The sequence below is a fragment of the Condylura cristata genome, unplaced genomic scaffold (assembly GCF_000260355.1).
Source record: "Condylura cristata isolate star-nosed mole 26May11 unplaced genomic scaffold, ConCri1.0 scaffold00038, whole genome shotgun sequence".
NCBI classification, from domain to species: domain Eukaryota; kingdom Metazoa; phylum Chordata; class Mammalia; order Eulipotyphla; family Talpidae; genus Condylura; species Condylura cristata.
This window is the reverse complement of record NW_004567139.1, coordinates 2,041-69,769: the sequence shown is the minus strand read 5'-3', so window position 1 is coordinate 69,769 and position 67,729 is coordinate 2,041. Positions and strand designations below refer to the sequence as shown.

General features: G+C 44.1%; 3 protein-coding genes across 4 annotated transcripts in view; all 3 read right to left on the bottom strand.

Annotated features, from left to right (window-relative positions):
- The window catches only part of TLK2 (tousled-like kinase 2), a 103,524-nt gene extending 100,804 nt beyond the window's left edge, over window positions 1–2,720 (bottom strand). Inside the window, exon 1 of the mRNA XM_012732976.1 lies at window positions 426–2,720. The gene's annotated coding sequence lies outside the window, so the exon portion shown is untranslated. The remainder of the gene's footprint in view (window positions 1–425) is intronic.
- Window positions 2,721–17,878: 15,158 nt separating this feature from the next.
- METTL2A (methyltransferase like 2A) lies at window positions 17,879–30,034 on the bottom strand. Of its 2 annotated transcripts, none has more exons than XM_012733160.1 (9): window positions 29,914–30,027; window positions 29,632–29,723; window positions 27,702–28,057; window positions 26,697–26,746; window positions 24,512–24,572; window positions 23,929–24,068; window positions 23,158–23,264; window positions 22,190–22,255; window positions 17,879–18,144 (listed from the first exon to the last, which is right to left on the bottom strand). In XM_012733160.1, exons 1-9 carry the CDS (start codon window positions 30,021–30,023, stop codon window positions 18,020–18,022), a joined length of 1,107 nt encoding a protein of 368 aa, XP_012588614.1. In that variant the 5' UTR covers window positions 30,024–30,027; the 3' UTR covers window positions 17,879–18,019. The 2 variants fall into 2 exon arrangements, with proteins under 2 accessions (XP_012588614.1, XP_004693392.1); XM_004693335.2 differs by lacking the exon at window positions 17,879–18,144 and adding an exon at window positions 20,113–20,839 and having other exon boundaries at window positions 29,914–30,034.
- Window positions 30,035–33,651: 3,617 nt separating this feature from the next.
- On the bottom strand, window positions 33,652–59,451 carry EFCAB3 (EF-hand calcium binding domain 3). The gene is made up of 12 exons (XM_004693421.2): window positions 59,418–59,451; window positions 57,761–57,818; window positions 54,104–54,156; window positions 51,381–51,471; window positions 48,886–48,950; window positions 44,920–45,063; window positions 43,188–43,259; window positions 41,990–42,110; window positions 40,151–40,341; window positions 39,679–39,863; window positions 36,518–36,640; window positions 33,652–33,987 (listed from the first exon to the last, which is right to left on the bottom strand). The coding sequence occupies exons 1-12, from the start codon at window positions 59,449–59,451 to the stop codon at window positions 33,661–33,663; spliced, it is 1,464 nt and encodes a 487-aa protein (XP_004693478.1). The 3' UTR covers window positions 33,652–33,660.
- Window positions 59,452–67,729: the final 8,278 nt, after the last annotated feature.

Sequence of the window (67,729 nt, the reverse complement as noted above, 5' to 3'; positions counted from 1 at the left end):
GCGCCCGAGGGCGAGGACGCGCCCCTGACGGCCGCGCGGCTCTTCCAGGAGGCGGCGGCGCCCGCCATCGCGCGAGACGTCCGGGACGGCGCGTTCGACCCCGAGCGCCTGGACAAGTACGGCTTCGAGCCCACCCAGGACGGCAAGCTCTTCCAGCTGTACCCCAAGAACTTCCCGCGCTAGGCCCGCGCCCGCCGAGCCCCGCGTCTCCGCGAGTTTGGGTGAGAAGTGGGGTTGCTCGGCGTGGATTTTAGAGGAAGAAAAGCGCGAGAGCCGGCGGACCCCGCCCGAACTTCCCCGGAGACGCCCCGGTAGTGAGTTCCTGTGCCCACCCGCGCCGGCCGCCCCGCCACTCCAGCGTGACCCTCCCGCGCCCAGAGCCCACGCCGGCCGCCCCGGAGAGGGCAGCGCCCCGCTCCACGTACCTGCTTGGCTGGGCGTCTCCAGGGACAAAAGGTGCCCTGGGATCAAAGCCGAGCCCCCACCCCCACCAGGATGCGGCCCTCCGGAAGGGGGGGCGCCGCCCCACAGGGACGCTTCCCGGGCACCCTGGGGGAGCTTCCATTTCTACCTCCGATTAAAAACACGGCCCTCCTGGGTACTTAAGGGGAGTCTGAGGGTAAGTGCTAGAAGGAAAAACAGGCCAGCCCTACAGTCATCTGCGGAGTGAGAAACATGGGTGAGGGAGCCCTTGAGCACAGTCACCCCCGCAGCAAGCAGGGCGCCCTGAGGCCCCCACACGCCTCATCCTGCGCGCTCTCCACAGGTGCCTAGGCGCCCCGTGAGCTGGGACACCGACTTCGGTACAAATACATAACTTTTAGTTTTCCTCTGGTGACTTCCTTGACCAAATGTCTGGAGATGACGCAAGGACGCAGGCAAGTCACGAGGGAAAATTTCAGACATTGAACAACAGCCTGGAACCTCTCCAAGGGACGGCAAGCCCATCGAGTGGAGTCTCTGCCTCTGTTTCCTGCGGCTTCCTAATTCTTCCACACAGTAAGGGAACGCAGACCTGCCAGAGGGCAAAGGATGGCAGTTTGCTGGTTTTGAGGCCTGTGTTCCAAACCCTTGGGGACCAGCTCAAGCATTGTGGGACAGACGCGTTAAACCAACAAGAGCCACCTTGCTCCAGATCCCAGCAAACCTAGGAAATTCAGGGCTGTGTCAGTATTGCCAAAGGTAATAGAGTTTGAAGGCAAACGTGAGGGAGAGCGAGTGGAGGTAGAGAGATGGGGAAGACAAGATGGGGCCTGGCTTCCACTCTAATACTAAAAAAGCAGGTGAGACCAGCTTCTTGGTTCTGGTGACTGATCAAAAAAGTAACACCTTAAAATGACACTGGAGTTCCTTACAGGAGAGAAGGTTTAAGGAGAAAGAACACCGGACAGACAAGCTCCATGGGCCTGTTCCTCAACCTTTTCAAGCTTCACCAACCCGAGCTGTGGAAGGGATTTGGATTAGATTTCCGTAGTTCTTTTGGATTCCAGCATTTAATCATTGAACACAGGGAAAGACAAAGTGGTTAGTTTCACTTTCCCTAGTTTCTCATTGTGTGGCTAAGAATTTAGGAGGACACTGGTCTCACAGCCCTACTCCAGATTTAACACACACCTCCCCAAAGAAATTGCGCCTAGGAATCTAGTGAATTTGCTTACTACAGAGATTGGGTGCTTCTATTTATAAACCTCATATAAATAAAAACATCAAATATCAACAGGCAGAAAAACATAGACAAAGAGTTTTCTCTCTCTGCCAAAGAAAGATGGCTAATTTCAAAAGAAATTTCTGTTGTCAGGTGGTTCCTCTTACAATGTGATTTAACCTTGAGTCATGAGCCTAATTGTTTAAAAAATATGTTTGATTACGTGGCATCACAGACTGTACTTGTCATAGACTGGCAAATGGTGCCTTGCCTTGAAAAGGCCCACTTCTTACCTGCTGTGGAAGCCCCAACCAGGGTCCTAACCAGAAGATGTGCGTATTGATCACTTGGTCCTTCCTGCCTTCAGGGGAGTGTGTGACAGATTCACCAGGTTCATGTTCATTGTCACAGAGAGGACCAAAGAACTGACTAGACACACCCTAGGCTGGCCCTGGTGTCCCCCAGGGTGTGCTCTTTGGGGCTTGAGAGGTTAATGTGCTTTAAAAGGATTAGATATTATATTGGGCCTTGGGTCAGTCTGGACTAAAATTAAGCAGAATCCTGTATTTCAGTACAACTTAGGGCCTGAAATGTGTGCTGTGCATTTGACCTCTCCCAGGGGGCACTGAGTGTGTCACCGTTTTCTTACTGGGTTTGGGACCCGCCACCTGGTCTTTGGTTGGTTGGTTGTTCATTTCAGGGTACTCTTAGGAAAGGGGTTCTGAATAGGCTAATGCCCCTTTCCTCTTCTGGGTATTGTAAAGCCTCCTCTCGAATGTTCCTTAACATCTACCATCTCCTCCCCAACAAAAACCTCATGGTCAACTCACATGATTTCCCTACTTCTCCTATAGTCCTCTTATAAAAGCCTGCTGTGTGGTGGCTGAGAGGACAGATTTCCTACTGACACTTGGTTTCTTCCTGGCCCTGTGTCGCCTGAAGCAAGATACTTTTCTCTAAGCCCCAGCTTCACTATCCATAAAGTGGTATTAAAATCTCATAGGATTGATGGGCCCTCCCTGGTGGGACAACAAGTTAAAACGCAGCACTATGAAGCTATCCACAGCCACTGTAGCATGAGTTCAATTCCTGCCGAGAGCTGGCCCACAGGGCACAGCAGACCTCTCCTGACCTGCCTACTGCTCCCCTCAGCATGAATTTCATTAGAACTGCCTGTTCCGTTTCCTAGTCTGTCTCTAGAGAAACCTCTCTCACATAGACACACACACCCCCTCCGCACCTCTGGCCTGTGCCCCAGTTCTTGTATACATCAGTAAATAAGTCTTTAAAAAATAATAAAACCTCACAAGATTGGACTTTCCTGGTGGCGCAAGGGGTTAAGTCTCAGCACTTTCAAGCTGTCAGCAGCTACTGCAGCATGAGTTCATGTTAGAGCCCCAGCCTGGGAGGTGACCCACAGGGTGCAGCAGACCTCTTCCTATGTCCTGTCTCGCCTGTTGCTCCCCTCAGCAGTGTATTTCAGTCAGTCTGCCTGTTCTGCTCCCCACTCTGTCTCTGGTGAATACTCTTACCCCTCCACATCTCTGGCCTGCACCCTAGCTTTTACTACATAAGTGAAGTCTTTTAAAAAATAAATCTCACAAAATTGTTGGGAGATTAGTTAAGATAATGTTATATATTTATACACCTATAGGTACTAGATATCATATTGTCTCTTACTTATTACAGATAGGAACATATTTAGATAAGTAGTAATCCCTGAGTAAATGGCCACACCAGTTGTTAGGTTAATTTGACACAGCACCCAGTTTGACTGCAAACCAAGCTGCTGACATACTGTCTTTCAGCAGTGCTCTTTTTCTTCATGAGAGAAGACATGCTTGGTATGTTTATAAATGACAGCATTACAGGTATGGGGTGGCTGTCACCAGGGCTGTGTATGTTCACCCCTCCCCCGAGAATTGAGAGTTTTAGTGGTGTGAAGAAATGAGACACTTCACAAGGAGGTTACTCTAGGCAGGACGGCATGGGACAGTTACAGGCAGAACTTTCCTCAGCTGGCTGCGTGGGCATCTTGCTAACCGGTAGGTTGAGAGCAGGAGTTCTGGGGGCCCTGTGATGACCACCCCCTCTCACTCTCGGCTTCCCGTCTAAAAGTGCCTCCTAATTGCGCAACTGGCTTTAAGGAAAACTGAAGTTATGAGGAGAAAGCCCGGTGACCAGGTCTGGTGTGCAGGGGGCCTTTTGTCAGTGTGAAAGTTCTTCATTCCTGACAAAATGGAAGCTTCTGGTTACCATGAAAGCACTGACAGATTTTTAAAATTCCGATCTCAGCCTTTGTGAGCCTTGCCATCCCTCTGCTGTCTCTGGGCTTGTCATTTCCTCTTAAGCAACTCTCCTTGACACACTTTTCTTTATCAAGTCCTGCATTCTTCCTCACAGCCCACTGCTGCTGGAATAATCTTATTCTGGATGCACCTCCCTTCTCTGAGTTCCTCTGCAGCTCCCTCCCCAAATGTAACTTCTTTTTCAGTGTTTTTTTTTTTCTCCGAGTGGGAGTGCTATTCCTACTTCCCAGCAGCTAAAGTGTGGGCTAGACAAATAGACGAATTCTCTTCTGCCTTCTCAATTCCACTTAAATGTACCAAGTCCCCCCACCCCTTCTTATTTGTGGAAACTGGCAAAATGTTTTGGGGTGTTTTTTTTGTTTGTTTGTTTGTTTGCATTTCAGCTTTTCTGTTGAATTTTTGTGTTTGCTTTAAATAAGCCGCCATCAGAGTCAGGTAACAGAGGAAAGGAATCAGAGCCTCAGAGCCTCATGCGCATAAAGTACAAAGAGGGGGAGTCAGGCTAGAAGACTTGGGGATGCACAGCCCATACAGGCAAGTCAGAAGACAGGCCTAAAGGAAAAGGACATTAACTCATGACACATGAAAAGCATGTAAAATTCTGATTCTGATGTTCATAAGTAAAATATCCTTTGGACACAGCCCACTTATTTCTCCAAACCGTGGCAGCTTTTGTACTCAGCAGCGCTGAGTTGTTATAACAGGCTGGCAGCACCTAAACTGTAACAGAAAAAGCTTCTCAATCTCTGCTCAAGGCCAAGGCTTCTGAAATTACGAGGGCATTTTGCTAAAATGCAGGCTGGTTTGGGGGGGCTGCGTGGTGGCCCAAAGGGTTAAGTCTCAGCCCTAGGAAGCTATCACCAGACCCTGCAGCATGAGTTCTAATCCCAGCCAGGGAGCTGGCCCGCAGGGCGCAGCAGACCTCTCCTGACCCGCCTCTGCTGCTCCCCTCTGCAGTGGATTTCAGCACATCTGCCTGTTCTGCTCCCCGCTGTATCCTCCCATCCTGCACCTCTGGCCTGTACCCAGTTCCTGTAGGCATGAATAAATAAAACTTTTTAAAAAGTAATAAAACAGAACGCTGGCTTGGAGCCCAGAGCAGGGACGGCGCCTGCAGTGGCCAACCCCGTCGGCCCGCGTGCTGGGTGGCTGCCTCCACGCAGCACGTCCAGTCCGGTGTGGCCTTTGTGAATGCTTTCTAAGTAAGCAAATCTCAGAAAATAGGAAGAACTGCTCGTAGCCCACAATTCTAACTTGGAATTGCAGTGCTTGGGCTCCCAGTGGCGGCCTCGCCAGAGGTGGACCCTGATTTGCCGGCAGCCTCACTGAGGCCAGGGCTGCAGCCCCGGTGCTGCCTGTCACATGCCCAAATGCACCCTGCACAAATCAGCCCGCCACAGCGGGGCCTTCTCGGCCCTGGGATTCCAGAGTTGGAGTGGGAAGAGTGCGAGTTCACCTTTTTAAAATCAATCTCAAATTTTCCAATCTCAGACAAGTCCTCTCAGGAATCTTCACACTCACCAGCACAGCTCAGGCCCAGGAGCCTCGGGTCCCAATCCCAGCCCTCCCACACTCTCGTTCTGAGGTACAGGGACTCATAATCTTGGCAACTTCATTTCCTTATCTATTATGTTACCTGGAGATAACTCGGTAACTTAACACATCCCAAACCTGTTTTCCTCCCCACCAGCCCCCACCCCACCTCCCATTTTAGCAAATGTCACTTCCTGGGTTTGTGATTTAGACAGAAAACCTTGGACTTCTCTCTCCTGCCCTGCCTGCAGCTCCCCCAGCAGCACACCTGCCCACTCCCACCTCAAGACCTTTGCACTGTTTCTACCTGGAGTGCTCGGACAGGTAACTTAGCAAGCACAGCCATGTACTTGTTACATGGTTTGGCGTGTGTCCCATCTTCTCTGTGTAGTAATGACCTGAGCTGGCAAGCAGCTACTTTCTCATGATAGCGTGAGAGGACCCTCCAGGAGCCTTCCAGAGACAACCATGCAGGCTTTCAGTCAGAAAGACGTGAGAAGGATGGCTTAAAAAGAAATAACAGGGCCCTCTCTGGTGGCGCAATGGGTTGGAGTGCAGCACTGCAAGCTGGCTGCTGCTGCTTCAGCATGAGTTCGATCCCTGCCTCCGGAGGTGACCCACAGGGCGCGGCAGACCTCTCCTGACCCGCCCGCTACTCCCCTCAGCAGTGTACCTCATCAATCTGCCTGTTCTCTGGTAACTCCACTCTGTCTCTGGTGAATCCTTTTGCTGCCCTTGCCTCTGGCCTGTACTCCAGTTCTATATGCATGAATAAATATATTTTTTTAAAGATTTATTTATTTGTGCATACAGAACTGGGGTACAGGCCAGAGGCTCGGGGTGGTGAGAGGCTTCACCAGAGACAGAGTGGGGAGCAGAACAGGCAGATCGATGAAGTACACTGCTGAGGGGAGCAGCGGGCGGGTCAGGAGAGGTCTGCCATGCCATGTGGTCACCTCCAGGGCAGGCGGGAATCGAACTCATGCGGAAGTGGCTTTAGTTTCTCAGTGCTGTGCTTTAACCAGCTGCGCCACCAGGGAGGGCCATAAATATTTTTTTTAAAAAACAAAGGGGGACTTCCTGGTGATGCATGGGGCTCAGTCTCAGTGCTATGAAACTATCAGCAGTACTGCAGCATGAGTTTGAGCCCCACACCTCTGGCCTGTACTCCAGCTCTTGTATGTATAAATAAATCTTTAAAAAGAAAAGAGCAGGACCCTCCATGGTGGTGCAGCAGTTGTCAGCCACTGCAGCATGAGTTCAATCCCTGGCCAGGGAGGTGACCCACATGGTGCAGCAGACCTCTCCTGACCCTCCTGCAGCTCCCCACAGCAGTGTGCATCATCAGTCTGCCTGTTCTGCTCCCCACTCTGTCTCTGGTGAATCCTCTCACCCACTGCACCTCTGGCCTGTACCCCAGTTCTTATGTGTATAAATAAATAGATCTTAAAAAAATAATATAAAGAGCAAAGCACCAAACCAAACCTTTGCTTTTGTATATGTTGGTAGGAGGAATAGACAATAAACAGAATCCCAGCCTGGGCAGAGTGCTGGAGGTATCAGAACGCAAGTCACTGGGTGCAGAGCTCGACCCCAGGGGGTGTGGATGCTGCATTACAGAGGGTAAGTCAGGACAGCTTTCTCCAGTGGCCACTGGGCAGTTTTGTGCTGCAGTGAGTTTCAACATCCGGAGCTTGTTCTTATCCCCAAAAGATTAAATTCTAACTATTGGATGGTTCATAGAAAAGTCACACAAAACATGTAAATAAGTGACTATAGCTCTGTTCTGATTAAACTTTATTTGCAGCAATGGGCTGCTGGTGGCAGGGGGCATGCCGGCCGGCATGACTTTCCAAGTTTAGCTTGCATCACAATTGCCCCAAGGGCTCGCTCAAACCCAGATTGCTCAGCCCCAAAGTGTCTGATTTAGTGAGTCTGGGGTGAGTCAACCAATTGAACTTGACATTCACCAATCACCCGGGTAAGGCTGAAGCTGCTGTTATAAGAACTGCTTGGAGAACCTTAAATCTTGGGTTACCCCCTTCTTTCTCCATTTAAAACATGTATTCTTGCTGTAGATATAGCCTTTACTGTATTATGGTTAAATGGCTGGTGTGGGGGTCTCTGGGATCCCTTTTTTTTTTTTTTTAAAGATTTATTTATTTGTGCATACAGAACTGGGTTGCAGGCCAGAGCTGCAGGAGCTGTGAGAGGATTCACCAGAGACAGAGTGGGGAGCAGAACAGGCTGACTGATGAAGTACAGGGGAGCAGCAGGCAGGTCAGGAGACCTCTGCCAGGCCATGTGGGTCACCTCCGGGACTGGCCTGGGGTTGAACTTGCACTGAAGAGGCTGTGGCTGGCTTGCAGTGTGCACTTTAACCCACTGCTCCACCAGGGAGGGCCTGGGATCCCTTTTAACCACCTTCCTGTACCAGTGCCTGCCAAGAGCAACTGCCCCTCATTCACTGACTGAACTTTCAGGGACCTGCACACCTGGATCCTGCCTGCTCCTCAGTGGCTGTTTCTCCCTGGAGCTCTGTGCAAGCTGGCCCCTGTCCTGCTATAGAAAAGAGGAAAGAGGACTTTGCCCCCCACCCTGGCCAGAATCAGACCAGGAAAGGAGACATTTCCTGCTTGAACTAGACCTGGAACCTGGGCTGCTTCCTAAAGAAATAAAGCAGGGTGGGTTGGGGGTTTATTTTTTTTCTTTTTCCTAAATGGGCTATTTTACTTTGTGAATGTGAGTGTAGAGTTAAATTCAGAGAACATTCTGCCATGGAAAACTACTTTCTGAGTTCCAGAGACTGTGAGGTGTTTTCAGGGGTTCACAGTCAGGGTGCTGTGTCTCAGGTCAAGTTTAGTCCTGAAGGCCTTCGGCCTTCCCGCTCTGGCTGGCTTGAGCCCCACTCCTGGGTCTGCCTCCCTCTTGGGTGCCTACCTCCTGGCTCTTGCCCCCAGGGTCTCTGCAGTGCAGCCTGGTGTGCGGTAGGCCCACCTGCCTCCCCACAACCTCTGCTGGTGGACAGGGTGGGCTCGGAGGCACCTCACAGGAATCCCTTTGATCTGGGAGGTTTCAAGCCCATCCCTATCTCTTCCCCAACAGACAAAACCAGGAGTCAGGGCTCCTCCCCCATCTGGGTGGGCTCCGTCCACAGGCCAACTGACTGGGGTGCAGGAACTTGGGGTCCAGAAAGTCAGCACAGCACAGGGGCAGGACTGAGCCAGAGCAGCCTGGCCCTGCGCTAGTCCCTGTCCCCAGCCTCCTGCCCCACCTGCCAGTCAGTTTTGCACCAGTGACCTTTATTTCCAGGCTTTGCCGGATGAATGAAAGGAGAGCAGCTAACGCCTGATCTCTGACCTTGGCACATAAACAGCCTACAGATTGGGCTTGACAGTCAATAAAGAAAAGGCCTCGCAATTCTCTGATGCCTTTTTGCCTTAATTAGATTGCACATTCATAAGCTATGGGGAAATCTTCAATTTGAAGAGAAAGACCCTACAAGACAGCAGTTCACATCTGCACTCATTCATCAGTCGGCTGTGGGTCCTCCAGGCCCTGCCACGTGGGGTACCCCGACACCTGTGCTCAGCCCGGGGGTGCTAGGCGCGGGCAGACAAGTGACTGCGAGGGTCCCAGAAGTCCACTCTGGGCGGGGCTCCTCTGAAGGCAGCGGGCAGCCGGCCCGCGCAGGCTGCCCTCTGGACAGATCCGAGCTCGGATCCGGATTCTGCTGGGTGACCTTTGGCCAGCTGTTTAATCTCCGTGGCCTCAGTTTCCTCTGGAGGTTAATCCTCCCGCTGCCAGGGGCTGTCAGCAAGACTAAGTGAGACCATCTGCGCAGAGCGCCCGCCCGCCGCGACCCGACCCGGGCAGCCGCCGGCCCTGGGGCGGCTCTGGGCCCCGGCTCCTTCCCTCCCCCGGCGCCCTGCGGGTCGCCGAGCCCGAGGTGGCACAGCCACCGCCTCTGTGGCACGAACACCCTGCTGCTGGCCTCGCTCAGCGTCTCCCGCCCGGCGGCAGGCGGCGGCGGCCCCGAGGCTCTGGAGGGAGCCGGGTCGAAGCGCGCGCCGGGCTCGGGAAGGGGCCGTGGGAATACTGGATTCCGCAGCCGCCTAGGGCTTGTCATCGGAGGCCACCGCGGCCCTGCGGGCCGTCTTTAATAATAGATATTTTAGAATTCCGGAACCCACTTCATGCTATATTTGCTCACACACGGAGGTTTATTCAGTGTTAATCACATTAATGTGCTGCTTCATTTCACGCTGTGCGATGCCAGCTCCAGCGAGAGCCGGGAGAGCAGAATTTATTCTCAAAGGGGCCTGTGCTGAGCTCACCCAAACGCGCCTGCCGAGGCGAGGCGCAGCTGAGCCCCAGCGGCCTCGGGCCACCCCTCGCTCCCCCAGGGGCACCCCAACCCCAGGGGCACCCCAAGCCGTATGCAGCCTGCCTTTCAAGCGTCTGCAGATACTGGCTTTATCTGAGACTAGAAAACCCACGAGGCAAGGTGGTTTCTACTGACTGTCCTGGATTCTTCAACCCCCCCAAGCCTGCTATTCAGTAAGCTGTCTTCATCCTGCGTCCTAAAGAGCCCCCAAGTGTACAGGAGTTTGAAGGGGCCTTTCAGAGCTCCCAGTTCAATCCGCCCCTGTCGCAGAGAAGAGATAATTGAAGGGGTATGAGGAGTGTGAGCTCTCCTCTGTTAGCTTCTTCCCTAAACTGCTGAATAATCTCCATTCAGGTCTTAAACACAAAACAACAAATTTCCCTGTTTTTTCTTGGCCTGGTGCCCCAGCTGCTGGGACCTCCCACGTGTCCTCCAGCCGCAGGCTGAGAGCCTCAGATCCTGCCTTTCGGGGGAAAAAAACAGAGTCACCAGGCCAGTGACCCCAGGACAGAATGACCCCACGACCCAGAGCCCCAGTCAGTCCCCCCTCTGGCCAAGGCTGCACTCCCTGTGTTCAGGGCACCCCTGCCTCCCTGGACTGTGCCCTGCACTCTCACCCTGCCCTTCTATGGTTTTTTAAAAGATGTATTTATTTATGCATATAAGAACTGGGGTAAAGACCTGAGGTGAGGGGTGGGGGGCTAGAGGATCCACAGAGACAGAGTGGGGAGCAGAGCAGGCAGATGGACTGAAATACACTGCTGAAGGGAGCAGCGGGCGGGTCAGGAGCCGTCTGCCATGCCACATGGGTCACCTCCTTGGCGGGGGATCAAACTCGTTCTGCAGTGGCTGCAGCTTCACAGTGCTGCGCTTTAACCCGCTGCGCCACCAGGGAGGCCCTCTCCCCACTCTTACATCATCGCCTGCTCCCTTTAACAGGCCTGTTGAAGCGTACGCTTCTTAGAGTTTGGTGTGAAAGTCCCCCGTCCCCCTCACTTTCCCCTCCAGCTACTAGGCCATTTTCCTCCTTAAAAATGTTGCTGTTTCCACACCCCCTTCCCCTGCCATTTACTCCATCATTTATATTTTTCCCCATTTTAAGGAAAATTTAAACTTATAGAAAAGTTGAAAAACATTAAAATACTCTTCACCTAGATGTTACCACCAGCATTTTGCCACATCTCCTCTCACAGATAATATACCCACATGTAATATAATGTAAACATGGATAGCTATATAATACATGTGTAAATGCGTGTTCACTTTGCTACTGTTGAGCCACTGACGAGGTTTAGGCCCTTGGGCCTTTACCTCTAATACTACAGTAAACATCACAATGTGGCCCTCCCTGGTGGTGCAGCGGGTTGGAGCACAGCATTAAGAAGCTAAAGCCACTGCAGCATGAGTTTGATCCCCAGGGCCCTGCCTGCCCCGGAGGTGACCCACATGGCAAGGCAGACCTCTCCTGACCTGCCTGCTGCTCCCCTCAGCAGTGTACTTCGAACATCTACCTGTTCTGCTCCCCACTCTGTCTCTGGTGAAGCCTCTCACCACCCTGCACCTCTGGCCTGTACCCCAGTTCTGTAGGCACAAATAAATCTTTAAAAAAAAAATCACAATGTGTGTCCCCTAAGGACCAAGTTCTCAAGTTCTTGCTCATCTAACTGCAGGCTGTCAGCACACACAGGAAGTTGAGCACCCACCAATATTATCTACTATAAAGTCTTCAAATTTCCCCATTTGCCTCCCAAATATCCTTCACGGCTATTTTTAAAATTCAGATTCCAGGCCGGAGTGAGGCCCTCTCCAATTCCCGCCATCCGCCACACCAACTGCCACCATCACGGGAACGTATCACCAGCCCTCAAGGACCCTTCTGGGGCTCACCTATGGCAGCTTGCTCTGGGTTTTGGGGTCTCAACACTTTTGACTTCCTCCTTGATTCTTGCCTCCTACCAGGCCTTGGATGTTTGGGGGCCACAGGCCTTGCTGGGCTCCTCCTGGGAGCCCCCGGGGGGGGGGCTCATCAGGCCTGAGGCTTTAACACTGCACTCTGGTGCCACTGCGCTGGCTGGTGCCCTGATAGGCTTAGCCGGAGTCACATGCACAGCCCTGCCCAATCACCAGGGGCGAGCGCGGTCTCCGGGCAGGAGTAGGTTGGCCAGTGGCAACCCTGGCCCCTCTGGGTTTGGGCAAGGGAGAGGGGTGGAAGAGTTCCTCAAACAGCGGGTGGGCAATCGACCTCACCCCTCAGTGCTTGGAGCGTCGAGCCGCACAGCGCCCACACTTAATGTATAGGAGCTGCCCTTTCACTTTTCAACGAAAGGGATTTTGTCTGTTTTAAACAAAAAGGGTAATGGTCAGGTGAACTGATGTGGCCAGCACAACACAACGCCGGGCCTTCCAGCCCTGCCCCACCCGCAGGACTAGCCCACCGCCTTTCCACTCTCCCCCTGCACAGGACTTCAGCACCCCCAACTTAACATGCCCAAGTGGAAGTCTCCAAGTCTCCCCTCCTTTCTCACCTCCCACAATCCCTCTGCCTCTCCCCTTCCTTCCAGCCTCATGGGGGGCCTGGCTCGACTAGGGCCTGCTCCATCTTCACTCACCACTAAAGCTGGTCCATGCAGCTGCCTGGACACCCCGGGGACCTCCCACGTCTCTCCACCCTTGCCCACCCATGCACTGGATTTCCCAGTGGTGCTAGTCTGTCAGACGTAATCCCATCGGTCATGCCTCTCTGGACACCTTCCCACAGCTCCTCATTGTAGAGAGAAAACACCCCAGTCTGCAGGGCTCACAGCCCCATCCTCTCTCCAACCTCCCCCTCTGCCCTTGATGGCCCTTCACCCTCCCGGTGGGTCCTCAGACGTGAGATTGTCCTACATAAGGGCTTTGTTTCCACCTGCTTGCCGCTGTCCAGCTCTCAATGGCTGCCCTCCCCCCAGCCCCATGGTGGTCTGTCAGCTGTCCCTGAACTCACTCTGCCCACCCCCTGCCTGGAGCGCGTCCTCTCCAGAGAGGCCTGGGAAGGGCTGATTGGCTTAACTGGAGTCACCTGCACACACACCTGCCCGCTCCTCAGAGCACAGACAGCAGGTCACCGGGCCAGGCACGGCTGCTCCTTCAAGGGTTGCAGAGCTGGGAACTGAGCAATTCTTGGAGAACTGGGCCTCTTGATGGGCAGACAACAGACGCCCACCTGCAAGCTCAGCCTTCAGCGCACTCGCAGTCTATAGTCATCAGTTCTCATGATCTTGCTCGTTGGGTGGTTCCTTAAAACTGCTTCTGACCCAGCCCAGTCACCTTTGGTCCGGTTTAAAGGTCTCTGACCTAGTTCAAACAGGGCAGGGATGCAATATCTCTGCTGTGGCTGACAGGCTCCATCTAAAAAATGGCTTCACAAATGTCAACTTTTCATGGTGGGGGGACTGGAGGGGGTCCCACATTTCTACCTGCAAATGACAACTTGCTAACTAGCCTCTGCTAGTTCTGGTCTCAACCCTCATCTGGACAAACTCTGTCCTCTTGAAGCTCTTAGAGAAGAAATGTCCCATCAGTGCTTTCTGCTAGTCTCATCAGGATTCACACAATGATGCAGGTTTACTCTCTTCAGAAGCTGCCGAAGGCCATTCCACCAAGGCTCCTGGCATGCACACAGCAGATAGCGAGGCGTGCCTTACCCGCTCGTAAACGGAGAACTCACAAAGGCTGGCGTTCGGTGCTGCCTTCTGCATGGCATCAGGGTCACATGAGCGCACCCGAACCCCCAAGCTGCCAGGTTATGTGGGTTCCGTTGTTTATTCTCCACCTGCCCTTTAAGGAAACTGAGAACCTGGAGGAACCCAGTGCCTGGGCCCAGATGACAGAAGGCGCTCAGGGACTGGGGACCCCGTTCCAGCCCACCTGCACTCCTCTGAGTGGTTTTGAACGGATTGAGTTTGAGGTGCTCACGGGCCTTCCAGGGGAGAGAGACTTCTGGGAGGTATTTAGATAAACTAGTTCAAGACGCAGATGAACTCCGTAGCTGGTGACACAGGTTGGGAATTATCTGGCTGTTGGCAGCGTTTAAAGACTCCCAGTAGATTAGCTGCTTCACTCTGCTGCCGTCTCTCTACACGGAGGGGCCCCAGGTCAGGACTCCCTTGAAAGGAGAGCGGAAAGGGGCTTGGAAAGAAAAGAACTGGAGCCCAGGGGATCCTATTGAGCAGGCCCAGCTGGACAGGTGAGGGTCAGCTGATCAAGTAGGAAGGAAAAAAATCCAGGAGACCACTGCTCTTTCCTAAGAGCTGCAGCAACAAGCGGCAGCAAAACTACGTAGTTTGTGGAAAAATTAAGCATTTCAGGACAACAACGTCGAGCACTGCAGCTGGTGTGGGCGCTTGTGAGCGCTCGGCCTTGGGTGACTGCACAGGACACAGCCCACAGTGCTGCCCATGGGGTCTTCCCGCACCCTGCTGAGCAGATGCTCACAGGCAATGCCCCAAGCACAGAGCAGATTCTGCTTTCTGAGTAGAATCTACTATTGGCTTGGCTTTGCCATCGCCAAGCCAATAGTGTCATTGACTTCAAGGACTTTTGTGTTACTCTGGGGACCTGGCCGTGCTCTCTTGCCCTCCTCAGGTTTGGGTTGGGGTGGGAGGCTCTGCAGGGTTAACTTCTGAGCAGGTGCAATGCTTTCTGCACAGCCACAGCTGCTTGGAGCCAACAGTGTTTAAACTCATGTATTATGTCAAATATCATTTATATCAAACTACTCCTCCTTAATCTTGAAGCTAATTACCATATGATTAACACTCGTCTCTGACCTTGCTAAACCATTTACCCTGCCTGAACTTCAGATTCCCTCATCTGTAAAATGGAGATAATTATACTTATACTTCACTGGGGCACTGTGAGGATTAATCCTATGAAAAGCTTTCTTAAGGGTATTAAGTCAGAGCCAGTGAGTGTCGCCACAGATCTGCTCAGCGGTTGCTTTGTTGGTGCAAACAGGAGGCCTGGGGGCCAAACAGTGGGCAGGAAACCTCTCTGGGCTCTGGTGTGTTCTTAACATTCAACTTTTGATTTTAATTCTCAAGCACGTTCCTCTCCTGGGGAGATCCCCAGGGCTCATCAGCAATGTCTCAGGTCATAGGTCAACAATCCTGGCTTATATAATCACTCTCGTGAGCTGGGCCGACTTCATCTTTTACTTGTTTAAATTTCAGGTTCATGCCATTTCCGATGTTTATGATCCGTCACCAACCCCAGCACAATACACCAACACGATTTCGTACACTGAGAGGGAATTATTTCCAGGTGAGGTGGGAAATTGTGCAGGTGGCTTCTGGAAGACCTTCCCATGAAGCAGCAACATTTCTAGTGGAATGTTTCATTTAAAAGCTGGATCTTCTCTCTGAGCCGCGGTCATCACACCCACTGAGGAGAGCTGCTGTTGGTCTTGGGGACTCCTTCTGTCCTAGGCTTCTGGCTATTCTGTCCTAGCTGGGCTGAACAAAGCCAGACACACAGGTGCCAGCCCCCGATGCAGGAGAGGATGGCACTGGGGTGTTTCCTGGCCTGAGGATCTGGGGGGCTTGGCTGTGGAGAGACCTTGGGTGGGGACCAGCCCTGCAAGGCCCTGGATGAAGTCTCTGACTTCATACTTTGAATGGGTCCTCGGTGAATGGAGAAGAACCCAGGCCCTGGAGCTGAATGCTGGCTGGAAACAGGTGACCTTTCTGACTCGTTTCTCAATACCTAATACACCAGGCTGATACTATCCTGAAAGTGGGCAGTGGTTCCTTAAGCTCCTCTCTGACTGGGGTGGGCCTCCTTCTGCCTGGAATTCTGGACACTTTCCTGCCCACTCCATCTCAGTGGACCCACCCACCGCAGCTGACGCCTTGTCCTGTCCACCCTGCTCAGTTCTTGCCAGTACATGGGCACCTGATACCTACTCTAGCTTGCTGTTGGGATCTTTCCAGTCAGGGGCAAGCTGCAGAGCGCGGGATGCCGCCCCTGCTGGGTTTCCCCTCTCTGGCTCTGGGCCTTGTGCCAGTCACGGCCTCAGCTCCGACTTGTAATTGTCCTTTTTCATTGTGTTTATTTTCAAGAACTGTTTCTGTTCATGACAAAGGATACTTTCCATTTACTGCCATGACAGAAAGTCATTTAAAGGTAAATTTAAGAAGCCAAGTAATAGAAAAGTCTCAAGCAGCTTAACTGCCGTGCTGGCGAGTTGGTGTGTTAGACACGTGTTCTGCGGACGCACAGCGCTCTCTGGCTGTGCGCGGGCACATACGCTGTCACGCCATCCTGCTGGGACTCCAGCCTCGGGAGCTGGTAGGGCCACCTCCCACACATGGACGAGTAGCCGAGAGCACCCAGGTTTGCTGGGGTGAGTGCACACTTGCTCCCTTACATTTCTGTCCAGGGGTGCATGAGACACCCGTGTCTTTCTTTTCTTTTTTTAAAGATTTATTTATTTCTGCATACAGAACTGGGGTACAGGCCAGAGGTGCAGGGATGGCCAGAGGATTCACCAGAGACAGAGTGGGGAGCAGAATAGGCAGATCGTCGAAGTACACTGCTGAGGGGAGCAGCGGGCGGGTCAGGAGAGGTCTGCCGCGCCATGTGGGTCACCTCCGGGGTGGGCAGGGTTTGAACTCACGCTGAAGTGGCTTTAGCTTCTTAGAGCTGTGCTTTAACCTGCTGTGCCACCAGGAGACACCTGTGTCTCTCTACCCTCGCCTACACCTTTAAGCCAGCTGGAGATGATACAGCCATAGCCCTGTACGCTGAAGATCTTTGAAGTTTACTACAAACTGTGGCAGTGGGTGGGGCCATGGAGATAATGCAGGAAAAAAGCCATTTTTGTCTTTCAGTCCTTGTTCATGGTATCTGGATCATGGGCCAAGTGCTTTGCTACTTTGCTGAATGTCCAGAATACAAAGCTCCCTCACGAACCCATGTTTAGTGGGGTTCGGTGTCAGCCATCACCACTCAGCAAGTCCTGTGTCCTGGGGAGCAAGGCCAGGGGGTCTTTGGGGCTTTTTCCAGTCTAACTCATCCTCGCCAAGGTGTTTCTGTAACACGCTACTCTTGATGAATGTTTCAGTATGGCGCTTCCAAAGGTATTTTAAATTTCCATGGCGAAACCTAAATTCAGAAACAAAGGTGGGTATGAATGAACACAATCTGAGGACACATTGGGGTCACGAGGCCAAGTGTCAGGTTTTGGTCAAGGCCACTGGCTTCTGAGTCTCAGGGCCCCACAGGTGCGTGGCAGCCACCCAGGGCTCTTAGTCCTGTGCGTTGGTCGTGCAGTGTCTTCCGATGACGACAGAAGAGACCGTGTCTGATCCTGAACCTGGGGATGCACTGCACTGAAGCCAAGTAGCCACGATGCACGTTTCAGCACGCTGCCCTGTGAAGTTCACCATCGGCGCTTCCTCCACCTTTCATCCGAGTTTCCCAAATCACAACCCGACACCAACTTAAGAAGTATTTTAACCATCTGCAACGCATCGATGCAGCCAGGCTCTGAAAATAGCAGCTGTGGCCACACACCGAAGAACAGGCCTTTGTGAGCAGAGTGAAAGAAGCTGTTTGTCCTGAGTTCTTCTTTTCAGCCTCAGACAGAGCTCCCCGCATTGACTAGGGCAGTGTCTATAAGTGGAGCGCAGAGTCAGAGGAAGGCAGGAACCTTGGCTTGCTGGTCTTTTCACTGCTGAGTTCTCAAAGCTCGAATTTTCCCAAGAAGGGATGAACTCACATGAAGGCAGGTAGTGGGGCTCACTGCAAAATAGGCGGGTGAGCGCCGGCGGGGCCAGGCTCAGGAGGAAGCACACAAAATGGACTCTCCAGGGGCCCCTGCTGTTGCAACCCAGGCTGGGCCCGGCCTTCCAGACATGGCTGCACACCAGTGGCTGCTGTGCACCTGTGTCAAGTTCAGTTTTTCAAACAACATTGAACTCACCTCTTCAGCCAAATGAGCGGTGCTGAGGAAGACCAGTTTCAGAAACTCCCCTCTAGACATGAATCTAAACCACACCACTTCCTGAGCGGCCTCACACATGGAGCCGCCTTCCCAGCCAGCGCAGCACTTCTTCTGCCTTGTGACTGTCAAGGGTACAATTCAGAGTCAGAACTACAGGCCAGTTAGCGCCTGGCGGAGTGGCACGGAGGGCGTCCTTGGCTCTTCCTGACCATGTTTAATTGTCTTCTGCCCACCTTTAAGAGGCTATGGATGACACCATCTACAGCCCCTAAGCGTTCAAGTGAGCCTGAAAGCGAGAGAACAAAGGAGATTACTCAGCAAGGGCAGAGAACAGGGGGCAGGAAAAGCCTTTTTAAGTACCTAAGCCCAAAGCCCACGCCAGATGCCAGGAAGATGGAATAAAATCTGTTCCTGTTGCCTTGAAATGCTTGATATGCCAAAGGAAGGTCTTCAGCAGGTCATTTATTAGCAGATCTAGTCTTCATTTCAAAAGGAAAATGAAATGACAGAGACTCAAGCCTTTTTGCTTAAAATAACTTCATCAGATACTTTTCTGGTTCGTAAGCGTGGTGGCTGGGTGTTCACGCTGTTGTGCGAAATGTGCCTCCCTGAACTTCTTCGTCGCCAGCACACCATTGTGGTATTAAAAAAAAAAAAAATTCACAAGGGGAAGATGGGAGCTCCCTTCCTTCCACCTTATGAAGCTCATTAGGTGAGAACAAACAAGGAGGTTAGTGCAGGGGCAGTGGGTGGTGGCAGCCCCACGGAGCCTGGAGCCAGGAAATGAGAAGGGGGTGTGAGCTTTTGATAGTTAACAGGCTTGGATTTGGGGGTCAGAGTCCAAGAGGGCTCCTGCATGGCGGGTGGCCAAGGAATGCTTGTATGTGAGGGGCTGAGCCTGAACACTGAGACCACGGGATTGTGGGAAACGGGAACCTCAGGCACAAAGGGGAAGATGACTAGAATGAATGCTGTGATTGGAATCAAAGGTATCTGGGTACTCAGGATCTGCGTAGACTTGAAATAGCTGTACATGCACAGAGCACTGCGCTCTGCCCAGGCAGAGGGTCTGCAGGTAGGAATACCTCATGGCCACACGCACTCAGTTCTTGGTTTCTAAATAGCTCTCTCCACTAAAAGAAACCAGAACTCCTTGGGGAAAGGGGCTGATTCAGTCTCCAGCAGGGAATACCCAAGACAAGCTCAAATAAAGGGAACGTAGTAACTGGCTGTGGGCGCTGTGAAGGACTCCCACTGGCAAAAGGATGCTAGTCATGGACTATAATCGTTGAGGAAAACAGGAACCGGTGAGTTCATGTAAAGTTAATGAGTAAAGAGAGAGCTTCCCTTACAGAATGCCGAAATCAAAGCAGAATGGGGAGATGAAGCAATGCCACTTGGCGACCATCGTCACGGTAATTCAGTCAGGAAACGGCAGCAGACTGATTTGGGTGCAAACTTGAAGTGCAGGATTAATCTCCAGACACGGCCCCACAAAACACTTTATTTTTTTGTGGAGGGACTTCTACACTGCCTCAAGTAAGTGATCAAGGTGAACACCAGTAACAAGGTAATTAAAACAGGTCTCTCCAGACAGGAGGCGGTGGGAACACAGCACCAGCAGACCTTCCTGCCAAGACCACAGCCTTAGCCAAATTTGCAAAACAGCCTGTAATCTTCAAATGTCAAGGTCAATCGCGTAAGCCTGAAAGACTGTCCCACTGAAAGGAGAGGAGCTACTGCTACTCCATGTAGCACAACAGACCTTTTGTTTTGGTGATAAAGGAGTTCACTGCGACTACTGGGAAAACTTGCTTATTTGTGGACTTCTGCTTCTGAGGAGTGTACTTGGTGATAGAAGAGACCGCCCTGTTACAGGACTGACACATTAAGATAGTCAGGTCAGCTATCAGCTGCAACTTCCTCTAAATGATGGACTTGCCGCCCCAGGGGCTCTTTCTGCACTATATTTTTTGGAGTTACTTAAAACATTGCTGTGTCTGAGCACATTTTCATTATGTGTAATTAAAACAGCTGAGAACGCTCAAGTTAAAAATCTAAAAGGTAGGGAAGAAATGCAAACCCTGTTGACAAAGCAGACATTTATACAAAGCACATACCCAGAACACAGGCCAGCAACAGCACTGAGGCGCAGTTCACATCAGAGGTGAACCTATGCGGCCCAACAGTTCTCTTCATTGCTTCTGAGTCACAGTTTAGGGCACATATACACACGAGACAGTTTTCCTAAAATTGAAGATTCTTTTAATTTTCTAGACACAGGTTACTTGGAGGGAGCGACAGTGTCTGAAGTTCCATGTAACCAAGGTCAAGTGGACATGATCGAATCCTTCACAAAGACACAATACGATGCTCTTTACGGCAATGTTTTTGAATCAAGAATCAACTCCCAGGGGCATCTTCCCATCTTGCTTCCCACCACTGAAGGAGACCTCTAGGCAATTAACTGCCTAGACCACGTATCTGAATTCTCCCAACATTTAATGCAACCTGAGTCAAATGACATCTCATATATAATTCTTGATGCTTTTAAAATTCATGAGTACTATGAATACTCGTTAATAATAGAAATTATAAACCGGTAAGAGATTCATTGAGATTTCAAGAAAACACTTAAGTATATATTAAGGGCTTCACAAATATGAAGCACAGCTGTTAGAAAGGTGGTAAGAAGCACATTTTCCTTGGCTTGAGGTTCATGTCCGCTTGGGTCCAGAACCGCCCAGCAGCAGCAAGAGCATCTGGGAATGTTCTTCTTACGAGCCGCAGTCAGCTCCCCTCATGTCAGCGCCGTCGCACGGCCGCTGCGCGGGTGCTGGGCAGGAGAGGCTTGCGGTACTTGCACTGGACCCAAACTCGGTACATTGTCAGCAGCTTCCCCCGGTTTACTTGCAATCGGCGGTCTACCAAGTTCTGAACCTTTTCCAGGCCGGCGGTGGTAAAAAGCGTGTCCAGTTCATCTAATTTTGAAAAAACATTTATGTAGTTCCCCCCAAAAGAAAAGAAACATTATGAATGGCTACCACGCCCCTGTTAAGTGGGGCTGAGCCTGTGGCCATCGTTTATTCATTTCAAGCAGTGTTGGCTGGGCTCTTCAGTTCAAATGCTGTACTGATCAGGTATCGCCAAGTCTATTTATTTTTTGTAGAAGATTTTTATTTATTTATGCATATAAGAACTGGCCTATAGGCTAGAGGTGCGGGGGTGAGAGGGCTCACCAGAGACAGAGTGGGGAGCAGAACAGGTGGAGCTACTGAAATACACAACTGAGGGTAACAGCAGGCGAGACTGGAGAGGCCTGTGTGCCATGTGCCAGCAACCTGGGCCGGGGTCAGAAGGAACTCCTGCTGCAGCAGCTGTGAACAGCTTGATAGAGCGAGACTTTAACCCCTGAGCCACCAGGGAGGCCCCACGCCAACAGCTAGGGGAAGCCACACCATCTGGGAAGGGCAGTCTGGAACCGGAGGGACAGTTTCTCTTAAGAGTCAGCTGTCAGGGAGGAGCTTTCAAGAAGAGCTCTATGGACACATGAAAATTGTATGCCAGCACCCACATGTATGTATGCCAAAGCCATCTTTTCTTGGGCAGCAGTTCCACCGCTTTAACCGAAGGCTAAAGAAAAGTATGTGACCAACAGAGAAAGCCCAATGAGGACACCCATGGAAGGTCAAGCAACAGGAAAGTAGTTTTGGGTTCAGGGTTACCTGAAGTGCTATGAGAAATGAGTTCACTGTAAGGCAGGTACATTTAAGCCTGACTTAGCTGAGGAGGCGAAGCAGCCGCACTGGAATCTTGCTCAAAAGTCACATTTCCCAGTTTTATTTGTTTAAAGATTTATTTATTTATACATACAAGAGCTGGAGTACAGGCCAGAGATACAGAGGGTGAGAAAATTCACCAGAGACAGAGCGGGGAGCAGGAGAGGCCGACTGATGAAGTGCATTGCTGAGGGGAGCAGCAAGCGGGTCAGGAGGGGTCTGCTGTGCCATGTGGGTCACATCCCTGGCAGGGGATCAAGCTCAAGTATAAGTGCTTCATAGCACTGAGACTTAACCCTTTGTGCCACCAGGGAGGCCACGTTTCCCATTTTGGACAAAATGAGAGGAATCGCAGGAAAGCAAACAGGCTGAGGCTATGTGGAAAGTGAAGGTGCTGATGGCTGCAGGCCAGAGGAAGAGGAGTGGGGAAGGAGAGGGAAGAACCACAAAAGGCAGGAAGCGCCAGAGATTTCACTTCTGAAAGCCTGCTGTGGATTGTTTAACCTGATATTTGGGGAGTTGCTACCATAAATAAAGCGAGTGTGTGCATACCTGGTGTGAAGAAGTAAACTCTGGTGCCGTCACCTCTGACATAGAAATTTTCAGAAAGACATCGACCTGCAGGGTGGTTTGGAGAAAAAAAAAATTAGAGAAACGTTATAGCACTTCTTTGAATTTCGCTGCCAATCAAAGTGCATCAAGTTGTCCATTTCTTGGACAGAGAAAGGGATCCTTTCCTGGTTAGGTTTGGTACTGCGCAGGAACCTGTCATTTCTGACAAGGGAGGGCACTCTGAAGAGCAGCCCAAGGGGAATAATCCATCTTCAGTGCCAGGCAATACACAGTCCTCCGATGCATGATGAGAACAGCTTGTTCCCCCCACCCCAGAGTAAATGGCACACAGTTCTTGTTTAAAAATCAAAACAGAAAGGCCCGACAGGAGCCCAAGCAGTACAGCTAAGTTTAAAGAAACCCGCGGCAGCCACCTCTACCATGTGCGCGTTGCCCCTCGGCTAGTCTCTCCACACGCTGGCACCTCTTCACGAATCTGCAACCGTTTAATTCTGCTGCTCCCCCACCCCCCAAACTAACCTCAATTTAACTACCTGGTGCAAAATTGTTCTCTGCCTTAGTCTGACTCACCTACTCCCCTCCAGCTCTCAACACACAGGGCATCAGGCGTGAGCTGCCCCCAGCACTGCGCTCTTCTCTCCTGGTTGTGCAAGGAAGCCCTTCAGACTGGCAGCTGGGGCCCGCCTCGAGGATACGCCACCGTCCCCCACCAAGGAGCAGCCACCGTCCCCCACCAAGGAGCACGGACTATTTCCAACGTTTATACCGATAACAGAGGTGTGGCTTTCTCTGAGCTAAGCAGAGAAATGTTTAAGAACTGGTGTCTCTTTTCTTTTTTGGCCATGCTCTTCAACCTGTAATAGCCCCTGCTTACTTTGGGGGAAGGTCATTGATATCTTCCTTATCAATTTGCCAACAGCTCCTTGAAGACCACAGGTACTAATCACCTTTTTTAAAGCGGAGCTGAGCCATGTCATAGCGGCCGTAGTCACGCAGAAGCATCATCCCTCCAGGCTTCAGGAGCGCGCTCAGTCTACTGATGGCCTTCTGCATCCTGAGGGGCACGCAGGAAGGAATAGGGTCAGGTCTCCCAGGCCAGGGCTCCTTTCCCTGCAGCACAGCCAGGAGCCAGTGGATCTCCTCATTCTGTCAGACCAACCCCACAATCTTGGCTCTGCTTCAGCTAGAACCCAGAACGTTCACTGAACCTCACTGTGCCTGCTGTGGCATCACTGCTGCTTCCCTCATCGCCTTTCAGAGAGAGGAGCCCCAAGGAATGGAGTGATTCTGGGTCCCTGGCAGATCCCCGGCTGGGGAGTTCCACTCTGCCTGGCTCACTTCCGCCTGGGAAGCCATCCCTTTGTGTCCCTGGGGCTCTCTGAGCTGAGCCCTGACCACTTGGTGTGGGGACTGGGCTGCCTGCCCCAGGCCCAAGATCTTGACTATACAGACAGGATCATCCCACTGGTTAAAAACTGCACCTCATTCTTTGGGGGGCTTGAGTCCATATGAAGAATCAACTACAGTCACCATGTAAACTGAAGAAAATGGTGAAGTGCATCTCAGTGGAGTAACATCTTTCTGTCAGAACAGAAATATAATCTACGTATAATTTTAAAATTACATATAATTTCTAAATTAGGGCCAATCTCCAAAGCAAGGCCTCTGCCCAAAGCTTTACTTTTGTCACATTACTGTTTAAGGGACCTAAAACTTACTTGTCTGGAACAATTGCTGAAAGAACAAATATGAGGATGACGATATCAAGACTTTCCTCAGGTACTGGGTAGCTCTTGTCTTCGTCACACAGATCGTGAACAAAGGCGAAACACCGAGAGGGGTCATATGCCGAATTTGTCTGCGCAAAGTTGGAAGAGAAACACAGGTATTAGGGACTGGTCACACAGCCCCAAGAAAAGCTGGTCTTGCATTAAGTGTGACAGCTGCGATCCCCCTCAGTGAGGACCAGAGTTCTAGTCATCAAGACACATTTTTACCCAAAGGTAAGAGTCAGGAACGCTTCTCAGGAGGGCCTGTGGAATCTAGTGCCCTTTTAAAATGCAGTATTCTAGATTCCCTGCTTTATGCTGGACAGCGTTTCAGGACTAAGTTCTAGTCCTGGCTAGCCCTTATGCCCTTGGTACTGTGATGTTTCCTTTCATTGCTTGAGTTTAGGAATCTCTGTAACTCCTAGTTCTAAGTTTAAAGTGGCCAAGAGACAGGTACACAGTCCCACAGCTGCAAGCTGTGACCCCTCCCTTTGCCCTTAATCATTCAAAATTAAAGGGGCCACTCACTTACCTGGACCAACTCTACAGCTGTGGAAGAAAAATCACAACAGTAAACGAAGAGTCTTGGGTCACTGAAGTGGGCAGAAAAAACAGTAGAACAATTAGATGACAAACTGACTATCTATTCTCCTTCCCCTGTAGTGGCAGTAAACCAGCAAACGGCAGAGCACCTGCAATCAAAGCAATCACCTCTAAGCCACAGATTATTTAATTTTGGTTAAGATTAAAAAAAAAAGTGTACATTCTTAGATGCTGTGGATAAGGTGTATTTGTTGTTCCTTTCTTTATTTTCTGAGTTTTTCTACTGATGTGTACTACTTTTGAAATCAGAATAGTAACAGGAAAAAAAGTATGCGGAAAAATTATTTTCTTTATATGCCGGAGACACATCTATACACAGAAAGTAGATTTGAGGCTGCTTAGGACTGATGAGGGAGAGGAAAAGGTGGGAAATGAATACTGGGTTTCTTTTTGGGGTGATAAAAGTCTTTTAAATTTACTGGATGATGGCATACCTCTATGAAAATAATTAACACTACCACACTGTACTCATTAAATAAACTAAATTGATGAAGCTGCTATATAGAAAAACAAGTATCTTATGTTGAAAAGGGACCCAAAGGTTTACCAGATGTGGTATGAAAAAGGAAGTAAGAACCCTGACCAGAATGAAGCAGGCCTTAAGCATCACAAGAAACACACAAAAGGGTTGCCTAACTGCAAAACGACCAAGTGGACAGATATCAATTTGATGTTTCCTGGATACTTCTGGCCTAGAATTTGAGGGAAGGAAAGAAGGAAGGAGATGGTCTAACAGAATTGAAGGAGGCCATGTTGAGAGGGAACAGAATCAAGTAAAGACATGTAGAGCAATCCACTCAGGTGAGGAGCGAGGAACAAGACCTGCTTCATAGGGTACTATCTTCCCTAGGGTTCTGAAAACGATGCTGAAGGCTTTAAGTTTGATGTCAATTCTAAGCAAACAAAACACAGGAACAAGAGGATTCGGTTAAGACACCGATCTCATTTCACCAGCACAAGCAGACTGTGGGGAAGAAGCCTTCTCCGTTTTCCACAAAGAATGTGATTCTAAGAGTCAAAGCTACCATAAGCTACTAATAAGTAAAATACACATTTTAAAAAAGATTTATTTATGCATACAAGAGCTGGGGTGTAGGCCAGAGGTGTGGGAGTGAGAGAATTCACCAGAGACAGAGTGGGGAGCAGAACAGGAAGACTGACCAAAACACACTGCTGAGGGGAGCAGTGGGCAAGACAGGAAAGTTCTGCTATACCATGTGGGTCAGCTCCCTGACTGGAGATTGAACTTTGTACTGCAGTGGCTGTGGATAGCTTCATAGTGCTACACTTTAACCCTTTGTGTCACCAGGAGGCCCAAAATGCACATTTAAAAAAAAACTTAAAAAAAAAAAAAAAAAAAGCTTCATAGTGCTACACTTTAACCCTTTGTGTCACCAGGAGGCCCAAAATGCACATTTAAAAAAAAACTTAAAAAAAAAAAAAAAAAGATTTATTTATACATATAGAACTGGGATTCAAGCCAGAGGCATGGGGCGGTGAAAGGATTCACCAGAGAGCAGGGAGCAGAACAGGCAGAGTGATAAAGTACATTGCTGAGGGGAGCAGCAGGTGGGTCAGGAGAGGTCTGCCAAGCCATGCGGTCACTTCCGTGGCAGGATCGAACTCGCACTGAAGCGGCTCTGGCCAGCTCCATGAAGTGCTGCACTTCATCTGTTGCTCCACCATGGAGGTCCCAAAATGCACATTTTAATGAGGCCAGTGGCTCCTAAATCCTGTTAGTAAGTACTGTGGCCTAATCTAGCTAAATTATTTATATGGAACCTTTGAGAAATAGTGTGTTCCAGTGGAGAACATGGAACTAGAATGTCATTTCCATGAGTGGCTTGAATAGGAGACATGGGGTGAAATGACAATAAACACGTTTATATTAACACTATAACAGATTTTAAATCTTTCTAATTCTCCTGAGGACAAAGATAAGCCATGCATTAAATTAAATCAAAAGAATCTCCACATGGAGAATGCAGATATCTAAGTCGCCCATCATCCATACGTCCCCATAACGACTGTGACCAATCTGATGCAGTAAAGTTGAAAAGACACCCCTCCCACCTTCCCCCTTAGTTGTCATAAAAACTTTACAACATACTTACTTGTTAGTTTGTAAAATTGGAAAGACTGTGTTTCCCACGCCACAACCAACCTACAGACAAATACCAACTATTAATTTCAGAACTTTCCGAAGATTGAGTTCTCTGAAACTAGACAGAAAATCAGTCTGTGTAATTATTAGAGACGGGGACTGACACTGTATCCATGACAACCCTTGACTTGGGAACCCTCAAAGAGGCAGCGATTTAAGATAAGACCGTGAGCAGACACTGGTCTAGAAAAAAGGGTATGGTGCTGCAGCTGAAAATATTTTCTTGCTGAGCATTGCTATAAGATTACTGGAAAAGCATTTCTAGAAGCCTGGGCCAAGACAGTCACAAGAAGAGAACCATAGTAATAGTGTCCTGACAGAGTGCTGGGTATGAAAATAAAAACTATTTACCAAGGGCTTACTATGTGCCAAGTGCCAAACACTATTCTTAGCCACATCACTTCCACGAATCCTCGTAACTATGAGGCAGAGAGAGGAAGAAGTTCCATTCGGCTTGGGGAGGTGAAGGACAGTACAAAGTCATGGCAAAACTCAACCCCAAGGCTGACCAGCGTCCAGATCTGTTTCTTGTGGAGTGTGCAGGCACCATGTATGACCACAGGCCAGAGTCCACCTACACTCTGGGAGCTCTAGCTGGGTCTCTGTAAGACATGCAAACTCAGAAGTGGGTGTTCGCCTGTGACAGTGCAGGCAGCATCCCAATCCACCTCCATCTTACTAGAATGTGGTGGAAGGCAGGAGGCCTGAGTTGTCTTGTGACTGGGACTCCTTTCCAGATGGCAGCACACAAGTCTGAGATGCAATATGATGCTTCCAGAAAGCACCTCAGGTAATCTAGCTTTTGACTGCCAAGACCATCAGATATATGGGCTGCATTTAAGGCATTTTATTATTTTAAAAATAGAGGTGGTTTGAGGCCAACATCAGACAGGAAACACTTAACAGATAGAGGGACCTTCCCTCACCCCACTCCTAGAGCATAAAGGGACGGTACCTCGAATATTCGGTAGGTGGCTGAGGATCCAGGAAACTCCTCAGCATTTATTTCCAGCTGACTGAGTTTCTGAGTTATAGTCTTCTCCACAGGAGGCGATTGTGTCTCATATTCAAGGCTGTTTGAAGAGCACACGTGCGGCTCTTCTATTATTAGACCAGGTCCATCCTCATTGTTTCTGCCTTCGCATATTTCACTCTTGTTCTCTGAGAGCAAATCCTTCAAGTTATCTGGGTTTTGGCTTGGTGCCAGTTCTGGAAATTCAGTAAACAGCCAATGTCTGTCCTTGAAAAACCCATTTTCGTGGATTTTGTAAAAGTCATTCCAATATTTGTGGGCATTGGTTTCATAATCAACTGTAATTAAAAAAGAAATTTAAGAATCATCTCTATTTGTATCTAACGTCAACGATCTATCAATGTCACTTTATAACTAAAGGTATCCTCAAGTAAGTGCCAGTTTCAGAGCTGGAGGGACTTCTGAGGTCATTCAGTACCATCATCTATCCTTGTACTTGAATTCCCTCTCTATCTTCTTCCCAGAGATCAACTCCCAAGTAACTTACTTACCAGCCCACCTCCTGTATTTTCGGATTGCTTTTCATTATTAGAAAATAAAACAAGAATAAAAAACTTTAAGTACAGCAGTGAAAGGGTTCTACTACTTTTCTGGACCAATTAAATAAAGGGCAATTATCTTCCCTTTAAGTCTTTTTACAAACCAAATGCCCCACATTCTTCAGTTTCCTGTACGAATTCAAGTTATGTCACAAACAGATCTTCCTTAAACAAGTCCTAGTATATGGCTCTTTAGAGTGTGGAACTTAGAACTGAATACTAGTAATGATTCCAGAAGTGGAATTGGGCTAAAAGAAAGAAAAAAAAAAACCTAGAAAATGCTGATAAGATGGGAAAATGTCTTCAGATGAGAAGAGTTTGGTGAGAGACAAGAGAGATTAAGTAAATGTTGACAATTTTAAGGCAAATTGTTATTTTAGGGGATAAAGGCAGTACTGTCCTTAAGTTTTCTGTACTTGGCAATACTGAACCTTACCTAATGTAGCAGAAAGAACAGAAACCTATGAAATTGGATTTTAGCTCTACCTTGCTATTACTGCTTACCTTTGGGCAAGGCACTTAATATCCTGTGGTCCAAGTTTCTTTAACTGCAAAAAGAGGATATTGGACTACATGATTTTCAAAATCCCTTCCAACTCTAACTTGCTCTGTTCTAGTCTCTGTCAAACTATGCAAGGTGAATACTTTGTAAGTGGATTCTTCTAGTTGTACAAGGCTCTTTCAGTGGCCATTACTCTCCAATTTCTAGTCTTGCCTTTCAACTGTATCTTAGGAATGGACCCAGGATGTCCTAGTTTTTGGTACTTAAGGATATTTTGCAGAGAAAACTCCACCTTTCCAGATAAGGTCTCTTTCTTTGGTCAGACTTATCCATGCTGTTCATTCCATCTTTTTAGGCAGAAGAATCCCTAAGTCCTCATGGCCACGACACAAGGAAAGGCCACTTGTCAGTCATTAGTTTCCCCAACAATATTTAGATGACCTGAATACAGCTTCAACGGCAACGTATAATCATGCACCAAGCATAGTGTCTAAGACAATCGTGTGGCAACAGAGACCAGTCACATTAACTTGGGTCTAGAAATGACAAGTGAAAATTCAACTACTACAAAATAAAGTCAGTTGCCTTCTCCCAAACAACACCAACCAACCCCCAACTATCCTCTATGTGCGCAAGATTTTATGGTACAGACTTTCCATTCTTGGCCAACCGCCCCCCCCCCCCCCCCCCCCGTTCAACCCCTGCTCGGTATTCGCGCAGTTACAGAGCATCCAGGTTCTCTGGCCTCTCCCGGAAAGCGCGCCCCGCAGCACGCTGGTTGCCGAGGCCACTGAGGGCCGACCTGGCGCACCTTGCTTCTCCAGGCACACCCGCTGGGCACTGTTCTCTTGGACTTTCCTCTCCGCCGCCGCGGCCTGCTCTTGTGACCACTCCACGTTGTCCCTGGGAAAATCAAACAGGCAACTTAGGGGCCTCACGATCCAGCTGCGGGCAGGGTGAGTGGCTGGCCCAGGGGAGTCTCTCCCCGCGGGAGAGTGTCTCCAGGAGGGCGGCGCGACTCATGGGCGGCAAGCGGGGCCTTCCGGGGGGGGGGAGGGCGAGGCGCCGGTCGGGCGAGGGGCAGAGCAGTTACCAAGCGTTGTGGTGGAAGACGCGCGCCGGGTCGCTCAGGAACCGGTTCCCAAACTGCTGCCTTTTCCCGCCCACGGAGGCGGCAGAGTCTCCAGGACAGGAGTCAGCCATGACACCGGAGCCGGAAATGCGTTTGCTAGCAACGCGAGATCTTCCCGCGGGACCACGCCCTCTTCCGGAAGACGCGGGTTCTGGGCGGGAAAAGACGGAAGCTGGCGCGGCGGCCGTAGTGCGTTTCGGTGTAGCTCGCCCCGGGCTGCTGGGGCTGGCGTAGCCCCTGCCGGGACGGAGCTCCCTGGGCTGGGGGACTCTGGGGTTGCGCCCGCTTCGTGTTTTCGCTGAGAAGGCGCCGGTGGACGGGGGGGCCGGCAAGACAGTGGGCGACATTGACGCGGGTCACTGCTGGCATTCTCTTGCCGGTTCCCCGGTTGCCCTTAAGTTGTAAGACAGGAAAAACCATAGAGCTGATGGTCAGAAGAATTGAGGAAGGTAGCAGCAGGCTGATGAAATAGGGCAGTGGGCCGGCACCCGTGCTCGTGGCCTGAGAAACTACGAAATACTCCAGCTCTACGTGCACACCTGCGTCTTCACCTCAGGGAGTGGTGCGTGGAGGCTAGCAATGCTGAGGAAACGAGGACGAGTGTTCTATTTATAGGCACCTACCTTTTTGAATTACCCGAATTTGTTAGCAGGTATTGCAGTCCACGCAAATAGTTTACTATATTGATAGGGTTTAGCCTATTTCTTAGTTCTTATCAAGTGATTCTCAAAAGAATCTAAAGATTATACAGGCAGCATGAGACTCGTTGAGAAGACTTCCTGAGTCATGATTACCGTTTAGAAGAAGTGGAAGGGCATAGTTATTTAAGTAATGCAGAACTGGACCTATTTAAGTAACATTAACACAATGGGAACCAGTGATTTGTCCACTCCATTGCAGATTCTTTCCATAGGCAAAACTAAAAGGAACAACTGAGAAATTTATATCTTCTCCACTAAAGAAATGGGAACAAGCCCTAAATCTAAAAACACGTGAATTAAGACAATAAAAAACTCGTACTTTATTGGAAGACGAAATACTTCTGTGATTTTCATGGTGGCTTGAAACATTTCGAACAAAGCCTTTCCAAAAAACAAGTACAAGTTCTCTTTTCTCAAGGCCACCAGTTTGCAGATAGCAGTGGTTGATTAATAATTCTTTTCGGCATCTTGCCCTCTCATCTAGGTGCTTCCTAGATCAACAGTTCCACTATATAATTTTCTTGCACAGCGCTCATTCCGTCTTCACTTGAAGTTATGTCAGTTCTTTATATTTGTCATTTAAAATGTCAAACGACTTGGGTCCTTTTTATGACATATGATAAGGGATCTTAAACTTAACTTTCCCCCCATATTTGGGGGAAAGTAATTGTTTTGGAAGAAATTAATACGACGAAAATAATTGTTTGGAAGAAATTTGGAAGACATGGTTCTGAACCCGAGGTTTCAGACTTACCTGCCTGCAGCTACAGCGATTCCTACGTTTCAGAGGAGTTAAGGGTCCCTCTGCTGGTGAGTGTGGGCAATGCTCCTCGCTCAGTGGATGCCACAGATTCAAAACATGAAGCGATTAAGAACTCTGGATTATTGTTTTGGGTGTTAATTGGGTACACGGGCAGTTCATTGTTTCATGCTTTTCTTCCAGTTCTGTGAAGAACAGTGAAATTCTGCTCTGTAAGCATGTATTTGGAGCTGAAATACTTGGGAAGGGATTCTGATATCCTAATTTGCTATCCTTAAAGCTTTAGTCCCAGATAACCCAATAAACTGACTCAACAACTTTAAAACAGCTTTTGAGATTTTCTTCTTACGGCAAGATGTGTGTTTATGGTAGAACATTTAGAAGCTATAAATAAGACACACGTAAAGAAGAAAATGCCCCATTCTACTCTTGGTTTAACCCATTGAACACTGGTTTACATGCTTCTGTTATTTCTAATTTATAGAAAAAACTTAGTTTCAGAATAAATTGCTTTGTACCTCCCCTTTTTACAGCATCCTTGAGGTGTAATTTATATACAGCTAAATTAATCCATTTTAAGTGTACAGTCCAATGACTATTCATTCAACTCCATTTGTGAACTCATCATAATTGTTTTAGAACAACCCCATCAAGCTCCCTCATACCTCTTAGTACTTATACCCAGACTCTTTACAGTAATAGTTTGTGACTATCACTCTTTTATTTGGTTATTCTTTCATAACATCATGTTAACGATTCTAGAATTGTTTTGCATAGCTGCATCATGATTTATTCATGATTTTTAAAAAGGATTAATTTCTAGAAGTGTATTTCTATATATAGTTTATATAAATTATCATTTATTAATTAAACTGTCATAGGTATGTCTGTAAAGGAAAAACAGGATAGGGTTTGGTATGTCAACTTAAAAATTCAGGAGGCAATTAAAAAGACAAAATGAAATTATTTGGGGGGGGTCAAAGAATTCTTAATCAGGGTATTCAGATTCAAGTACAAAATTCAGAATGTACCCTTACCAGGGATAAAATAAGAGTTTTTTATGGGAAGAAGAGAGGGACATGAGGTAAACAGTTAAAGAAAACGTTCCAATAAGAGCCAATATACTTGAGATTATTTTCGATTATACATAACTGTTTATTGATTCTCTAGAAAGGCTGAAAGGAGAACCACTGATTCTATTCTCTTGGCTAAAAGTCTATAATTGCCTGTTCTCAAAACAATTGTTTGCTTGGTGCTTTCTTAAAACAATTACCCATGTCCAGGTTCAGAGATTTTTGATCCTGTTTAAAGGTCATTGGCTCAAGTGAGTCAGGTACTGCAATTCCTCTGTAATAGCTTCCTGGCTCCAAGTTGAAATGGCTTCTCAGATGTTAACTTTTACAGGTACTACCTGTGGTTTCAGGCATCCACTGCAGGTGTCTTGGAACAAATCTCCCTCAGATAGGGGAGGGACTACTATACTTTTACACGATAAGACACTGTGCCCATTAATATGAAATGTTTATTTTCCTTTCTCAAAGGAAAAAGAAATGCAATGAATGATGTACCTTTATGACTTAGAAGTAAATTTTACGCTGTGTGTATTTTTTGAAAATAAAGTTGTAACCCACCCAAATTTGTAGTAAAGTAATACATGTTTCTTTTATTAAATGCACTAAACAACAGTGCCATAAAATTTTGTAATGGTTGAAGTCGTTTGTTTTTAAGAGTCACCCAAGAGATTGGTTTGAAGGTATATGGTAAGGAGGCTTAAGAACATCCACATTTAATTAAGATTCCTTGGGGGATGTAATATTCCCTGAAACTGAAAGTTCACTGACATTTTTTGCCTTTCTCTCCTCTTTTACAATCAATCAAAAACCGAATGTCACTCACAGTCGCTTAGCTAATGGCTAAGATGGCCCTTAGAAGCTCACCCCGCAGCCCTCTGGTGAAGTTAAGGGCGGCTTTCAATGTTTCTCTTTGCTGTGGCCCAAGCAGTTTTTTGAGCCAGGTGGGGGCAGCAGAGTGCACTTCTTGCTCTTGGAAATAACAGCAAGGGGTGTCGCTATTAATTAAGAAAGGAAAACAATCTCATGACTTAAACTTTTTTACTGGTCAGAATTTAAAAGATGTCAACATTTACAGCTGCTAAGAATGTGCTAGACAAAAGCAGGAAACCATAACTTTTCTATCTATGAAAAAGTAGTTTGCAATAAGCTGTTTAGGAAAGAAAATGCAGACATTTCATTGTTGAAAGCCTTTGAAACCTTTCCGTTTTCTTTTCCTTCCTATCTCTGTGTCACATTCACTGGTATCTGAAGAGGAACAGAATATAGAGTTGTGGTAGGAATTTCTATTCATGTAGGCATCGTATAGCCTTAAGTCCTTTGGGGAGAGCAATTCTTGGCAAACATTCCAGGACCATGTATAAGTAGAAAAGGTATCATAGAAGGATTCATTTTTAGTGTCTATCCCGATCAGGCCTCCTCGGATCTTCCGCCAGAGGTTTAGCATTTCTTTTCGGTGTTCAAGAGCAATTCCTAAGTGATAGGTATCTGTGGCTCTCTTTACCTGTCGTGAGAGAGCACAAGTTTGTACAGTTACCTTAAAATAACTTTTGTTTGTAGATCACAATTATCGATACACTAAAGAGTCATATTCCCAGGCTGCTTGAAAGTCACTTGTTTATATGAGAGCACTGTTACTTAGAAATGAGAGAAAATGAAAAACATTATTTCAAATGATGAGATGATCGTAAGTCCTTGTAAAATATTAAAAACACAGAGACTAAAACAAGGAGGAGTCGTGGGCTGGAGATCCACGCTGGATGTGAGGGGAATGCCAGGGAGGGGACTAGGTGCAGATGAAGACAGAATGAGAGAAGGTGCTGAGCTGAGAGTCTTCAAAATTTACCAGGCTGGGGGAGGGGACAGCATACACAAGTCCCCAGGGCCACACACACCCTGCGGTGGGAAGGCGGGGAGGCACTTTGGTGAGGCCAGTGTCCAGGTCACTGTGGTGGCAGAGTGATGCAGGCGGGTGGGCATTAGCTGCTGGTTGGGCTCCTAGACTTGCTCTCAGTGAAAATCATGCTGTGGGAGCATCTGTTTCCAGCGTGAGACACCTCCCTCCCTGGGTAGTTTATGGAGCTGAAAGTGTGCTGAAAGACCCTGGCACCGCCGAGAGGGAGTCATTCAGGCCCAAGCAGGAAGGTGACATGACTGCATCTCCATGTTGGGACACTAGCAGCTCTGTGGGGAACAAGAGAGGGGGGCAACTGTGAGGTAGGCAGGTAGTCCAGGAAAGACCGGAGGGCCTCAGCTAAGGCAGCAGCGATAGGAGAAGTGAAGGGGCAGGTATAGAAAATCTTGAGAATGGTAGTAGGCAGTTTAGGTGGTTGGTTACTATGGAGAGTGAGGAAGAACTTAAGTTAAGGATGGCTCCTGGCCTTCTAGTTCCAGGGACTGGTGTATCATCAACTGAGATACTGAATTTTCAAGGAAGAGCCAATTTGATGCACAAATTGATGAGATGCTTTGAGGGAACAGAACAGAGTTACTCATTAGGTGGTCAATGAGACTGATAGAGGTGCTGAACGGTAGTTTGTACCTAACAGTACACAGTTAGACTGGTGACCAGGGTGAGAGTTACCAGCACACAGGAGGCAGCTGAAATGAGGAGGCCATAATGACACTGCCAAAGAGAAGCTGCCCTAACATTTCCTTTGCTTGACACAGAGATGCCCCAATGTTCTGCTGTAGCTGGGAGCCCAAATCCTTGACCTCAGGCTCCTGAGCCCTTGGGGCAACTGGCGCACCAGCCTGGAGGTCTCTGGATGTAAGCAGCATCCATTTTCTCCTGTGTGAGCATGTCCTGATGTGACAGGCCGAGAGTTCACTCCTCTGTGTCCTTGTGGCCGGACTGGCCCCCCCAGTTCCACTTGTCCCTGTCTACTACCGCTGCTCCCCTACATTTTCCACCCGTACTCGTGGAGAGGAGGAGTTGTATTTTTTTCTTTGTGATGGCTCTTAGTAAACACCAGATAAAAACTGGACAAATGAACAGATGAGACTTGAAAATGGAAACACAAAGGCTAAAGGGATAAACAGGCAGAAGAAGGAGGAGGAGGAGGAGGAAAGGCCACAGAGCTCCAAGGAGCACTGAAGGTGCAGTGTTAAAAGTCCAGGGAAGGGCCCTCCCTGGTGGCGCAGCAGGTTAAAGCACAGCACCAAGAAGCTTAAGCCACTTCTGCATGAGTTCGATTCCCGCCTGCTCCGGAGGAGATCCACATGGCATGGCAGACCTCTCCTGACCCACCCGCTGCTCCCCTCAGCAGTGTACTTCGTCGATCTGCCTGTTCTGCTCCCCACTCTGTTTCTGGTGAAGCCTCTCACCCTCCGCATCTCTGGCCTGTACCCCAGTTATGTATAAATAAATAAATCTTTAAAAAAAAAAAAGTCCAGGGAAGCAGAAAAGTATTATGCAAGCTTGATCGCGAGTGTCAAATGCAGAGGGAGGAAGCATAAAATAAATAGAGCCCAGCCTGTCTCTGTCGAGGGTACAAGCTGCTAATAACTAAGGGCACACAAGCAGATGGGTGCAGGGTGTGGCTAGCCGGTGTGGACTCTGGGACCAAGCTCACGTTCATGGCTTTGGCTCTCTTACTCCCTAGCTGCATGCCTTTGGGCATGGGTGGTGGTGAGTCAGTGGGGCACTTGCAGAGTAGCGCTCGGCACTAGCACACTCACTATTATTCCTCCTGAGCCGCTCTGAGGAAGACGCTTTCTCTCATCCTGACTCTCTGCACACACCACTCACTGCGGCTGCTGACTTATGACCTGGCTATTGCTGTTTCCAGCAAGAAACAAATGAATGTCCCAGTCCTGGGCAGATGGTGGCTCCAAGGGTCACCAGCAGCATGAATTACAATTACCATTTAAGCTCATTTGCATATAGAGAAAGAACTGTCATTACAAGCAGTAAAAGGTCTTATTTTAAAGACAGAACAGAAAAAATATATCTGGGTTTTACGTTTGTAGTGCTGAAGTGGAACATAGTTTCGTCACTGCTTTTGGGGAGGCATTCAACAGTGAATACTCACATGCTGTTTGATAGTGGCCACGTCGGCCACTGTCCAGTTCTGCTTTCTCTTGAGCATCTGGTCTATGGCAAGGATGTCCGGTGGGTAGCCTGAGGTAGGGCTGAGAGGCTTTACATTTGCTGCCTTTATGCATATTAAAAAAAAAAAAAGGTTAGTAATACAGTTTAGTTTGAATTATACATCAGACATAACAAACAGAAGCGCTTGCATGTGGTTTGTAAGGTTACGGCTGAACCATTTGTCCGGCCTACTCGGGCACCTGGTAGAATCATGTGTTCGTGGACATTTGGCAAATTCTCTTCATGCTGAAGCCTGCTCATAAGAGGTATTGACCAGAAGACAGTTTCTGTGTGGAATGGATTTGGAGGGCAGAGGAGAGCCAGCGCCATCCACACCCAAACTTCCCCACCATCACACAGCAGCCGTCACACAGCAGTAAAAAGCAAGCGTGTCCTTTTCAGAGTACAACCTGTATCAACTCCCACTTCTCAGGAGGAAGCAGCCACCCCTCCCCAGTTCCTGGGCTGCTGAGCACATTTGGAGATCACATAGTTAGGTGAGTGCTGGCCTTGAAAATGTGCCTGACCCAGCCTCACCCTAGCCCTCAGTGCTCTGGATGTTACTTCTCTGCTTGCCGTGAGCTCTCTTGCAGCCCTCATATGTGCTGCTGGGAAACCAGGCCGCGAGACTCTCTTTAAGATTGACGAATATGAATTCTTGTAATTAATCTTTCTATCTTAAGGTTTTGCCATCTTTTAACCCACTTCCCCTCTCCCTCTCAGACAGAAGTACGAGTTGTTCCCAGTTTCCACGGCCAGAGTCTCTCCCTGCATCTTCTCCGCTGGACATTATCCCATTAGTTTTCCTCTTCCCAGGGCATGTGACCGGCGTGATTATGCAGGACCTCTTACTCGGAAGGGCCGGTGTTTGGTGTAATGTTCGACTGTGCTGTCTTCAGGTTCGGAATTACTATCGGGCAAGGGGCCCTATGTTTTCATTTTGCACTGGTTTCTGCAAATTAAAGAGCCAGCCTTGCGTCTCCCTATGTCTTCAATTTCTCCTTTCTTTGAGAAGTGCTTTCAGTGTTGGCTGCATTAGGAACTTTAAAATCTCCTGAGGCCTGGGCCCCATCCTGCGAACAGAATAACTGGGTAGGTTTGAGGACTCCGCACCACCCACTTTCAAAGCTCTCTGGGTGTCCTATTGTGCAGCGGAGAACCAACCAAAACCAGAGCTTGGGGCCTTCTGACTAAACGCTTACATCTTCCATGTCCTGATATGACTTTTTAGATTCAGATTCTATAAGTTACCACATTCTCTTCTTTAACAGTTAAGTTTTTTTTGTAAGGAGTTGGTTTATTTCTGTCTCCTTTGCCAGCTTCTGGAGATGCATGATAAAAATCTCCCACTATCATTATGGATTTGCCTCTTCACTTAGGAATTATTCTTACATTTTTTTAAGTATGCAAAATGCCTTCAGTAGTCTGAAGTTTACAGATTCAGGATGGTTAAAATCTTTGATAATTAAAAAAATCATTAAATAGCATTTACATTATATTTTTTTTAAATTTTATTTCCTCAACTAATATATAATACTGGCTTATTTTTATTTTAATAGTAAGTCTACTATCTAATCTATTTTTTCTTTCCCTTTACCTTCATAAGTGTTATATTTTAGATTATTTTCCTTGAAAGCACACATCTGAGCAATAAAGACAAAGTCTGAACTTATGACACTTGTGTCTGTGACACTCCCCTGGACTCTTTTATCTTAAAATTTTAGATAACTGAAGTAAGAACACAATATGAGAATTATCCTCTCAACAAGCTCTTTAGCGTACAATACAGCGCTGTTAACTAAGGTACAATCCTATACTTTATTCATCTTGCATAATTGAGATTTATGTTCATTGATTAGCAACTCCCCATTTCCCATTTCTTCAGCCTCTGGAAGTCTTAAGTCCTCTGTCTGGAGGGGCTCCCCAAGGATTTCAGAGGGGTACAACAAATGGAGCTTTGGAAGCTGGCCTACAGGGTAGGCTGACCTCCAGTCAAATCTTGATCCCTGATTCTGAGGCTAGAAGCCTGTGCCAGATGTGGGGTGACATCAATGCTTCCTGAGAGAAGAGGGCATACTGGCCTGAGACCTTAATAAACATGACGACCAAGCGTATCTTGGGAGGGGGGCAAATAGATTGGAGGCCACAGAGTGGGTAGGGGAAGCTGGGCCTATACGTGGGCTGCTAGTCCACGGGCAGCCTGAGTTCCGGCACCTCCTCTCAGCATTGCTGCGTGGCCTGTGGGCTTCTGATCCAGAGCTGGGATTTAAGAGCTTTCATAAAGCAGCATCTGATCCCGGAATTGATGGGAGGGTCTTTTTATTATTACATTCTTATATTCTTTAGTACTCCAAACCCCAACCTCAAGACTAGGATTGTATTTTTCAGTAAGTTTAACTACTTGAAATTAAACGAAATATTTATAACTAAGTTTATTTATTTGCTTTTAATTTATTAATTATTTCACAGGGGAGAGCGTGAACACTCAGTCCCCCACTGCCACAAATAATGCAGTCAAGTTTCCCACATTTGGGGGAATCACAGGGGTCAGCACATCTTGGATAAGCCTTGCGCTGGGAAAACCACCTTGGTGATCATGGTATCATGGTATCTCCCCTGCCATATACCTAATTTTAAATTTAGGAATACAACACTGGAATCTGGTTTGAAGTATAAGGCATAACTGCATTATACTGAAGTGTAATGACTGAAAATATATATCATTAACAGGTACATTGTGGGGTCTCCCTGGTGGCGGAGGGTTTATAAAGTCTCAGTGCTATTAGGCTATTGCCAGCCACTGTACCACTAATTCTATGAGTTCTATTCCCAGCCAGGGAGCTGACCCACATGGTGCAGCAGACCTCTCCAGTCTCGCCCACTGCTCCCCTCAGCAGTGCATTTCAGTAGATCTGTCTGTTCTGCTCCCCACTCTGTCTCTGGTGGACCTTCTTACCTCCAACCCCCCTCCTACCTCTGGTCTACACCCCAGTTCTTGTATGCATAAGTAAAAATAAACTAAAAAAAAAGTATGTTACATATTCTGTTAAATTAGAACTCAAAACCCTTAGCATTTAAAGTTAGGAATATGATATACTGCACCTGTGTTTTCCAGTCTCTCTTATGGAAAAAATAGTTCTCAAAGAAATTCAGAGGTTGTTTCCTCCTTAGCATTTCTAGTTTCTGTAGGTCTTTGTATGGCTTTCCCATTACTATCCCATCCATATTAGGAAACAATGGGAAGATGGGTATTTTTGAATATGGGCTATCTGAAGGAGGATTGCATCCTAAAAAGATAGAAACAAAGATAGTTAACACAAGAAGAAATCACACGAAAGACACACAGGGTGCCTACTTTGCAGCCTGTCTGTTCTCCTTAGGGGCTCCGGCTCCCTTCCTCTCTCTCCTGTTCTTGCTCCCCCCCACCCACAGCTTCATCCAGGAGCTCATGCTATTATGACAGAGGCCACTCAGAGTGGACAGTGAGCCTGCTGTGACAGCACTTCTACTGCTTATTTCTGATCAGTAACAGACAAATCCTTTACAACAGTGGGGACAGGACAATGGCTCTTACTCTTGAGTTGTTCAAGGAATTTGAATAAATCCTTTTCTGTCATTATGGTCATGCGGGCGGCATTAGCAAAGGCAGCTGTGCTGGAGCTTGGAGGGGTGCATATATTTGACTTAAACCTCCTTTTACTATGATCAGTAGTATAGGGATTCCATGATATTCCTGAAGCTTCCTGCAATTTTTTTCGGAAATAGCTAAAAAGAAAGTAATACAGAGATGTTAAAAAATACTATGAACTTAGTGAAAAAGTGCTTGAGTACTAAACAGAAAGAAAAAATAGTCAAGCTGCAAGTTGTATAAACTAAATAAATTTATTTTAAATTGAATTTGTGTATCCATTGAGTATTATTTATTGATGCCAATTTTTGTGACATTTATTGTACAGTCATTATTAATTTCCACAGGTCATTGGGCTATTTGATAGTTTATAATCCTGGGCTTTAGTTTCCTTCCTCTTTCCAAGACTTTCATATCTTTTTTTAAATACTTTTTTCTTTCTTTTTTTTTAAGACTTATTCATACATACAGAACTGGGATACAGGCCAGAGGTGCAGGGGTGGTGAGAGGATTCACCAGAGACAGAGTGGGGAACAGAACAGGCAGATCGACAAAGTACACTGCTGAGGGGAGCAGTGGGTGGGTCAGAGAGGTCTGCTGCACCATGTGGGTCACCTCCAGGGTTGGGGATCGAACTCACACTGAGGCAGCTAAGGCCAGCTTGCAGTGTTGTATCCTAACCTATTGTGCCACTAGGGAGGGCCAAGACCTTCATATCTTATCTTGAAAAATACCTATGGGTTATGATTTTCAACAAATCCTTCAAGTAGTACCTTCAAGTATAAACATCAATCATGCCTTCTATTATATTACCTTGTGTTGAGTTTTGAAATGTACTTTTTTAAAATTAAAAGAAAATCTTGTTGTAGAGAATTTGGAAAATATAGAAAAGCATAAGAAACTAGTAGGATAGACTCCAGTAACCTTACTACCCATGGTAAATCACTGTTGATTGCATGTCTTTGCAATCTGTGTTTGTCTGTGTTTACGTATGTGCATGAACATATCTAAGAGATATGTTACTATCCATATCTCTGCATTGGTTATACAGGTTATAAATTCTGTAAGAAAAATTACATGCCTTAAATCCAACCTGGTATTATGTGGAGTATAGAGAAGCAAAACAAAGGGTCAGACAAAACAAAACCAATTACAAAACCGTGACATTACTTAAAAACTGAGGCAACTCGAAAGGAAGGGTGGTGTAGGGCAGGGGCGGGTGGGAGTGGCCCCAGGGGACGTGAGGAGGATTACTGGGGCTTTGGTGGTGGGCATGGTGTGAAAACATTCTGTCTGTGCTCCAGTCCAAAGGCTATTTCGGAGGATCTCACCCCAGAGACAAACGACCTTCCGGGAGCTGCTGCTGTTTCCAGAACGAGGTGGAAGGTCTTGTAGTCCAAACTGGACTCCCAAGCCCATCAAAACCAACCTTGAAAAATTCTTATTCCTCTAGGCAGGAATTCTCTAGGCAGGGTAGGAGAGGCTGAACTTTCTTGACTGTGTTGGGCCTTGTGCAGGGCCCTTACATGTCTGAGATGGGCTTTGCAGTTATGGAGCGAGGCAGTGCTGTGGGGATGAAGGGCAAGGTCTCAAACTGTGGCATGCGAAAGTCTCAAGCTGTGAAGGATGAAGTTTGCAAACTGGCTTGTGAGCATTTGTACAAACACCGCCTTTGCTCTGGTGCAGACCTTGGGGAGCAGAATGTTGGTGCGAGGTGACTGCCTTGTTGATATTCTCCTAAGTGTCTCCGAGGAGGCTGTGTCTGCCCCATCCTTTGTCACTTGCCTTACTATTTCCATTATAGTCTTTCTGGGTAGGGCTGACGTTTCCACAAGCTTTGATAGGATTTCAAACAACAGGATCCCTGGGTTGCCAGCCAAATCTAAACAGGTCTGATTTTCTGGAGCTATGGAAGGGAAAAAAAGTTTTTAAATGCTTTCTGACTAAACTTGAAAAAAAGAAACACAGCAGTAACAAATTGACAAACAGACCTTTGGCTATACCTTTGGTATTAATATTGTAAAGTCAGAGACTAGAGAATTATAGGAAAACATTCAAGAGCTGTTCCACTTGTCAGAAAAGTCATTTTGATGACTTACCAGACCAAATAATCACAGAATTTTAAAAAAGGGTTCATTCAGTGACTTCTAAGTAAATACAGTGATACATCTAATATAAACATGATTGTGTGTTATGAGACTATTGGCTGCTTCAGTTAGGTAGAAGAGTGATGGGCAGATACGTTTCTGGTGTGAGTAGACCCCTGTAAGGTCTTACAGGCACTTGCAAGCACTGGTTTTTGTTTCTCTTAAGGACTGTTCCCTGCTTATGAATGGGTTTGTTTTAAAATTGTATACATTATTTGGAATTGAGTTACCCTAGAAAACATGGGTAGGGTGAAGTTCTGTGAAATAGCTTGTTAAACTCGTAAACAAGCAATTTAGAGGGCTAACAGTAATATTTCCAGTGCTCCTCCAACAGTCCTAACCTCGAGTGAAAAGATGCACTTTAACCTATAGCAGAATCTCCAGCCTGCGCTGGAGATTTCATCAGGATGAGGAAACTATCTTTCAGGAACAGTAAATTCTCCATATCCAAATTTGCCCAAGAGCATTTTTCTTAAGACATTTCCCTTATTTTGTAAAAGGAATGCCTCCCCAAGCAGCACATGACTTGGCAGAGAATTAAAATATGACAAAAAAGGAGACCAGTTTTTCTACACCAGTCACTCTGAGGGTTCTCCTTGGAGATCAAAAGCAAGGTCTTCTGCATAAGGACTATGCCTGTGTACATTTAAATTAAAATTCTAAAGCTATAGATTTCCTCAGCAAATAGTTGTGGAGAAGCAGCATGAAATTCAGGCAGGTCCTAAACTGGTGTCTTCCTGACCTGTCTCCTGATGGGAGGGCTGACTGAATAATATTTGCCATGCAGTGAACTGGTTCTACCCACCTGCCATGCACACAGTCCTATCGTTACTCACCCACAGCCTTAAAGAAGCGGTTCTTGTCTGTTAGCACATTTATAAAGTCTGAGAAATTCACCTTCCCATCTCCTGCAGGAGAAATCAAAGGCTCAGAACAAGGACATAAAGCAAATTTTAATTGTCAGATTATATGTTAAATATAACAATTAAAACATTTAAACTCAGAATGCGTTCTAGAGCTAGAAATATGCTCAGTAAGCACTGGTCTTGGCGTGTCTGAGCATCCTGGTGGGGGTGGGGGAACCTGGCCACCCCGCCTCCAGAAGGGCGGAGGACAAAAAGCTCCACAGGGGGAGCTCTGCAGGGGGCCCCTGCAGTCTGCCCTCCCTTCATCCCCCCCCCCCCAAGCTGCTATTTTTGCAGGGAACTACTCCTACCTCTCTCCTCCATGCCTGCCTCTACTCTTCCCACTACGGTGATGCCCCGCGTTGTAACCCATTTCCTCTGAAAGGGAAGGGTAGTGAGTGCTATAGGAGGGGCTGTGTGTTTTGATGAACTGTAGGAAAATTGGGCAGAGTTGGTGAAAACAACTGACTCACACGCGGATGCTAACAGTACAGGGCTAGAGCAGGGGAGGAGCCACTAGCTGGCTGACTGTCCACGCCACCAGCATGCCAGTTTGGGTTACTAGTCGGTGGGACAGCAAAGCCAATGGAAACATTACTGATGCGCTTCAAAAATACCAACCACAATGCTGTGGCATTTAAAATTCAACACAGGTAGAGTCTAATGATGGAAGGTTTGCACTAACATGATGCAAACAGAAGCAAAAATCTTGGATTTCCATGGTAACAGGTCACTTTTGAAATTGTCAGTGCCTTTGTCTCTGTTATTTGAAGGCGCCCTCCAAAAAGGACAGGTAATCTGAATTTGGCATCATAATGTGACAAACATGTTTAGTTTCAACACAAGTTTTTCAAAGGATGGTCTATTTTGTAGCATTAATTTGATTTCATAGCTTGTACATAACATTACTGATATCCTTAAAGAGAAACAAATACTTTTAGAAAATAGGTTAGATTTATTTCTCATTTATACAGATATAGAGAAAAAAATAAACAACTTTCCCTTGGACAATGGTTTTTTGTAGGTCCACTTATATGTAGGATTTTCCTATCTGTGAGTTTTGCCTTCACAGATTCTTCTTATTGCAAATGTTGGTTTACTCCAAGAATGGGGAACTGAAAAGATGATAAGGGGCTGAAAATAAGGACCTGAGCATTGGGAATTGTATCTTCTGAGAATCCTGAAACCGTCCCCCGATGATACCAAGGGGTGGTGTTGTTGAGTAGTATTTTTTTATGATTTATTTTTATTTACTTATGCATACAAGAGCTGGCAGTTAGGCCAGAGGTTCAGGGGGAATGAGAGGATTCACCAAAGACAAAGTGAGTAACAGAACAAGTGAATCTACTGAAATCCACTGCTGAGGGGAGCAGCAGGGAGACAGGAGAGGTCTGCCGTGCCACATGGGTCAGCTCCCAGGCTGGGGGTCAAATTCGTGCTGCAGAGGCTGCAGACAACTTCATAGTGCTGAGACTTGAACCCTGTGCCACCAGAGAGGCCCTGTAATTACATTTCTGAGGAGCCAAGCTATATGAAGATTTTCACTTCATGTGGTACACGGGTACCGCCTTTCCCCAGCATCGTTCAAGTTAAATTGTATATTTTTATGAGTTTCACATTCTTATCTTTTATGAAAAAAATAATGACAAGTCAAAGTACTCACGATCAATATCAGCACATCTCAATTCATTATAGACATCATGTTTGGTTAGATTCATTCCCAGCTTTGCTAAAGTACACATCATTCCATGTAAGTCAATACAGCCAGTTTTATCTTTGTAAAAGAAATTGTAGGCATCTTGGAAGGCTGGAGAATGGAATTAAATTAGGGCAGTTACTAAGGATAAATACAAATTCTAATGAAATGAGGACAGAGAGAACAGCTGATGTTCTGAAAAAGAACTGAGAGTAAAATGACACATAACTGACATTTCTGGTGAGAGACAGCACTCGCCCATGGGGTTTGAACTGGTCTTTGAGAGATGTCCACCCCCTAATTCCTGGAACTTTGACTGTATCGCTTTACCTGACAGCAGGGACTCTGCAGATGTAATTCAGAGGTTAATCTTGGATTGTCTGAGTTGTCCCAACCTAATCAATGTCCCTCAGGCAGCTGGAAGCAGGAGATGTGCAGAAGGCGAAGGGGAGAAAAGTTCAAAACCTAAGAGGGATTTGAAGTCTGTTGCTCTTTTGCAGATGAAGGGGCAAGGAGACACTGAACGCAGGTGGCTGTGAGGGGCGGGAGAGGCTCCTAATCGACAGCCAGCCAGCAGCGAAATGGACCTTAATCATATGGGTCCTGTAAACAACTCTGAATAACTTTCAATTCCAAACCTGAATAAATGGAGGATTTTCTACAGAGTCTCCAGACAAGAGGCCAGGTTGGCCAACAGTTTCATTTCTACCTTCTAGACCCAGAGAAAAGGAACCAGACTTCTGAACTACAGAGCTAAATAATAATAGATCTGCATTGTTTTAAGCCACTGTTGTAATCTGTTACAGAAGTGATAGAAAACTAATGTAAATTTGAGCCCAAATTATATGTCTGTTTATGTTTGTACAGGCTCAAATTTTTTCAAAGAAAATACTGCAGCCAATTTATTTCCTGACGTTACTGAGTAAAGAACTAAACCCAGAACAAAGTACACCCCAAATGGTGCTAGAAGAAAACTAATTACATGTGATATTAATGTTGGTGTCTCTATGTAAGCAAGTGATCAATCCTGTAGCGATAATGATGATTTGCCCCCTATAGTTGTATGAAAAGTTAACATCTTTCTCCCTTGATAAAAGGCAGAGTTCTCTAGGACTGGAACCATCTCTGATTTGTTTCTAGTTTCTCCTGATATTTCCAGAAGACATTCATGTTTCAAGACATTCATCCACTCATGCAGCTTAGTCGACAAGTGCTTCCTGCATGCCTTCTATGTGCCAGTGCTGCTCCAGGCCCCTACGATACCTAAAGAGATGCCAGACAAAGAGCTCTGCCCTTCTGATGGAGTAAGTAGGTAAACTGGGTAACATTAGAAGGTAGAAAGTGCTAAGGGAAAAAGAAAAGGCAATCAGATCAGGGAATTGGAGGCTCTAGGCCTTAAGGGATGTTTCTGTATCCCATAGGTAAGATTTGAGAAGACTTGAAGGAGGTGAGGCTAGGGGAAGAGAGCACTAGCAGAGGGAAGGTCTGGAGCTAAGTTCACAAGAGCACTGGACTGGGAATGTTCCAGAAACAGCAAGCTGCTGGTGTGGCCATCACAGAGTGAGCAAGAAAAGAGAAAGGCAGGTCAGAGAGATAATGTGTGGGCAGGATGTGATGTTTTAAAATTTGCCTTATATTTTACTGTAGGTTGTCCCTGTATCTGGAGTTTTCCCTGATGTCAATATCTTACACAACTGTGGTGTGTTTGTCACAACTAAAAAGCCAACACTGGCATAATACTATAAACTGGACATGATTCAGATTTCATTGGTTTTTCCCTAGTGTCCTTATCTGTTCTAGGATCCCATATTACATGTCTTTTAGGCTCTTCTCTATAAGCTTTTTAGACTTTGTCTTTGATGATCATGACAATTTTGAGGAGCATTCTAAACCTGAAGGGGTGAAGCTTCAGCCTTCCCAGAAGCTTGACTTCTAAAAAATTTTCTAATATGGAGGGCTGTTAGTAGGTGTGGTGTGGTAACATGCATTTGGAAAAGTGTGAGCCTGTTTGAAAATATATACAGAGTTGTAAACCATTGTTACCTCAATTAAAAAAAAAAAGTGTGTGTTAGGCTTTGTCTTTCTTTTGGGGGTTTATAGATTTCACACTTACTGCTCAGAACATGGCTCTGTGCTCTATGTATCTGATTTACTTCTACTCATTATTCACTTTCTTTAGGCTCCCCTCCTGTCCTAACAAGTTCAAGACAGGAAACTTTCTTGTATGCTCCTCTAACACTTTATACTTCTATCATAGCTTGTAATACGTTTTGATCAACAAATTCATGTTTTGACTGACTGTGTTCCCTACAAGACTTTCCTTCAGAAAAGATACACACCTGGGTCTATACCAAACTGCAAAGCTTCTGGACAGCAGAAGAGACACTAACCAAAACAAAGAGATACCCTACTGAAAAAAATCTTTGCACTCCATACATCTTATAAGTGACTGATCACAAAGTTATACAAAGAATTCACACAGCTCAACAAAAACAAAGAAACAATCCAATCAAGAAATAGGCAGAAGAACTTAAAAGGCATTTCTCTAAAGAGGAAATGCAAATGGCAACAGGCATATGAAAATATGTTCAACATTCCTTATAATAAGGGATATCCAAATCAAAACCATAATGATATCACCTTGTACCAGTAAGAATAGTGCATATAAAAAAAAAAAACAAAAACAAACTAGCAACAACAAATGTTGGGGAGGATGTGATGAAAAAGGAACTCTCCTACACTGCTGGTCCAAACACTATGGAAAGCTGTGTGGAGGTTTCCACAGACTACTAAAAATGGAGCTGCCTATGACCAAACAATTCTACATCTGACCTACTCAAAGGATATAAAAACACTGATTCAAAAGAATACCTGTAGTCCTATGTCCAGCACTGTTTATAATAGGTAAAACCTGGAAATGACCCAAATGTCCCAAAATAGATGACTGGATCAAGATATGGTATATATACACAATGGAATACTATTTAGCAATCAAGAGAGATAAACTAATGCCATTAACAGTGACATGGATGGAACTAGAAGAATTTTGCTCAGTGAAATAAGTCTGAAGAAAGAAGAAAAATATTAGATGGTCTCAGGAGGAATATAGGGGAGCCAAATAAGGCATCAGGGGAAATCATAACAATATAAAACCCAACAAAACAGAATTATAAACCAGACACATCCTGCAGGGGCTGGGGGCTGTGGTGATGGTGCATGGGTGAATCGGGGGAGGAAACTCTATAGGGTCTATACCTCAGGGGTGGCAGAGCAAACATTGTTTAAAAATATACAATGATGTAAATATATATAAATAAAAACTTGAAAAAAAGACTTTCAGGGAAGGAATTGTGTTTGACTTGTTAGCTGTGATGATTCTCACGCCTAGGACACTAGTGACTTTAAATGAATATTTGTTGTTTGGATTAATAAATTGTAGTAAGTATAGCCCATCTTATCATTACACTTTTTTTTTTTTATCTCTGAGAAATCCTGGGACTTTAGTTATGTTTATACTGCTCCAATACTGATTTCTATTTAACTTTGTTCTTTCCACATGTGCAAATTATTTTTTTTTAAATCATAATATTTGGTCAGGGCCATATAAATTATATTTATTTATTTTCTTATATAATTGTTCACTTTGTACAGTAATTGGCTTCTCCCCTCAGATATAGTCCCCATAGTTTCCCTACAACCATAGCACCCACAAACCATTACCGTAAGGACTATCTAAATTCTAGGACAGTCTGTTTGAAAGTAATACTCCTTCCTCCAACAAATTAGATTTTGACTTAAACAATTTCTTTTGCTTTAAATAACAGAGTGCTGTAGACAATTCTTGAAATCTCAGATTTCTCTTAGAGATGAAAATGATCAGATGTGTTAAGGGATTTCCAGTTATAGTTTCATTTGGGGGATAATTTTCATTACCTTGTATTTGGGACGCATTCAACTTCTGTAAGTGGTATGGGGGAGATCCTGGTGAATCTTTATCCCTGAGAAAAGACATGAAAGATTTAGTGCATATATGAAACCAAAAAATATTAGTTCCAGTCATTAGTTTTTGCAGATTGGAATGATTGTATGCATTTCAGGATCTCTGGAGTCATACCACCTACGGGACCTGTTACAATCACTTGTTAATAGTCATGGAATGACAAGAAAATATAACCACTAAGTCAACCTCCACCCTGAAATGCCTTTCACATTTAACTCTTAAAAAAGTCTGATTCCAGGTCCTCCCTGGTGATGCATGGGGTTAAGTCGCAGCACTGTGAAGCTGTCTGCAGCTACTGCAGCACAAGTTCAATCCCTGGGCAGGGAGCTGACCCACATGGTGCAGCAGACCTCTCCTGAATCAGCTGCTACTCTCTTCAGCAGTGTATTTCAGTCAATCTGCCTGTTCTGTTTCCCACTCTGTCTCTAGTGAATCCTCTCACCTCCTAAACCTCTGGTCTATATCTAGTACTTGTATGCATAAATAAATAAATCTTTAAAGAAAAATCTGATTTCCCCCATTTTGCAAAAGAAGAACCTGAGGCTTAGAGGGTTTTAATAACTTCTCCCAAGTCACACAGATAAGTGGAGGTGCTCCAAAGTAAAATAGTGTAAGTCTTATATACTATTCCTATTGTGGAGAAATATGAGTTTTAAAAATTTCTTACTAGTATTAAAGAATTATGAATATTCTTATGATGTGTAATGTCCTCAACCATGATTACTTTATGACTGTCAAATTGTTTTTTACCAGTATATATAAGAACGAGGTGGATCTCTTTTTCTTTCTCTATCTCTATTTCTACTCTGTATCTATCTAGAGAATACTTCTGGAAAGCTGGGTAACCTTTCACTTTTTCAGGAAAATGAAATTTGGAAAAATGGAAAAATATTAATATTTTGCAGTTATAATTTTGGAACATAAAAATGTATTATGCAAAATCTGGGTTGCTTATATGATAATTTAAGTAAATGCATAATAATCATACTTTCATAAATCAATTTTACTTAAAGTATATTTATCTTTGATAGTAGTAGAACTAAAAGTTTTAAGAAATATGGAATCTTTTAGTTTTTGTGTTTTTACAAGCGGTTAATGAAACCATAATAAAATATTTAGCATGATAATTAAATTAAAAAAATTATGGTTTGTGAAGTTAGTATTCTCTAGAGTTTCTAAGCAGATTCGATTCATTTTCAAACAGGGACCTGAGGAGAAAGGCAGTGATAGGGTCTCACAAAGTGCATTGTCAACCTTGTCAGCACAGGATTTTATCTCAGTCTTAGTTTCTCAGTTTTTACTGACATTGATTTATTGTAGCTCTTTATGTCATCTGATTTTTTTAAAACTCAAGTTTGCATTTACTCAGGTGGTTTTGTATTTGTTGTATTTTTAAATATATACACATTTCTTTTGAATGATACCTACTAACAGAGAACTAGGACATTCTCAGGAAGCAGCAGGAAAGCAAAAGGCCAGATGACAGAAGGCCAACATTTTATTAGCTGCATTAAAAAAGGAGACTCTTAGGACTTACGAATTTCAAGCCTTACTCTGGATCAAACATGAGGTCTTTTTAATTTACTTATCTCAGAGGTTTGAAGCCTTCGACCTGGAATCAATCCCATTTAGCCTCTCACCTCTACCTGTGGTACTCTAGGCTTTGCTTATCCTTACCTGTAGTCACTACACTTTCAGCGACCAGGAGGCCGTTTAAAGAGAGAGCCTGTAATGCCGTAACGCAGAGTACAGGAACAATGAGGTCCCGGGACCTCGGTGCTATGAGGTAGTCAGTATGTTCCAGGGGCATAGCCGAGCACACTAGGAGAAATACTCTCGAAGTGCCAAGAAAAAAAAAGGATAATTTTGAGAGAGGAGAGAGACTTTTTTCAGGATCTGATAAAATACATCCAACCATTAGGACTACTGATTATTGGATTTTATAATTATCAGACTGAGAAAAAGTTGTTAATATTAAGGGGAACCTCCATTCAATTTCAGCCCACAGTCAATCAAGGCTAATTTTCCAGATTTCATTTTACCTGCAATGTTTCAGCTATCTTTTTTCCTAGTAAGCTACTTGCTTAGGGGTTTAGGGTTACCTATGATCCTCTAAATTTATTTTCCTTTGACCTGGCATTTAAAACATCAACGTTTACCTGAAAATTTCTTAAGTCCCCTAGCATATTCTGTCTCCTCACACAAAAATAGCCTATTATTTGGGAGAACAGGAAGAATAATTTTTTTGTTTTTCCAATCAAAATACACATACATACATACATATATTTTTTCTTTACATACAAATATTTTCAATTCAGAGGTATTATAGCAATTTATCACAGAATTCTAATTTCATCATTAATATATTTATTATCTAAGCAATTCTTTATCCTAATATATTTATCACATTAACACACACATTACTTACCTCTTGCCATCAGAGCTGGGAACTTTTGCTAGAGGATTCAGTTTAACTTTTGGCTTAGGGTCACAAACTGCCATGTGGTCAGTAACTCTGTCTGAATTCAGAGGGTACAATTAATGATCAATGATTAATTTCTCTAAATCCTCTTGTAACTTTCCGGCTCAAGATGTTGAATCTAAAGTCCAAGATCTTAAATAAATTCAAGTTATCGGCTTGTTCAAAGTGGGAAGGACCCCTTTATCATCCTAAGATCTCTAACCAAACTTCTTGCCATTGTCTCCCCTTCAAATACTGTCATTTGGATTTTATATAAAAGTCCATGGTACCATGTGACACAGATAAAGCATTTTGGAAATATGTGGAAAAGTTCTTTAAATTTTTATTTTTGCAATCAAATAAAATATGTTATAGTTGATGGAGAATAAAATACAGCATTTCCAAAATATTTACCTAATTGTTTATATCTTGGATACCTGTCTGGTAGGAAGTCGCTTTTTCCAGAGTCTCTTTCTGGGATGTCTACCTTTTCCTTGTCAGTTCTTAGGAGTCCATTGGTACTTCTTAAAAGAAAGAACGGGGGTAGAGGGACCTCCCTGATGGCACAAAGGGCAAGTTTCAGCACTATAAACTTGTGCCACTGTGGCACAAGTTCAACCCCCAACCAGGGAGGTGACCCACACGGTGCTACAGACCTCTCCTGTCTCGCCCACTGCTCCCCTCAGCAGTGTATCTCAGTAGATCCTCCTATTTTGCTCCCCACTCTGTTTCTGGTGAATCCTCTCAACTCCCTCATCCCACTCTTATATGCATAAATAAGTAAAAATAAAATCTATTAAAATTATTTTTGAAAAAAAGAAAAGAATGGAGATGGGATACAATGCTGTTTTGCTATTCTAAACCCTCCTGAAGGGCCTTTGTCCGCTGTGGCCCCCTAGTCCTTCCTAATTGTGCATATTTGGGAACTAGGGCCTACAGACCAATGTTGGGTGAGAGGGTCTTTCCTATTTTATTGTTGGTCGTATCTCTCCAATGACCTTTCCAAAATATAGACTGTATTAGTCACAGGCAAAAATAAGACATGAAGAACAGACAATCAAATACTATCAAGCTGAGAGGAAAAAAAGCAAGTTTTGATCAGTTTTCCCAGGTCTTCAGCTCAGAAGCTAGAAAGTTGTCTGTAAATAACCAACTACATGTGCTCAAAATCTGGACACCTACCACAGCGCGGGCACTCCGGAGAGGCTCAACAACTCAGGCACTTGAAAAAGGCTGTGAAATCATCCCCGTGGCTCAAAATTGTCATTAAAAAAATAAAAAAATTACCTTCAATCTCTTGTAGAGATGACAGATTAAAAATAAAAAAAGACTCAGCATAGATTTCTACAAAATTCGGATAGTCACCTACTTTTAAGCCTTGCTTCTTACTACTTCTGTCCTTCAAACAGATCAAGAATCCAATAAAGGGTTTGTTCCATCATTCAACTGTGACCTCATTCACTACTCAGACTTAGGCCCCACTGAGAATTTGAACATCAGCTTCTTCCAGGGTTAGAGCAACTGTGTGTTTTCAATGTGGTTCAGTCAGTACCTTTGGTTATTCATAGGTTTAAATTACAGAATCAGAACATGGTGACACTGCTGAGATTTCAGGAAAGTAGAAGTCATTTAAAAAAAAATTCTGTATTGATAAATTTCATTGCAAACTTAGTGAATTGAAAGTTGTTTAAGTGATAACTTTCATGGTAAACTTAGTGAATTGAAAGTTGTTCAAGTGAAAAATTTTATTTGACTAAATGATGCTTAGAAGTAGTTTCACTAATTGTTTAAGCCTAGGAAGAGGGACAAAAAAATCCAACTCCCATAGGTTTGAGACTACAGTATTATTGGAGTGACATAAAAAGAGTAAAGATAAGCATATGATCTTTTAATTAAAATCCAAGTAGTCAATATTCAAGGCCTGACATGTCTCAAGGCAATGTGGTTTAATTAAACTTCTAGAAAACAATGTAAAACACCTGATAATCACAAATGATGTGTGGTGGTATGGTATGGGCTGTACAGCAAAAGGAACTCAGAAAAACAGTTGGAGAGATGATGGTATTCGATTCCCATCAACAAGTAGATAGAGGGTAGTAATTGACACCACAACTGGGGAAACTAATGACGTTGATTTTTAAGTCATTGTGTTCAGGGGAAGGATGTCCTAAAAGAACTCTGTAGAGTCTTGTGGACTCCATCCCTACTCCAGCTTTCTGGATTCCACCTCCTACTTCAGTGATTGGAAAACTACAACTCCCGGCAGTACCAAGGACAGAACTGCGAGGACCTAAGGGCAGAGCTAAACAGGCATTCTGGGACTTTGGGGGATAAATAGGGAGCAGTTTTCCAACTGGGACTCTGGAGACGTAACGGTTCTCTCTCTCTGGAGCAGCTGCTCTCAGATCATGGGGCTGGGGGCTAGCAGCGTTAGTTTGGGACTAGAGCTTCAAGTTAGCCGAGCTGGTAAAGTATTCCAGCTACTTTGTATCCCTCTCTCTTTCCCTTACCCCCACTTTTTTTTTTTTAAATAAACTCATGACCCTTTTTGTGTGTGTCTGCAGAAAATTACATTTTGAGCGCACGGGTGAGGCCCCACAGACAGGCAGCCCAAGTCCATTTTGGGCTACCCTGTAACAATTGCATTAAACCTCATCCTGACAGTCCTTTACACTAGGTTTCCCATTCGCCTTTAGTACCAGGGGCAATTTTTATGGACTTTTGTAGAGGCACCATTCCTTTGCTTAAAGGCAAGAGTAAGAGACCATTAAAAATATCTGTATCTATTTAAAGTTATGAAAAGTAGAATAGGAGGATATAACTTTATCATAATGTTCCTCCAGATGAGTGGGAAGCTGAAAAGAATCAGTTCTATGTGATAGACATCTTAATTTATAATGCTTCTTTTGGTGCTTTAATGTATCAAGTGCCAAAAGAAAAGCATGACAGAATCAGCACTTACATCAAGACTAGTCATTTAACATCTTTTTAGTTTGTGAAGAGGTGAAACTTAGACAACCTATTGACTCTAGAGAAGTATGGTCTGCTACCCATTTCATTTTCACTAGTACTTTGGTCACAAACTGCTAATTATATGCCTTTCAGTGATACAGATACTATGCTGTAGTAAATTCTGTGAAGTGTATGGGTCCAATATGTATCATAATAAAATATTAACTACTAAGTCTCTTCCCCCCACTTCATGGCCAGAACAAAAACCAAACAAATGCCTTAATCGCATGAGTTCAACTCTTTTTCTTTTATCCTCTCAAAATGCAGGGCTGTTTGGTTTTTAAAACTTAAGGTTAGCTTGCAATGACTCAATTTCCTAGTGGTTTAATTGGGCAGATAAAACCTATGATGTGCTGTTTTAGTATTAGGAAAGGCAGCTTCTGGAAACAGAGGAATGCTTGGTGGGGCGCTTAGTCTATTGAAGGCTTACAGGGAAAATGTCATGCAGAAAGCAGCATTAGTTGTTTTTCTGGAGTGGGAGAGGAGAGGTTAATAGCTAAAACAAAAGACAATCCTATCAAACACCTCTTATTGCCCTCTTGCTTTTTTCTCCTTCGCTCTCCCACTTTCTCATTCTGTCTTCCCAGCGGCTTGGCCTTCCTCCTTGCAGACATCAGTTTACTAGCGGCATCTCATGCCATTCCTGGCTGCTGCATGCAGCGCTAAGGTAATGTGGGAGATTCCTGCTCCTGAAAAGATGCTGACTTTATTTTTCCACAGTAGGTCTTTCTAAAATTGTATTATAATTTTATTATGTTTTAAAAAAGTGTGGTTTCAGAAATTTTCATCTAGTCTCTATACTTAAATACCATTGAAGGTCAAGGTGAAATGTAGAGCGTTCACCATCAAATAACAAATATTAGCAGAGTTGTTCATGCAGAACAGTCATTTCCATGTTATTGTGCTTAGGTACAATTCCTCAGAAAAATAGTGCAACTTTATTCCTTAGAAAAATAGAAGTGAGAACTAGGGAAAAAGATACTTAGGTGTGAAAATACCATTGTCTAGAAAATGACTACTCATTTGAAATGTGAATATGAAAATTTAAATCACAGGAGTACATGTTGAAACACATAAAAATGTCAATACAGTATTCAGAAATAAGATCTGTTCCCTAAATATATTTTTATCTATAAATAAAAGTTAGTAAGTGGAAATGCACATTATTTGGCCAATTTGTGGAATGGGTACTATCATATGAAATTTCTAAAATTATAAAATATATTTTTAAATGTCTAAATTTTCTTTAATGCACTGTAGACTTCAAATAATAAACTTTATTTTGATGGCAAGTGTAGTGGGGCTTATATAGTGAAGAAAAGTGGACCAGCATGTGCAAGGGTAGATGTGTGAAGTGTATTTTGATAGAGATTGGAAGGAAAAGAAATGAGGAAACCTGTAAGAATAGATGAATATATAGGGAAAGTGGTAGTAAAAGAACAATAATTTATCAATTGGGATATGGAGAAGATAGGAGAAATAGGAAAAAAGCAGAAATAGAAGAAAAAAAAGAGTGATTAGAAGTTTACTGAGAGGATGTGAAATTGTGCTTTCTTGACTTTGTAAATGTTTTAAACAATGGATTCTGATTTGGGTGACCCACTTACGTTTCCTGGGGTTTCACACAACTGTCTCTTCTGAGTGGTTCATATTGGGAGGTTACCTCAAGAGTGATGTTAACCACAGCTGTTGATTTTGAATCTTCAGTGACAGAAAACAGTAGACTAGGAACCTCCCTTTATTCGTCAATTAACAAGCATTTATTGAGTACATATTATGCACTAGTAAGCTAAGTTTTAGTGAGAGCAAAATCTTGGTTTGTTTTTATCATTGAACTTTCTTTTCTTTTTATGGATAAATTTCCTTGAACGGTGCCTGTTCAGTAAGCATCAATACTGATGAGTACTGATCTTATACACCATCAAGGATATTTGCTTCCAGCATCCTTAAATTTAGCAATGCACTTTTACATTTTGGGATTAAAAGCTACCAAGAAATACTTTTGAAGGTTTTTTAGTACCAGCAACAGAAGCAGCAATAGATGGGATATGACCTACTCAATATTTTTGCTTTTACACATAATAAAACAAAATATTATTCACTTGGAAATATGAAGAGTGGATATCCAGAGTTTAAATTTATCTTCTCTGATTAAGGTTCACTTTATATATTTGTATATATAAAACAGATAAAATACTACAGAACACACATCTTAGTAACATCTTTAGATTCATCCTCCAAAGCAAAGAAAATGAAAGAAAAGGTAAACAGCTGGGATTACATCAAACTAAAATGCTTCTGTACAGCAAAAGAGACACTAAGCAAAACAAAAAGACGCTATACTGATTGGGGGGAAGTTTTGCACACAATACAACAAATTAATTCAAACAGACACCTGCACCCCTATGTTTATCGCAGCACTATTTACAGTAGGTAAGATATGGAAACAGCCCAAATGCCCCCAAATACATCTATTACTGGATCAAGACGATGTGGTATTTATATACCATAGAATACTATTCAGTAATCAAAAAAAGACAAAATCCTGCCATTCACAGCAACATGGATAGAGCTGGGATTATGCTCAGTGAAATAAGCTAGAAGGGGAAAATGTAAAACAGAAGAGGGTTTCACTTATAGGAGGAACTAAATAAGGGATCAGAAAAAATAATAACCAAAGAAACTAAATTAACAGGTAACTAAAATCAGAGACATTCTGCAGGAGAGGGGGAGGAAGAAGAATCAAAACAGGGGAGGAGAGAGCATGAGACTATGGTGATGTGCAGGAGTGAACTGGTGGTGGGAATTTCACAGGATATACCTGAGATGAGAAAGCATGCATTGTACAAAGATGAACACTGATGTAAAAAATATGTAAATAAATAGGTTAATTAATTAAAAAGATTCATTTTATAGATATTTGTATAAAGTACCTCAACTCATTCTTAAGCTCTTCTTTTTGAAACAAGATGGCAGAGGCTTATCAATTTTTAAAAAATAATCTTGTTGAAAAATACTAGTACACAGAGCAAATAAAATTACTTCAGAATGAAGTACAAATTGAGGTGTGTGTGTGTGGGAAGGACAGAAGACAAATTTTACCTGACCTCTACTAACCAATCAGTTTCACAGCAGAATTATCAAATCTTCTATTCATTCTTTTATCATTGGGTGATAAAGTTAAGAAATGTTACAACTTCCTCATTTATTCTTTCAGGTTTTGGATCCAGAAGTTTTCTACAATGACTATGAATTACTTCATAACCAAGAAAACACATGTAAATTAAACATATACCATCAGGTTATAAATTTTATAATGTACTGTAAATTTCTACTCACATTTAAATTTCTTCAGGGCATCCATTAAGGAATTCACTTTAACCTTCCCTTTTTCTGTAAAACAGTTTGAATCAGATACATAGGTTCACACAAAAAGTTGCCCACAATTATTTCTTGCAGGGCTATTGATAATGTTTATAGTGGCAAATATAGTGATAAATGTTTACAACAACATTATTGATGTAGCAGCACAAAAAGTTGCATAGCAGTTAATACCAAAAGGTGCAAACAATTCAAAATGTCCAACTGAAGAATGGGAAGGAAACAAAATGTGACATATCCATACAATAGAATATTATTTGACCATTAAAAGGAATAAAGTAGAGACAACAGCTGAATTTTGACAGTTGCATGTACCTGTGGGTAAGAGGAACCACTGAATTGTACCCATTTAAGTGGATAAATTGTATAGTTTATAAACTGCATTTCATTAAAGTTGTTAAAAAGTAATGCTGAGTACAGTAATATGTAGAATGAATTTTATAATACATCATTAAGTAGATTAATGTCAGACATTGGATTCTTAAAGAGATATACATATATCTAAATTAACTCAGGGAAGGTGAGTTTGAAGGACATATGCTAGGTATGACAGAGAATGCACCTGATGAGCATGAGAAGGAATGAGGAGATAAAGGGGAATGCAGTGAAGTAAAGCATAATGTATCCTTGCATGCACAAATGATGTAGTGTGCCTGAACTGATTGACTCAACTTGTGTACATCTGATAAGGTGAAATTTCTCCCTTTCCTTGCAAAAAAAAGAAAGAAGGTGCTGATGAGACATGAAGAAAGAACTATTTAGAAGGCAGATGAAACAAAGTATGAAAAGAATCATCTGGGGTCAAAGATTCTTAAACATTTGGGTGTCAGGCTTCTTTACAGTCTTAAATTTTAAGGACCGCCAAGTGGCTTGTGTGGTCTACAGCTATGGATATTTACCATATATTAAAATTGAAAATATTTAAAAATATTTATTGATTTATTAAAAATAAGCACTAATAAACCTGGTACATGTTAATATACTTTTTAATGAAATATAATTTCAATTGAAAAAAATTTCAAAAAGTTTTAGTGGGAAAAGGTTGCGTTGCTGACTGTTTATGTCTACACTCTAAATGCTTCTAGGTCATCTTTTTATATTAGAAAACCAGTAGTAGAAATACAAAAAATTAAAGTAGTTATAAAAAATAAGAGCCAGCAGGACAGTCATGTAACCAGGATGGATTGTTAACAAAAAAATTTCAGTAAACAAACTAGCAAACAAATCAACTCCGTAGTCCCCTCGTTCCTCCTGTGTCTCACTCCCTAACACTCATTTTTGTTTTTTAATTTCAATTACTCTAATGTATTTTCTTTTTTGGGGGGGCTGGGGTAGGGTGGGGTTGGGATAATACTATAAGTTAAGATATGAAAGGCCAGCCCCAATCTTACTGTGCCATTTTTTCAGAGTGTGATAGAGTGAGAGGTGGGCCAGCAACAATGGCATCGCCTGACACCCAGACTCTCTCAGCTTGCCCCCCAGGACAGACTCTCTGAGCTTGCCCCCCAGACACTCTCTCAGTTGCTCACAGGAGTATCATTTCTGAGGATATTATGTCCAAAATAACAAAGACATACTTCTGGGAAGATGACAGAGTTGAAAAAGCCTCACCATTATACGTCAAATGAGGCATCAGGTCCTTCATTTCTTCTTCTGTGAGATATATCCCCTTACTTGCTAGAAAGTTGTCTAAGTGCTGGAGATCAATTAACTCTCCTTAGAAAAGGTAAGAAATAAATTGCAGGAAGATTATAGAACTATCCAGAAAGAATGAAAAAAAAAAAAAAACAAACCGCTATCTGTGCTTCTATATACCATTGTCTACATGTACCTAGAATTAACAGCAGGAAAACATCCTGTCAAATTCTGGTTCAGGGAATCAGAAGGTGCCTAAGAGTACCCGATGGGTTTAAAATGATTTTGGGTTACTGCAAAATTAATAGCAAGTTCAACTACATCTAGGGGTTTTGTTTTACTTTTTTCTCTTCATCCTAAACCACATGAAAATTCAGGTTTGAAAATTTCAAACCTGTTCAAGTTAAAATTTAATTATTTTTCTGCAGATCAGTTTAAAATTTTATACTAAAAATTGGTGCTCTTTACTTGCTTCCATGGTGACTATGTATTCCAAGAATTTTATTCATCACAACACAGTCAGAATTAATTCTTTTTTAGTGTAAAATTAATATAACACTAAAGATTAATATAAAAGAGGAAATATAATTTCACTAGCCTACTCCAAAACTGTTTCTTCTAGTTTTTTCATATTCCATTTCTGGTTTTTGGCAATAAGATTATAGTTTTGCAATGTGGAAGTCTAATATACATTTTTGTCTTCTGCTTTTCCAACCTAATATCATTGCTTGACAAATGTACTAATATACCAGCATTAAGATTTGTTAGCATTTCAACTGATGATATCCCATTAGGCTACAAACCATTGTTTACATAGTGAGATATTTAGGCTATTACAAATTTCTCTGGAGGTGTTTAGGCAGAGATTTTTTTTTTATTCAATTGAATTATTTCCTGAGTATAAACTTCTGGGGGTGGGGTACTAGGAAAAGTGTATGAATATTTATGTGGCTTTTGATATCTATTATGTTTTAGAGCTCTTTGGGGAAAAATTTCAAAGGGTATTATGGAATTGATATAAAAACATAGATTAATTATTGTTTATCCAATTTTAGTGGCAGCTGCAGAAGTGGCATGTATGTAAATTAATTTAAACATTTGTGAAGTGGAAATACTTTTCTCCACCAATTGTGAAGTATTAGGTTGTTATTTATAATCTTTCCATTATAGCTTGCAACTTACCCTTGGCGTAACTAACAGTATCCATCAAATCTTTCAGATCAACTCTTTTATCATCTGTAAGGCAAAGGAAATAAAACTTTAGAACCAGATACGCTGATGTTACTGGTGAGACAGTGTAGATAAACTAAATCATCACCTGACAGGAGGGAACAGCCAGCATCCTGTCCAACAGGTGGATGAAATCACACTGGCAGAAGCTGCTTAACATTTTATTTTGACAACCTGCTTGACATATTCTATCAGACTAACAAATGGCCCCATCGTGGCCCTCCTGGCACTATATCTAGACTGAAGTTACCATGTGTTGTGACAAATACTTATCCTGACAATAGCCTCACCACTTCTGGGGAGGCGGGAGATGTAGAGAACCCATACATGCAATTAGTAAAAAGCTTGCCCAGGAGTGATCAAGGTTTCATTAGCTTGCCAAAATGCACACCCTGGGTGGAGATTTAAAAGGCTAATGAGACATGCAGTGTCTGGCAGGACCCGACTGTGGCTGCCTTGCTGTTGTCCAGCCCCAGACATCCCATGAGGTAGCTTGAGAGCCCTATGGTGGTCCCCTTAGCTCACTTCCCTTTCTGATGCTGTCTTTCTTGTGCACAAAAGCCTTGCCTGAATGTAGGCTGTCCTGCCTCCTTGTCAGGATCTTTTACAAGGGGCCGGAACCTCTGAACGAAACCCCAGATTAGCTATATGGACTCACACACACAATTTCTGCTTATACAAAATCATCAGGCAACTATAGAGCAGAGACACTCCAGAGGGGAGGAGGAGGGAGAAGCACCAGGACAGGGGTGGGAAGAGCACAAGGGACTATGGTGATGGTGCACGGGTGAATTGGCTGTGGGAATTCCATGGGGAATCATACATTGTACGAAAATGAAGGATGATGTAATGAATATATTTTTAAAAGTTCTGATTATATAAAGATCTGAACTTATATAGATGAAGGGAGTTCAGTCGATATTTTTTTCCCAAATTTTCCTTGTAACTTTATAGATTTAGCCTCAGAAAATAAGTGTCATCTTTGGCACAAAGAAAGCTCTGATCTCGGAATTATACTTGTCTCTTCCATTTTTCTTTGCTTTAGAGACCACCAGAATAAAGTTAAGAAGCGACTGGTTACAGTCAAGTATAGGAAGACAGGACAACTAAACCTGACCCTGACTTTGTTATTCAGCTGCTTAGTCAGTGCTGCCCCATGTGTGCCTGACACTTTGCTAGGTTTTTGGGGGTTGGGAGGTGACAACACAAAAGAAAACCAGATGGCAGCTCTGGCTCTCATGGAGTGTACAATTTAGTGAACAGAGATATCATAAACATCTAATAAATAAATGTGTAGATAAGAAAGAGGGTTATTTGAAGTACTGTTAAAAAGCTATCAAAATAAATTAGTGCCACATCATAAAGAGTAATAGTGGAATTGCCCCTCCTTTTCCAGAACTGCTTTGTCCTGTGGGCAGCATCTTCAAAACTGGAGGCTGCACCTTCAGCTGGTGTTTTACAATCAATGGATGAGGTCCGTAACTACCTTAGACATAGTTCACCTTCAACTTCGAACTTTAATTTTTCTTTTTTAAAAATAAAATATTTATTTATTTATGCATACAAGAACTGGAGTGCAGGCCAGAGGTGTCGGGTGGGGGAGTGAGGGCATTCACCAGACACAGAAAGGGAGCAGAAAGCAGATCTACTGAAATGCACTGCTGAGGGGAGCAGCGAGTGAGAATTTCTGCTGCGCCATGTGGGTCAGCTCCCTGACCGGGGATGGAACTTGTACTGCAGTGGCTGCAGACAGCTTCACAGTGTCGAGAGTTAACCCCCTGCACCAGGGAGGTCCCCTAATTTTCCTTTTAAATGTTCCCTTATGAATTAAATTAAAAATTTCATTTTTCAGTTTCTCAAGTGTGTGGCATTCCCAGGCAAGGCTGAATATTGCAAAAACATCCCCAACATTGTTTTAAAAACTTTTTTCAAACTGACATTTCTTTATGAGTTAGGATTAGGTCTTTCTATTTATTTCACTTTATTGTGCTACTAAAACATCTACTTCCCGCAGTTCTAATAGAAAGGCTCAGTGTTTCTCTAAAGGGCACACTGATGTCTGTAATACTCACCACCACTTGGTAACTGGGTCCTGAGTTCCTCAATTTCCCTATCTGTAAGTCTAATTCCCATGTTTTCCAAAAGGGGTTCCACTTTTTTGATTTTGACCCTTGGTCCTAAGGAAAGAGAGGCAAGGAATAAGAACACGGATGCTGACATTAATAGTGAAAAATACTGATCATGATCATGCAGCTTTACCCCACTGTGGAAAGTAAAGCACAAGGGCACAAAGAAACATTATATTCTTATCTCCCTAGATTTTGAATGTCTGTTGAAAGTAGTAAAAAAAAATCAAGAAAGATATATATTGAGACAAAGGTAAACAGTGTTTACCTTCATGGGGAGGGATTAGATCAGTGGAAGATGGGGCTTCTTTTTGTTTTTAAATATTTTTATTTATTTATGCATACAAGTGTAGGGTCAGGGATAAGTGTGTGTGAGAGGATTCACCAGAGACAGAGTGGGGAGCAGAGCAGGTGGACCCACTGAAATACACTGCTGAGGGGAGCAGGTCTGCTGTGCCATGCGGGTCAGCTCCCCTGGCTGTGGCTGGTGATAGTTTGATAGTGCTGAGACTTTAACCTCTGCACCACCAGGGAGGGCTGGCTTCATTTTTTTAAAACATGAGATATAATTGGTGTGAAACATGTAGTTTCAGGTGGACAACATAATAATTCAGTATTTGTGAAATGATCATTAAAACAAGTCTATTTAACATTCATCATCATACGTAGTTATAGTTTTTCTTTGGTGGTAAAATCTTTTAAGATCTACTCTCAGCTACTTTCAGTATACAAATCAGTAATATTAACTGCAGTCACCATAATGTCTATCAGTCTTCTGACTTAACTTTAATTTCTTTATAGCAATTACTTAAGTGATAAAATTGGATCATTGTATTATTTTACTTAAAAATATTTTCATTAGAAATCAAAAATAAAACTGTATGCACAGAATTAGGATGGAGATAGGATATTTTTCTTAATACCTCTCCAGATGACTCTGTTTCTGTTTTCTTTTTTACATCATTCTGTTTCTGTTTTCTAAGAGAGGTCGAGAGAGAGATTGGCAAGTCTAATGATATGGCTGAAATGGTAACCAGTTTATGCATCTTAAACCAGAAAACAGGAACCCTCCTATGGTAACCTAATACTTTGACTTTATCCCAAAAGAGCAATGTGCCCAAAGAAGAATGGTAAGTTTTGAGTCAGAATAATGGACCAAGAAATTGCCAGAAAGCAAAACTGGAACAACACATAGAAGAAAATGCTAAAAATTAGCATTAAAAAAAAGAGAGATATAATTGGTGTGATTACTTGCTCTTTCCCTATGCTCACTCACCACTGAGGGCCTTCACACCTTTGAGCAATCTTTTCTTATAAACTTTTCCATCAGCTGTAAGAGAAGACAAAAAGTGAGTGATGGCTCAGAGGCATTCTGTGGGCGGGGAGAGGGAAGAGGATCAAAGCAGGCTGGGAAGGGCAAAGGGCTGTGGTGACAGTGTGCGGGCAAACTGGTGCCCGGGGACTACAGACGAGACGAGAAAGCATACATTGAACAAAAATGAAAAATGATATGAAATACATATAAAAAAAGTTAGATGATTGGAAGGTTAAAAAAGGCAGCACAAAGACAACATCCAGAAGTTGAGGGGGAAAATCCTTCAGATATATTTCTATTGTTCTCTCAAGTAAAAATGAAACCAGAGATGAGAGCGGATATTAATCTACCTATTAGTTGTATTAAATAGGTCTCTTTTGCTCCCTGCTTCTCCCTTTTCCCTTCCTTCTCTCACTCCCCTAATTCACCTCTTCTCCTTGGTCATGACTAACATTGGCAGTGCTACCAGGGTGACAGGATAACTTAGCCTGGGTGCTGAGGGACTTGTGAAGGATGTTGCCAACTTTCAGTACTAAAATGAAAGTGACAAGAACAGGATTTCTTCTTGTGTGAGAAGAGTATTTTCTGAATGGATTTTATTGGAACACAGGCACACAAATTCAGCACCTTTCACACACACGCCTATAGAGCTTCAAAGGATGTTCAAGTTCTCACTGTGAATTGGCAGAGTTTCCAGAAGCTTCTTGTGCTCCTCATCTGGAAGGACTAGCCCCATTTTTCTGAGTACATCGCCTAGGTCGTTGTTATCAACCTTCTCCCCTTAGGAAAGAAGGGAATTGTTAACATGTACACATTTTAACTAATGAGTTGAAATCATGGAAAAGATTACCTATGGGGCATCATGCTTAAAAAAGAGACAATAGAAAAGAAAACTTGTTAAACTTTGTAGATTTAAAGGACATCTTGGGATTTATTTGTGGCTTAGGTCAGAAACAGAATATACTAGCGCAGGGGAATTCTATCCTGTCAAGACACTGGCAAGGATGTAGGACCATGCACTTCAGTAGCAATAAGCAAGTTAAAAAGTGCTTGAAAATAAAAATGTTTTAAGTATTAAAAAAATTATACTTTTAATTCAAGCAAAGAAAAGCTGATGTAATTCCAAATACAATTCAAATGACATTATATACTCAGAATTATGGGATCTTTTGACACAGTAACTCTTTTCTGGCTATTCAACAAAGACTCACCTTAAAATTAACAGCGTTGACATGTATTTTTGGTTGTTTACACAGTGTTGAAATGGAAAACATTATATGCTATAGAGGAAAAGAAAATCCCAAGTTGAACAGTAAGATTATAAGACAAAGATTTAATCATTAATTTTGTAGGGAGTCCACCTAGAATGTCAGTAATAGCCTGCAGATAAAACTACTGTTTAAAAACATCTAATTTTTTTGTCTGTGAATTCCCTGTCATCATAACTTCTTACTCACCTGTAAAAGCTTTTGCTTCATCCATCACCACACTCAAATCGGCCATTTCATTCTCTGTAACAAAAGATCATTCAGGCAGGGAGTACAAATTTTTGACTTCGAAAATAATGTGGAAATTTAGGTTGTAATTAATACAAAGTTGGAACTGAAGTCACCCCGACCCTGGTTTTCTTTAGCTACCTTTTAAACTGAAAATAAGAAAGGAACAGAGGCAATAAAAAAAAGGTCAAGGTGTTAATTGAAAACGAGTATCTGCTTACCCAGTACTACTTTCTATAAAGCACCACATGCCCCTCACATAGAGATGAAGACAGTTTAACCAGTCACCCTGTCACCAAGGTTCGCCCTTCTCCATACGCAGTAAGGGGAATACAGACGTGACTGAACTCGAGCTCCAGAAGTCATTTATTAACATAAGCAGGGAACTTTGAGCCCAGACACTATGCCATCTTCCCACTCTGCGCTCTGCTTATGTTCCTCAAGTCCATCCCCCAGGGCTGTAAGCTATTTGAGAACAGGAATCATGTCTTAATTTTCTTCTCACTACCAGGTATCAGTTGTTCACTCTAGTTGAGTGTTTGTGCTAATTAAATGAATGAAAGAATTCCAGTGACCCCCCCTAATTAATATGTGGAAACAATATCTCAATTAAGAAGTGATTTGTGGTCTTTTCTTGATAGGAAGAGGGATCACACAAAATTATGGATAATGACCAACACTGTTAATGTTAAGCCCAGGGAGAGGAAATTTTAAACTACAAGAGAGGCCAAAGCTGTTTGGTATTTAAGGCCAGCTACAGGGAAGTGCTGGTGTAGGTGGCTTAACTGCCAGTCCCAGAGTGAGACTGGGAACCCTGAATTAGAGAAGAATGATGTGTTTATTCTGGGTTGGTGTGTCTGGCTCTGCCTAAAGATATGCTGCCTGACACTCTGATGGAAGTTTATTTTTCATTAGAGTTTTAGTGGTAAAACCACTGTCTCTGCATATGAATGTAGAGAACGCTAATGATACAGTCTTAGCCTGGGCTCATCCCTTAGCAATTTCTTCCTACTGTATTATTCTCTTTGTCTCATTATTTTTTGTCCAGCTAAATTTGTCTTACCGCATCATTTAATGAAATTTTATCTTATTGAAATAATGGCATAGGAAGAAAAGAAGGAAGCCATATGACAATATAGCAATACTTGCTAACTTGAAGTCATTTGTTTATTATATTGTTTTCTGCTTTATGTGTGTTTGAAATATTTCATCAGTTTTTCAAAGAGATTTACTTTCACAGGTCCTCACATAGAAACCCTGACTCCCTCTAGGTATGTTAGTATCTGAAAAACTTACCATCAACTGGCACATGGCTCAGTAAGTCTTTGAAGTCTTTTTTTTCAAGCTGAATTTCCATGGCCTTCATAAGATTATCCAGTTTATTGACATTGACTTTTTTCCCTTAGGAAAGAAGTGAAAATAAGAAGTGCAAGTAAGTCAATAAAGTAGAAGACGCTAGCTTTGAGTATGCATCCAGCCTAAGAGGAGAGTGAAACTGGTTATTTAAGTAAACCCAGATAGGGTGGGAGTTGAGAAGAGAAGAGAAGCTTCCTTAACACTGTGCTACAACTTTCTGTTGAAGTGGTAATGGATGAAAACAAAGAATAGGACAGTTTTGATGAATTGTGATGAAGATAACCGATCTAAATGAAGTGAGTATTTTAAACTTGCTACATATTACTAACAATTACTTCCCTAAATGTAGTTAAACCCAAAGAAGAATTGGCAGTTATGAGGCATAAGTTCAGTATCATGAAACAGATTGAACAGGAGTAGCAGTAAAAAAGCAACAGGGCTTCCTTGGTGGCCTTGGGGTTAAGTCTCAGAACTATCACTGCTGTGTTTAGGGAGCTGACCCACATGGCGCAGCAGACCTCTCCTGTCCCACCTGCTGCTCCCCTCAGCAGTGTATTTCAGTACATTCGCCTGTTCTGCTCCCTACTCTGTCTCTGATAGATCCTCTTAATCTGTGCACTCTGGCCTACACCCCAGTTCTTCTACACAAAAATAAATAAACATTAAATAATAAACAGTGACAACTGTAAACACATGTTTTGGTTACTGTTCCCATAGATTCTTACCTTTGAGAGGCTTCACTCTCTGTAGTAATCTTTTTGTATG

Coding starts and splice junctions, on each gene's coding strand:
- EFCAB3 (XM_004693421.2), bottom strand. CDS start 59,451: ATGAAGGACCTGATGCCTCATTTGACGTATAATG. Junction 39,864..40,150: donor ATTCCTTGAACAACTCAAGA/GTAAGAGCCATT, acceptor CTATCTTTTTAG/GATGCAATCCTCCTTCAGAT. Junction 33,988..36,517: donor TGGCCACTATCAAACAGCAT/GTGAGTATTCAC, acceptor CTCTCACGACAG/GTAAAGAGAGCCACAGATAC.
- METTL2A (XM_004693335.2), bottom strand. CDS start 30,023: ATGGCTGACTCCTGTCCTGGAGACTCTGCCGCCTCCGTGGGCGGGAAA. Junction 29,724..29,913: donor GTCTTCCACCACAACGCTTG/GTAACTGCTCTG, acceptor TGATTTTCCCAG/GGACAACGTGGAGTGGTCAC. Junction 24,069..24,511: donor CAGCTGTAGAGTTGGTCCAG/GTAAGTGAGTGG, acceptor AACTTTGCGCAG/ACAAATTCGGCATATGACCC.